This window comes from Hyperoodon ampullatus (assembly GCF_949752795.1).
Source record: "Hyperoodon ampullatus genome assembly, chromosome: 8".
In the NCBI taxonomy this organism is placed as follows: Eukaryota; Metazoa; Chordata; class Mammalia; order Artiodactyla; family Ziphiidae; genus Hyperoodon; species Hyperoodon ampullatus.
This window is the reverse complement of record NC_136921.1, coordinates 21,825,502-21,896,590: the sequence shown is the minus strand read 5'-3', so window position 1 is coordinate 21,896,590 and position 71,089 is coordinate 21,825,502. Positions and strand designations below refer to the sequence as shown.

The following is a 71,089-nucleotide window of genomic DNA, read 5'->3' as shown; positions in this document are numbered from 1 at the left end:
AATAGTTTATTGAGAGCTTCCTGTGTGCTGGGCACTGTTCCAGACCCTGAGGATTCAAGGAACAAACCCACAAAAATCCTTGCCCTCATGGAGCTAAAGAAAAAGAAGATGGATAAATAAAATAGACAATATGTTAAAGAGTGATAAGGGATATGGAGAAAATAAAGCAGAAGAGGGAGATGGAATTGTCAGTTGAGGTGAAGTCTTAATTTTAAGCACAGTGATCAGGGAAGGTTTCACTGAAAAGGTAAGTTTTGAACCAAGACTGGAAGGAGGTCAGAGAGCAAGTCATTTGAGTGTCTGGGAGAAGAGAGATTTAGGCAGAGAAGCCCACAGATGCAGAGTGACTGAGGCATGAGTGTGCCTGGAATGCTCCAGGAAAATCAGGGTGGCAGTGTATCTGAAGCAGAATGATAGAAAGGGAGAGGACTGGGAGATGAGGTCAAAGGTGAAACTGGGGAGAGGCAGGCAGACCATTTATGGTCTTGTGAGTCATTATGAGGAGTTTGATTATTTTGGATTATTTTTCAATTGAGGTGTGTAACAAATTATCTCAAGACATAGTGGCTTAAAAGAACAGCCCACGTTATTACCTCACAGTTTCAGTGGCTCAGGCTGGAGACTGCAACCAAGCTATCAGCCAGGGTTGTATTCACCTGAGGGCCTGAGTGGAGCTGGAGTGTCCACCTGCAAGGTTGCCAACTCACACGGCTGGGAAGTTGGACTGGCTGGTGGCAGGAGGCCTCAGCTGCTCACCACATGAGCGTCCTCATGACATGGAGACCAGCCCCACTTTGCAGTGAGCGGCCCAAGACAGAACAAGGTGAAAACCTCAGTCTTTTATGACCTGGCCTTAGGAGTCCTATTCCGTACACAATATTTTGCAATATTTTATTGGTTACATGAGTCAGCCCTACTCAATATGGGAGGGTACTAAACAAGCATGTGAACCTCAGGCAGCAAGCATCATTGTGGGTCCTTTTGGAAGCTGATTACCGCAGTTATTCTATTTGAATGATCATTTCAATATATGCAAGACAAGTGATTTGCCACTTTCAACTGCATCCTTCTTTGCAGGGTTTGTCTAAATATAACCACACTGAAGAATCAAATAATTCTCCAGTGCTGACTTCCAAGGGACCTAATCTAGGGTAGTCAAACTTTAATCTGTAAATCCTCTCCTGATATGCTATTTGTCTCCAGGATGAAAGAATCTTACTAAGATTCTTTAGCTGTAAATAGCAGGCATCGACTTTAGCTGGCTTGAGCACAAGGAGATGGAATTTGGGGGAAGGATTCCATGGTCTCCCATAGAAACCATGGGAGGACTGAATTGCCAAACCCAAAGCAGGGCAGGAAACAAGGTGGTTCCGGAGACCTGAGCACCTGAAGTCTATGGGTCTTCTCTGGGAGCACTGTAAACGTGAACAACTCTCACACCCCAGGCTCCCAGTTCAAGGTGCCAGGTTCCTGTGAAGGAGCATCTGATTGGGTCAGGTGTACCCCACCCCGACCTAGACCAGTCACCTGGATGGGGGGTAGGGGGTCGTGGGAGCAGTTTACGATACAAACGAGGGCTCACCTTGAATACTGTACGGAGGACATTCCCAGAGAAGCGTGAGTTTTGTGAGTTGAGCAGCCACGCCAGGAACTCTTTTCTATAAAGCTCATAGACATATTGTACTCAGGTGGTCACCACTGAAATTTCCATTTTTGCATTATTGTATGCACGTCTGTCTGTCTTTTTACATAAAATTATTTTTTATCATACCAAGCAAAATGAACAAAAATTGTTTCATCTCATTTAATATCCAGCTCAAAATTTCTCAGTTGTCTCAGGTGCCTTTTTTTTTTTTAATATTTGTTTATTTGCCTGCACAGGGTCTTAATTGTGGCACACGGGATCTTTGTTGTCGCGTGTGGGATCTTTGTTGAGGCATGCGGGATCGTTAGTTGCAGCATGTGGGACCCAGTTCCCTGACCAGGGATCCAAACCCGGGCCCCCTGCATTGGGAGTATGGAGTCTTAGCCACTGGACCGCCAGGAAAGTCCCTCAAGGTGTTTTTTTACATTTAAAAGTTCTTGATTGTCTTTTAAATTTTTTTACATTTAATTTAATTTGATTCACATTTTAATTTTTAGCCTAGCATAGGATCACCCCCCTAGGGGGTACTTTGGAAAAGTGTGGAGTGATTTGGTTTGCCCCAAAGATGGGTAGAGGTCCCGCTCCTGGCAAGCAGAGCCTGGGACCCCAGCAGCTTCATCTATTGCAACTTGTGCAACAATTCTACACATACCTCACGCCACGCTCCACACAACTTTCAAATGTCCCACTAGATTTTTTTTTTTATATTGGTAGCTTATTTTATTTTACTTTATTTTTAATTTTTGGCTGCGTTGGGTCCTCGTTGCTGTGTGTGAGCTTTTCTCCAGTTGAGGCGAGTGAGGGCCACTCTTTGTTGCGGTGCGTGGGCTTCTCACTGCGGTGGCTTCTCTTGTTGCGGAGCACGGGCTCCAGGCGCGCGGGCTTCAGTAGTTGTGGCACGTAAGCTCTAGACCGCAGGCTCAGTAGCTGTGGCGCACAGGCTTAGTTGCTCTGCGGCATGTGGGATCCTCCCGGGCCAGGACTCAAACCTGTGTCCCCTGCATCGCCAGGCGGATTCTCAACCACTGTGCCATCAGGGAAGCCCCCCACTAGATATTTACAGAGCTGGAAACTCATTTATAATCATCTGAGTTTTAGAATGTAACTTCATTTTATATGTAAACAGAAAGACTTTTTAAAAGGCTTTTAATATACACTAAGTAGGGCTTCCCGGGTTCATGCCCCAGTCTGGGAAGATCCCACGTGCCGCAGAGCGGCTGGGCCCGTGAGCCATGGCCGCTGAGCCTGCACGTCCAGAGCCTGTGCTCCGCAATGGGAGAGGCCACAGCAGTGAGAGGCCCCAGCAGTGAGAGGCCCGCGTACCGCAAAAAAAAAAAAAAAAAAAAAAAAATACACTAAGTATACCCTAAGAATGGAACTACTATGTAAACTGCAGGAAGATTATAGTTTGTTCAGTGCTTTACCAGGAGTTGTTCACCAACTTGGAAGTCACATCACTGACAGCGATCTGCTTGTGGTAATTGAGACTTCAATATTCCTGTATTAGTCTTCATTCGTAGCTGTCACATTTGTGGTGATTTTACTTTTAGGGACTAGCGTCTATTTCACTACATCATCTAGTGGAGTCCTCTCTGAGCTGTCACCTATTGAAATACACCCCTAAGTTCCATTTCTATCCCCTTTCAACTCTAAGCCTTTCCCAGCCCCTCTTCTTATCATGCCCAAACCAGACACGGAAGGCTCCTGCTACATTTCCCGTAGGATAATGCCTGACATCCAGGTTTGGAGGGGGTAGGAGTGAGAGGTGGGCATGGATTTCCTGAGCTCCCTGACTTTTGGGGGAGAGGACCGGGGAATGCCCTTGTGTGTCACAACAGAAAGAGAGCCAGCTGGGGCTTGCTTACCAGAGGAGGACTTTCGTTGCCTCACTCCTGCCACAGCTGAGACTGCCTTCAAAACAAAGCTCCTAATTTACAGGCTTCAGATCCAACTTACATTTCCTGAGCACCTCTACGATGTTGTGCCATTGTGCCAGGTGTCTCACAAGCACTAAGGTAGATGATATTGCCCCCACTTTACAGGTAAGGAAACTGAGGCTCAGTTTCTAAAGTATGGAAACGATCCCAAGAAATCCTCCTGAAACCCCCTCCCTGCTTCCAGGAAGGGTTGGACAGTTCTTCCCATGTTCCATCCCCTTTGTCCCTTTCTAGGCCTACGCAGCCTCCGAGGAGAAGGAGGCCAGGAGGAGTCTTGGCCAGATGGCAGGGTAATAAATGACTCTGATTTAATCATTTGTTGCTCTCCTCTTAATTAAAAAGCTTTTCTCTGAATGACTTGCTGATCACTCAGGCAGTACACACTGTTTGGGTGAGGACTGGAGGGCCAAGGGAAATCTAGGTTGAGAGGAGGAGTTGGCAAAAGAGGTGCCAGATGGGTAGAAGAAGCCCACCCTACACATGCTGTGGGGAGACAGTTTCAGGGGCTCTCTCTTTAGGTCTGAAACGTGTTCAGTCCAATGACAGAGCCTTAGGGAACTGGCTCTTCTCTGGGTCCTGTGTTTATCTGGAAGCTGACTCAGCCATAGGGCTCTTGAATTTCTGAGCTCAAGATGTAAGATTCATTTTATCTAATACGTGGCTTGGCACTCAGTTTCCCAGAAGCCCCATCTGGCCTTGGGGAATGGTTAGATGACCTATGGGCCATTTTGCATATGTAATGTTACTTATACACTTGATACCCAGGGGAGGAGGTGAAGCAGGGGAGGGGGGTGTGGTTGGGGGCTCCATTGTTCCAAGCGTTGTCAGGATCTGCAGTTGCAATCAAATGACTTGATTTCATAAGCTCTCTACGTCTCCTGTACACGTACAACGTATAAGTCCCTGTGACTAAAATCCGCTTCACAGCAATTAACATACAGAGCCATGTTTTCAAAGCCTCAAATGTAATTAGAACATGTTATTGACAAAGCGTTAGCTAAAGATTTAAACTTTGAAATTGTTCATGAGGGATTGGATTTGTGAACACTGAGACTCCCCCCGCCTCTCTCACTTCAATTGCCATTGAGAGTTAGATTGAGGTGCCAAATTCAATCAAAGCCCACGTGACACCCCCTACCGAGGGACTCCCGGCCCTCCCTTACTCATTCAGACTTGCCAAAGGGACCCCAAGGATCGTGTCCTTCAGGAAAACATCCTGTCAATCTATAACTCTCTCTCTTAAAAGTTATTTCAGTTAATTAACCAAATTTTCCTCAGCATTGTGATTCTGTCAGATCCGTTCATCCTTGGAGCTACCACTTTTCCTGGTTATTTCCGGATGTCAAATTCCTACTTGTCCTTCAAAGGCCAATGCAGGTACCACTCCATCTACTTTGCCTTCCTTGTCCTGTGGGCCCTCTGTACCCACCATCACATTTTTTTTTATAATTTATATATATATATATATATGGTTTTTTTTTTGGTTTAATTTTTGACTGTGTTGGGTCTTAGCTGCAGCACGCAGGATCTTCGTTGCGGCATGTGGGATCCTCTGCTGCAGTGTGCAGGCTTCTCTCTAGTTGTGGCCCATGGGCTCCAGAGCACGTGGGCTCTGTAGTTGTGGCCCACGGGCTCAGTAGCTGTGGTGTGAGGGCTTAGTTGCCCCTCGGCATGTGGTATCTTAGTTCCCCATCCAGGGATCGAACCTGTGTCCCCTGTATTGGAAGGCGGATTCTTAACCACTGGACCACCAGGCAAGTCCCTCATAGCACTTTTTTTTTTTTTCGGTACACGGGCCTCTCACTGTTGTGGCCTCTCCCGTTGCGGAGCGCAGGCTCAGTGGCCATGGCTCACGGGCCCAGCTGCTCCGCGGCATGTGGGATTCTCCCAGACCGGGGCACGAACCCGTGTCCCCTGCACTGGCAGGCGGACTCTCAACCACTGCGCCACCAGGGAAGCCCCCTCGTAGCACATTTTTGACATACATCTCCTCTCTTCCCCTAGACTATAAGCTCCGGGAGACAAACATTTTCTTTTTAGTGTTTGTATTCCAATCATGGACAATGGCATCTTGCAGACAAATAATAAAGAGTTGCAGAGCCTTCTTACTTTGTTTCATCTGTCTGCTGTTATGTTATCAGCCCCACCACTGTTTTCATTAGCATAGCTTTGTAGCACGTTTTAAATTTTAACCCTAGAATAATAGCTTAATATATCGATCACTTCCTATGTTCCAGGCAATGGGCTAAGAGCTTTACATGATCTCATTTAATCCGAACAGGAAGTCTCTGGGATAAGCCCAATTTTTCCATTTTATAATGGAGGAAGCCAAAACAGGAAGAAATTAACTTACTTCAGTACAAATGCAAAGATCAAAGTGCAGAACCATGTGACTAGCATGTTACCCTGTATAGAAAAAGGAATGAGGGATAAATATGGTTTTATTTACATGTACATAAAATATATCCAGGTAGGTGACCGTCTGAGACAGCACCGCCAAGCTGGGAACCAGGGAGATGGCAGAGACAGAGCCCAAGACCGTGCAGGATCTCACCTCGGTGGTGCAGACACTTCTGCCACAGATGCAAGATAAATTTCAGACCATGTCCGACCAGATCATTGGAAGAATTGATGACATGAGCAGTCGCATTGATGACCTGGAGAAAAACATGGCAGACCTCATGACACAGGCCGGGGTGGAAGAGCTGGACGGGAAAAAACAAGATCCCTGCCACACAGAAGAGTTGAAGGTAGCTCATCTGCCCTGGAATCTGGAACACCCTTTTTACAAGCCAAGAGAAGACAGATGGCTTTTTTGCAACTAACTACTATGTGCAGACAGGTTTTATATTATAAAGTGTGCCTTCTTCTTACCACATACTATAGAGTTAGTTTATAGAGTGATTTCCCTCCCCTGCCTCCCATGTTTCCTGAACATGGTAAATTCACATCTTGGACCTTGGTCAGTTGTGCTATTAAACACTAAAACTTTGGCAGTTCCTGCATACAATTGTCAAATTTTTTAGTGTATCTTTGTGAAGTCACTTTTTTTCTATCATTCCCTTTGTAGTAGTTGCTGCTTGATACAAGTTGCTGTGTAATTTTTTTATTAGACATAGGATAGATCCTTGGTTATAATAAAATTTTGTGAAATAAGGCATTTATAGTTAAGGTTCTTTGATTCTCAGAGTGACCGATGAGTGAACACCAAATAGTGTGTTGGCGATACTTTCCAAGTGGTTAAAAACATTTAAAAGTGTGTATTCAGAAATATCTGGCACTGCTCTGTTGCCAGAACTCGGAATGGAACCATTTTATGCCCGAGTCCTTGAGGTCAGATGCTACAGTAACGCAGAGTGACCACGGCCACTTTAGTGTTAGAATTTTAAAATATGGACAATGACAGAGTTGCCTGATGTGATGAGGCTTTCAGCAGTTAGAGTTTTGCATGAGGTTTGAACCTTCAGTAGGACCCTACCTTGTCCATCTACAGCAGTTACCATAGGAAATCTGGCAGGACTTTACAACTAAGCTACTCCATCTTTTGAGCTACTGGCTGGGAAAAGAAACAGAAAAGGAAAACAGACCATGTTAAGTCCGTGCCTACTAAATAACTAGTTGTAGGCTTGAGTTTTTAAGAAATAGTTCCTTTAAACTGTTTCTTACCTAAATTCGAGCAGAGTAGTGGTTTTATTACTGATAATGGGAGACAGGGAAAATAACTCCTGCGGCTCAGCCTGCAGTGTCAGGAGTGCTGAGCCCCAAGGCTGTGTTGATGGGAAGGAGACCCACGCGGCTGTCGCAGCAGGATGATTTTGTATAGAGAATATGGAAGAAGTTGGGGAATGGAACAGTGCTTTGGAGAGGGAAACCCAGAGTCAACACAGTATGATTTTTTTCAAGTTTCCTATGTCACTAGTCTTAATTGTTTGAATTGCAAATATATAATAATATTAAGGAATAATTTGTCCTATTTATAAATTATATGGGGAACACAGAGGAGTGGATTTCTTCTGGGATAAAATGAATTCCCCACTGTCATCACCAAGCCGGAGAAACTCCCTCACTGGGCCACTAGGTCACGAGGTGTGTCCCTGAAAGCCCAGAGCCAGCTGGACTCAGGGGCTGGATGGAACCGCATGCAAGATGCTTCCAAGCCTGGGAAATGGCAAGTGGACAGTTGGGATGTAAGCAGTTGGCTTCCTTAAGTAACAGGAATGTTTCCCCTGACCAAAAATACCTGCCATGAATAAAGGTGCCTGAAATTCTAAAATATATATATATATATATATATATATATATATCCAGAAAAATATGCAAGACAATGATGACATTTATTGCCTGTTGGGCAAGGGATGGGTGGCTAAAAAACAGGGATGCAGGCAGATGCAGATGCAAGTCTTGGAGTCACTGAAGCTTATACAATTTGGGAGGGGGCAGCTTTTTTTTTTTTTTTTTTTGGCTGCGTTAGGTCTGTTGCTGCGCGCGGTCTTTTTCTAGTTGCGACGAGTGGGGGCTACTCTTCAATGCGGTGCACGGGCTTCTCATTGCAGTGGCTTCTCTTGCTGCGGAGCACAGGCTCTAGTCCTACTGGCTTCAGTGGTTGCAGTGCACGGGATTCAGTAGTTGCAGCACACAGGCTCAGTAGTTGTGGCACACGGGCTTAGCTGCTCTGTGGCATGTGGGATCTTCCCGGACCAGGGATTGAACCCGTGTCCTCTGCATTGGCAGGCAATTCTTAACCACTGCGCCACCAGGGGAGTCCCAGGACAGGGCAGCTTTTAAAGAAAAAATAATACAAAATGAATATAGAATTAGGTACAGGACCTTAGAAGAGGCCTATTATAAATGAGGGTCCCTGAAGTCGAAGCTTACATAACTTCACGTTAAATCTGCTTCCAGCTGGAAGAAAACATTTCACTGTATGTGCTTTTACATGTGTACAGAGTTTGAATCATGTGAATGTATTGCTTATTCAAAAGATATATAGTTTTTTAATTAATATTTTTAAATGCTATCTCTTCAACTGATAGCATGACACAGGCCTTTTAAATTGTGAGAAAAGCAAGTAACTAAGTATTTTCATTTGTTTACAAGCAGAGAAGGAGGTGCGTGTAGCAAGCTAGAGAGGGTGCTGAGAAGAAATTCTGGAGTTGCCTGTTTACTGGAAACTGAGGGGTAGTGGAAGGTGGGGATTTACCTCCATCATTTCAAAGTACAGACTCGTGCTGGGAGTCTGAAAGGCTTGAGTATGTTATACTTACCAGACTACACATCACCTGCTGTACAAGTAGGGTTAAGGAGAGAGTCCCTGCTCTTTCAGAAGCTTACAAGAGGAAAATAAAAACTCAAATAATATTGAACTGATTGCTAAGAGGGAGGTTGATTTCCTGGAAACAAGGGCTGGAGGACCAAGGAGGTGAGTGGACTGGATGTTAATGCTCTTTCCCAAATGGATCTGATGGTCCGTGGTTTTCTATTATTGCAGCCAGGACAAAGAGGTCCTTTACTGTAAACTACCTAGAAAGCATTCATTCTCTTAACCGCTCAATTAGGATAATTTACCCTCGTGATAAATGGGACTGTTCCTTCTCTGTGATTTAGTCTGAGCGGGCCTCCTTCTAATGCAGGTGAAAATAGCTCTGTTCTCAGCAGATGGCCAACCTGTGTCCTCACCACCCTAATGCCTCAACCTTCAGCTTGCAGCGTGGCTCGGCAGAAGGGATTGATCACAAGCCCCCAGGTCAGTGGGAACATAAACTAGATAGCACCTTCCTCCATATATCTCTCTCCCATAGACAGAACAAATTTGAACATGCAGAGAATCTGGAGTGAACACTAAGGAGAATCTTCTGACAGTTAAGAAACATGAAATACTGGAGTAAGGGAAGAAAGGAACTGCATGTTTCTCAGATCCAGAGGAACCCCACACTTTGGATGGTTATTTAGGTGCTGTCTTAGTTACAGTGGAGACAGCATGCAGCCCTCAAGGACGCTTAAATTTCCCTCTACTTTTGAAATTCCTTAACGATTGAACGACCTTTTGTTTGTGTGATGTTTTATTTGAGTCAGGAGTGGATCCCCTTTCTTTCTCTATTGAAGGGGGGAAGGCAGTCGATGGCCACAGAAGTCAAAATCAAACAAATGCGAGCGGGGAATGTCTAGGGGAGGGTGATAGAAAGTGTTACCCTTACAGCCTTTGAGAACTGAAAACCAGGAGAAATTCAACACGTGCAACAGACTACTAAAAATAAGTTTTAGTTCCATGATGTGGGCAGGCTGGTTATGGGGTTAGAGGAGCAGAAGGGGGGAAAGGGAAGAATAAAAAGGTAATAAATGTAATATAAGATGAAAAAGAAAGAAAGAAGAAGAGATAAAGCATAAACGTAGAGAACGAAGGAGTCAAGAGGAGCCCAGACAGAGTGATGGGAAGCAGTAACGCGGGCTAGGATCGTGGACTATTATTCGCCCCCTGGTGGCCTTCATGGGTATTGCACCAAGCCAGCGACTTCTAATTGAATGTTAAATGTTCGCATCTGTGGGCACAAATGGGGGGCTGCCAAGGCGGCAATTTCCCATGGGATGGATTACCTATTCTATATCAAGAGTAGAATATTAAGCAAAGTCTGATGGCTCTTCCCTTGTTGTAGCACCTCGGGAGCTGCGTACTGGATGAAGAGCAGGAGGTAGGACATCTGAGAGTTTGGGTTCCAGTGTTATCTGTATCATTGAACAAGCTACTCGTCTCCTCTTTGCCTCCATTTTCCTTTAATAATCATGAAAGAACGCAATTTTTCCAATTCATATCTCTGTAAAGAAGCTGCCTAGTATACAGAAAAAAAACAGCAGTCTGTAGAAAGTTTCATCTACTACCCCAGCTTTCTAAGCAACTTCACGTCCACTGCCACAGTGGGAGGTGAGCAAGGGGGCGCTCTTTTTTTTTTTTTTTTTTTTGCGGTACGCGGGCCTCTCACTGTTGTGGCCTCTCCCGTTGCGGAGCACAGGCTCCGGACGTGCAGGCTCAGCGGCCATGGCTCACGGGCCCAGCCGCTCTGCGGCATGTGGGATCTTCCCGGACCAGGGCACGAACCCGTGTGCCCTACATCGGCAGGTGGACGCTCAACCACTGCGCCACCAGGGAAGCCCGGGGGCTCTCTTTGAGTGCTGTGTGCTGCACTCAGACATTCAGGCTCCCTGAGAAGGAGATATGGTGCCGGAGTCTCCCTCCAAGGAGCTTTCCAAAGCGACCGTCTCACCAGGCCACCGGGCTTCCTGGTCTGGACTCCTCCTTGGCTACCTGGAAGGCCTTCCTGTTGGCACTCTCGCCTTCCTCCAGGGAAACCTCCAGTCAGCGGCAAGAACAATCTTCCTAAGACACACGCCATATCACACTATTCCAGGGCGAATCCTTCCGGTGGTTCCCCACTGCTCCCAGAACAAAATCCAAACACCGTTCTGGGGCCTGCAGGACCCTGACAGTATCTGTCCTACTTGCCTCTCCAGCCTCACCGTGCGCCCCTCGCCTTCCCTCTCACTGTCCTGTGGCCACACTTGCCTTCTTTCAGCTCCCCTAAAATGCCCAGATCTTGCTTGCCTGGGTGCCTCTGGCTCAGGACCCTCCTCCCTATGACTTTTACATGGCTGCCTCCCCCACTCCTTCTGGTCTCAGCTTCAAGGCCTTCCCTCAGAGAACCCTTTCCTGGGCTTCCCTGGTGGCGCAGTGGTTGAGAGTCCGCCTGCCAGCGCAGGGGACGCGGGTTCGTGCCCCGGTCCGGGAAGATCCCACATGCTGCGGAGCGGCTGGGCCCGTGAGCCATGGCCGCTGAGCTTGCGCGTCCGGAGCCTGTGCTCCGCAACGGGAGAGGCCACAACAGTGAGAGGCCCGCGTACCACAAAAAAAAAAAAAAAAAAAAAAAAGAGAGAGAGTTCTCTCCTAACCATCATGAAGTAGTTCCTTCCGTAATCTCTTCTTGGGCCCTCTGCTTATGTCCCTCAAGCACTTATCATCCCTCAAGCACTTATCATTTAGTTTATTTCCTTGTGTGTGTCTGTGTGTCTGCGTGTGTGCCTCCGCAACCAGACTGTAAGCTTTAAGAAGAAAGGGTGACATCTTTGGGTTTTTATTGACTGTTGCAACCCCAGGGCCTTTGCCCAGTGTATGACCCATAGCAGGTCCTTGAATTGTTGCTAAACGAATATATGAATGGATGGGTGAATAAAGTGGAATTTGTGATTTTGGAGAAACAGGAAAAGTGAAACTTCACAGGTTTAAGAAAACTGGAGCAGGGTGTCAAGGGGGGGGTGCTTTTGGCAAAGCCATCCTGGCAGAAAAGGTGCCAGATTTGAGGGAGAGGCTTGTGAATGAATCACAGCCACCAAGATCAGAAAGTTTGAGAAGTTAAGATGCTTGGAGAACCCTCACACCAAACTGTGGGATGCATGGTGTAGAAATAATACTGAGTTTCTGTCTTTATACTACATTTAGAGGTTTTGGGGGGAGGAGCGATGGGGGTGCAGATGAGAGAAGGGAGAAAAACTGAACTGTCAGACTCAAAGCAATTAAGTCCATCAGAATGGAACAATCGCTAAGGAAGGTGAATTTCTTGGCTTATAAACCTTCACAGGGCTCCTCTGTGCTTTGGATATGCAAATGTCTTTACCAACTGGCATCACCCGAGGAAAGAACAGCCTCCTTATCCACCCAAAGTCTCGCACCTGCTCCAGGATCTTATCACAGTGCTCTAGGTGTAATTAACTTGAGTGACGACATGCCCTTGAGGTGCTTGTCAAAAACTCCCTTCCCAAAGGGCTGTCAAGCCCTCTCTAGGGGATCAGAAATGGAGGGAAGAGGGAAGCCTAGGGCCTGCATCACTAGCATGTAAGCTCCAGGAAGAGGACTGCAGTAGGTACTCAGACATACTGTCAGGCAACTGCAAGCATGCAACAAGTATCTGTATGTTTAATTAGTGTCAGAAAGAGTCCTACAGTGGAAATGATGTTCCCCGTTCCAGCCCAGCCTCTACCTGGTCCTTGATGTCAGGCACAGCTAATTCCTCTGGGTGTGGTTTTACAACACACAAAGGTGCTGTCTGAACTAGCAGCTGATCTGGCCTCTGTTTCCTCACATATAAAACCACATAGTCCATTCTAGCTTTAAAATTCAACATATCAATATATCTGTGAATCTTCTATCTATCAATGCATATTTGTTCGTTGCCCACTGATACAATAGGAGTGGACTGGTTTTATGGTTGTCAGATAAAATATAGGACCCTCAGTTAAATTTAAATTTCAGGTAAGTAATACTTTTTAAATATAAGTACATGCATGCAATGTTGGGGACAATTATTTGGGACATTTGCTAAATCTGACAGTTTTAGCTATTTGTCTTCTTTCCTCCAAATACTATAATCTTTTGGAGGAACAGGAACAGGATCTTATTCATCTTTGGAATCCCTTGCAATTGTGTCTGCCAGATTTTTGGATTTCACAGACTAAATATAATTGGATATTTTTGAAAGAAAACTACTTTTTTTTTTTTGTTTTGTTTGTTTTGGTACGTGGGCCTCTCACTGTTGTGGCCTCTCCCGTTGCGGAGCACAGGCTCCGGACGCGCAGGCCCAGCAGCCATGGCTCACGGGCCCAGCCGCTCTGCGGCATGTGGGATCTTCCCGGACCGGGGCACGAACCCGTGTCCCCTGCATCGGCAGGCGGAGAAAACTACTTTTAATTTTGGTAAATAGAGGCATTTATGACATTCATCACTTTACTAAAGAAAAGTCAGTTAAACTTTAAAAAACTACTAGATGAACTCTCAAGCCATTTAATGTAATTTACATAATTATATAAATCTTTTTAAAAATTAACTTTACAAGATGCCTATCACATTGTCCTTTTGTTTGTGTGCGTCTAAGGCAACCAGGTGACACTTCAAACCAGTTGTCACTGCCCAACTGACCTGCATTTGGGAGCTTCAGCTGTGCAGAGTTTATTTGAAGGCCTTGCACGATGTTTTCACTTTTTTGTTTTAGCTGCCAGGAAGCCCTGAGTTAGTTTGGAGCTCAGCTGCTATAACTAGGCTCTTCTCTCCCTGCATTCCTTGGCTCCGGCGCTTTCCTCCAGGCCTTTAAACATTTTCAATGAAAGAATTTTTACTATAAGTTGCCTGAAGAACTTTGGAAGAATAGAAATTTAAACAAAAAAGCCGTGCATATAACAGTACTCAATAAACGGTGCTGTTGACAAAGCAGATATGAACAATGAGTGGTATTTGATTAGTTTACTCTCTGAAGACAAGGTTTTTTTTTTTTAACTGAATTCTTTTTTTTTTAACATCTTTATTGGAGTATAATTCTAATTCCCATTCTTAGAATTTTTGAATGTTTGAGCTAGAAAGGTAAGCACATCTTTTAGTTCAAATCCAGACTCCCCGAATTGGGATTTTGATCCCATGAATCCATAGGAATACTAGAATGCAAGCTCCACTGGTCCACATGCCTTTTTAGCACACATCAAAGGGCAATATGTCATTCTACAGGCGAGCCAACTGAGCACAGCGAAGGGCAGTGACTGTCGTATGAATTGGTGGCAGACGTGGGTGAAGTGCCCAGCACCCAGCTTTCTTAGCAAATTAACTGAGTCTGCTGGGGAACAGAAAGGGCAGGGAAAGATGTTCATTCATTTCTGTTCACACTATATAGTAGGAAGTGGCTGCTGGGTGTAGAGAAATGAAGGACCTGAGAAGATTGACCTCAAATAATAGCAACATCCCTCTCCCATCTGTTCTGGGATTTCACAATTCACTAAGTGCTTCTCCCATATTTTCTCAATTTGATCCTCACCACAACAAGGAGATTTAGCAAGGTAGTACTGTTTTCTCGTCCTAACTTTATAGTTGAGAACTTAGAGGCATGGTCATGTGTTGATGTGGCCAATAAAAGGGATGGAGCTGAGATCTGAACACTATCTAGTGCTTAACTTCACTCAAGGCCTGTAGCCAGGCCAATGTTTTTGTCATTTAAAAAACCAAACCGATTTACTTTTTCAAAAGTCACACAACTTCTATATGATTATTATAAGAAAATTCAAATAATTCAGAAAAATATAGATTAAAAAGGAGAGGAGTGTATCCCATCCTCCCCTGTTCCTGAACTATGAGTTTACATGCATTTATAGGTAGGGATTTTTTTTTTTAATGGATCAAACTATACACATTGATGTGCTTTGTTTTTCTTAACAATACATCTTGGCCATTTTTCCAAATCCTTAAGTAGAGATCTACCTCTTTGTTTTTAAATGAGCCATGTTTGAAAATAGAATAGCAACATTTATGTGAATACTGATGACAGGGAAATATTATATTTACCATCAATATTTAATAGTGGAGTTGATTATGGAATGGAAAGGGTGTTGGTGCTCAGAAATGGGGTAAACTGACTCTGATAGCGTCAGCTTACTAATCTTCTCTCAAAAGTGTGGGCTCCAGAGTCAGAACCACAAATAGGCTAATAAGGCTTTGAAAAAGTTATCCAATAGCTGCTCAGTTTTCCTATCTGTAAAAGGGAGATACAAATACTGTGTGTTCCTTAAGGTTGTAGTGAGGATTAAATGAGATAATTCACATTAAATGCTCAGCACAATGACTGATGAAGACAATGATGATGACAACAATGACAATGACGACAATGCTAATTCTCTTTTGATCCAAGAAGGTCAGGTCGGGGTTGGAACAGCAGGTGGTGCTTAAATTGCAAGGTTATCAAATCAGGAATGGATACCCCTGGGGATACTTTTGTTAAGAGCTACCAAATCCGTCTGCCCGTCTCTCTGTGTTACTATGAGATTAGCCACAGTTGCACTATCTTTGGCATGTCAAATCAAACTCGGTGTTACTACGATGTTGTACATTTTGCATAGCTCATATTGCTTCCTTCCTGGGTGCTAATAAAAATAAGGAAGAGCATGGAAAACAAAAAACAAAAACCTCCAACAACTCCTGACAGCGTGACTCCAGTTTTGGAAACAACAACGCAGGCTTTCACGATCCGGTGCTTGCTGAAACCTTTGAGGGACTCGAGGACTACAATTCCCAGGGTGCACCATTTCAGCCCCGCCCACGACGTTGCGTCTCCTAATTCTCACCAGGCTCCGCATTCAAACTACAAATCCCAGAAGGCCCTGCAGCACCGCTGGGGTCTCACATCTGAGGTCTTTCACTTTTTAAAGCGTAACTGGGGCCGCGTTGCCCTCTGGGAAGTGTAGTTCCTCGGGGAGCGACCCCCCACCACCAGTACTACCTCTGAGGCTCGGCTGCTGAAATAAGGGGAGCGAACTGGCAGCGCTCGAGTAACTGGGCCTAACCGGCCACCCGGAAGAGTAACCTGGCTCGGGGGGGCCCTGGAGACGCGCCTGGGTTCGGGGTCGGGCGCGAATGTGGCTCACGTTCTAGGCCTCACCGGGTGAGAAGGTAAATTGGGAGGAAGGCGGCGGTGGCGGACGAGACCAAATGCCACCCTGGAGCAGGGAGTGGGCCAACGGAAAGGGTGAATCCAAGTGGAGATGATAGGGGTGGGAGTGGCGCTCCCATACTGCCAGGTCGGGGAGAGGCGCGCCCCCAAAATGGGGTGGAACACAGGTCTCAGCACAAAGAAGAGGGGCCTCCATGTAGTGGGATGGCTTTACGGTTTGGGGCTGATCAATGGGACTTCATCCCATGGCGTCATCTCCCCTGGCTAGTGGAGGCAGCGCACCAGGCCTTGGACCTGGAGAGTTTGGGGACGCAGCAGAGCGCTGGTTGGAAAGTTAGGCAGGAGTGTTTTACCCGGGGAGCCTGAGAACTGCAGCCGAGCCTGGGAACGATGCCTTTCCCTAACACCTTCTTAACTGCTGGTGGTTGGAGGAAGTGGAAGGTCTCTAGAGATCGATGTTTGGAGTTCTGGTCAAAGAGGGTCCCCGCAGGAAGGAAACCTTTTTACCCTTGGGCGTTTCTCAGAGGCCCCCCACCTTGTCATCGTTATAAACATTACGTGGCGTTACATTGGGTAGCGGCTCTTCAGTTCGAATCAAGCCAGAGAAACTGGTGTCCAGCGCCTGGGTCTAGAGTATTGTAAAAGTGGCTCAGCTCATAGAAGAATAACCTAAGTAAATTAATTGGAAAAAAGAAATCGGGATAGGGATACAAAACAGAACATATATAATGATCCTATTTTGTAATAAATCATATGTCTTCCAAATATTATACATGACCTGTATCTATGGATATGATAGAAAAAAATCAGAATTATACTGTACTCTAAACTATGAACAGTGGTTATTGATGGATACTGAGATTACAGATTAATTTTACTCTTTTCTTTACATCTTTATGTAGCGTCTGAATTTGTACAATGAGCGTATTACTTTTTTTTTTTTTCCTTATTTTTCCAGAAGAGTCACTCGTTGGTCTACGGTGGTGGGTTTACCACCTGCAGATTGACTTGCCAGGAATGATGAAACGATGGTATTCGAGGGGTGAATTTAGTGTGCAGTGTATGTGATGCTAATGCTTTTTTCCTTCTTCCAGGTTGGAAGGAGGCTGTTTTAGCAAGTGTCACGCCATGGTATGTGTTTGTTTTGGTCTATGTCAGTCTAATCCATTATCCTTTCTAGTTTGAAATGTCACCCTTCTCATTATCTGATGGATTTAGGTTGCACTATATAACTTTTTGGGATCTGATAACTCATGTTGGCTGGTGGATGAGAGGGAGAAAAACATTGCAGTTGAAATACCTTTTTGGCTTTGGATTTGATCGACCTTGCTTATTTTTGTCAGAGTCATGGTTTTTGGCATATGCTGCCTACTATCTGTGTGGGTATGTGTTTAATTATAAAAGAAACTTTCATATATCCTTTGGCTCCTTGTGCATTTCCTGGGACAAAAGTGTTAAAATCAAGGTAAGCAAATACATACATTTAATGTTTATTTCAATATTGTTTTTCCTTTCTCAGCTTTTGCCAAGTTTCCAATTAAAGATTGACATTCCTGCATGAACATTTCCCTGTTAAAATGTCCTTGCCTCTTACAGAGGAACAGAGGAAAAAAATCGAAGAGAATCGGCAAAAGGCTCTGGCACGTAGAGCTGAGAAATTATTAGCAGAACAGCATCAGAACACACTCTCGAGCTCCTCCATTGCTGCCAAACCTTCCCAGTCCAAGCAGGGCCCTTCCAGACACCTCCACCAGGATCCTTCTAAGTCAGGGAGCCATGGTGTCGTTTTCAAGCAACAGAATCCCAGGAGTTCATCGGATGGTGATCAGAGACCTCAAAATTCCCACAGTTTTCAACTCAGCACCTCAGAGCAGGCAAAGGGGACATGGCAGAGGCAAGAAGAGATGCCCACAGCCTGCCCGAGCCACCGCCCGCCAAATCAAGTGACCCTCGCTGGGATCTCCCCTCCCTTGGCAAACAGTCCTCCAGCGGTCTCCAGCGAACAGCTCTGGGTTTATGGGTCAGAGGAAGGTCAGATTCAGGCTTCACACAAGACCAAATCGAAACCCTTTGTTAACACAACTCATGAGCCTTTGGCCAGAGCAAAGAATTTCCAGGAAACGGCAGCTTCTTCCTCTGGACAGCCTCCCAGGGATCCTGAATTAGAGGCCAGGATGGCAAGACCCTCCACCTCTGGGCAGAACGTTTCATGGAGTGTGATGCCCAGGACAGAAGAAAGACTACAACAGAAATCAGGGACCCCACTCCGCAAAGCAGCAGGCTCCCAGCAGGGAACATGCATAAAAATCGGTGATCGTTTCCAGGTGAAGATTGGATACAGCGAAGAGCTCATTGCAGTGTTTAAGAGTCTGCCCAGCAGACGTTACGGTAATGAGTCTTCCATCTAGTTCTTTCAGATGGTCTTTCCTACTTCTAGAGTCTCTCTCTTTTTTTTTTTTTTTTTTGCGGTACACGGGCCTCTCACTGTCGTGGCCTCTCCCATTGCGGAGCACAGGCTCCGGACGCGCAGGCTCAGCGGCCATGGCTCACGGGCCCAGCTGCTCCGCGGCATGTGGGATCTTCCCGGACCGGTGCATGAACCCATGTCCCCTGCATCGGCAGGTGGACTCTCAACCACTGCGCCACCAGGGGAGCCCTAGAGTCTCTTTAAATCTAACAGTTTCTCATAAATATGAAGAGAGTGCATTGGCACATTATGTCCATCCAGTTGTTAAAAATTTTCTGTTTTAGCTCATGTTTCCTTTTATAATAGACGTTCCTTCAAACAGCTGCCATGCTTGGGGGCTGCCACGTGGCCACATGGAGAATGGCTGAATAGTTCCCCTGCCAGGTGCTTTGTATGTCATGTAGCACTTAAGCCTAAAACAGTTTTTTGTGAGAAGTAGGTGTTATTTCCATTTTAAAGGCGATGGAACTGGCTCAGCCAGGTGACCTGGCATGCTCAGGTTGGTCCTCCCAGAAGGGCAGAGCCAAAGCGTTATCCTCATTTATATTTGGTGTTTGTCCTCTACGGGGATTTTGTACATCAGTAGGGGCTTTTCAGTCAACTGTTTTGAACTTAGCATTCATTCATTCATTTAACAAACCCTTATTGAATGTCCAAGTACAGCTCATACCAGCAGTCATCAGCCTTATTGTGGGCAAACCAGGTACTTCTGTTTCATTTCAGATCCTGCCACCAAGACGTGGAACTTCAGCATGACCGACTACGGTGCCCTGAGTAAGTAGGTGTGTGGTCCCCCGTCATGCAGGGGGACGCTGGTATTGAAAAGTTCCTCGAGTAGCAGATACAGTCTAGCTTGTGGTTCAGATGGCTTTTGGGACGCCATCCCAGTACTCTTCTTCCTTCTCCCCATGGCCAGCCTAATGAGGCAGGTCCTTGGGAGGAGGGCACCGGTCAAACTAACAAAAGCTAGCACTTACAGAACCTGCTCCATGCTACGCTGTTCTAAGCCCCTTATCTATGCTAACTCTTTCATTCCTTATAACAACCATTTTACAGATGGGAAAACTGAGGTCCAGAGAGGCTCTGTAACTAACATAGGGTCACACAGCCAATCGGTTGTACAACTGGGATTCAAACCCAAGCCACCTGACTTCAGAGTGTATGTGCCCACTGGACTTCAGGCTCCAGCCATGCCAGGCAGCTGTGCCGGCCCCGCTCCCAGGAATGGTAACAGTTCAGCAGACAACACAAACGCGAGAGTGCGGGGACCGGGTGTTACCCAAGCTGGCTCCAGCCTGTGTCATGTCTGGTGGTGGTCAGGGCCCCTGGGTGCTCACCACTTTGTCTTCTGAGATTTTGTTGACTCTCCTACACCAAGGTTTTTGTCACCTTGTCCTAGTGCCTGAAGCCTGCACCTCTGTTAGAGTCAGCCCTGAGTGTCCTCACCTCCCGTTCTACGCTTCCCTCCCAGCAGCCATTTCTGTGCCCTCTCTGTCCCCACCCAGTTCAAAAAGGGAAAAGCGGAGGATGCATGGTGAGGTTACTCCTCCACAGATTTGGGGCACGAGGTGGAATTCTCTGACATCATCAGTACAGCTGCTGGGGGTAATGGGACAGCTCCCTGCAGAACTTCCTGTTTCTCTCCTTGTCCTCTGCCTTTTGAAATGTTTGACACTAGGTTTGGGGGAGCTCGCTTTTCCCATTATTTTAATCCATTTATTAGGTGTTGAGGGGAGGAGACCCAGTGCTCTGGGTTAACATTGTAGGTCTTGATACCTGGTGCTGTGTTTTTGCTCATGTTAAACCAGTGATTTCCACTGTTATGAAGTTTTGTTTGTTTGTTTGTTTTTTTTTTGCGGTACACGGGCCTTTCACTGTTGTGGCCTCTCCCGTTGCGGAGCACAGGCTCCGGACGCGCAGACTCAGCGGCCATGGCCCACAGGCCCAGCTGCTCCGCGGCATGTGGGATCTTCCCGGACCGGGGCACGAACCCGTGTCCCCTGCATCGGCAGGCGGACTCTCAACCACTGCGCCACCAGGGAAGCCTTATGAAGTTTTTTTCATGTCATGTCAATTTTTTTTTCTTTTGATTTTCTTTTATATATGTATACAAAAGTAACCTACAGAGACTGTTTAAAAGTCTCTGTTTTGTCCTCTTTTTACTCCTGTCCTCTGACCACAATGCATGGTGACTCAGATGACTAATGCTTTTGCACATTCATGTAGGTTTTCTGTGCAGTATGGTTGTTTTTGGTAATGCTCCACGTATTTTTTTTTAACAGCTCATTGGGCACAAGATTCTGTCTGTAGCTTTCAGGTGAATTTTGCTGATGAGGAATTGTTGAGCTCGTCTGTATCCTTCTCAATGTTTTGCGTACTCAATCTGTTCTCTACCAAGATATACCTGGAACATTCTCCCAGCAACTATGGATTTGTGCCTTTACCCTTGTTTCTTAATTTTCGGATAGTTGATGATTGCTGTGTCATCTTAGTACATTATACTTTTTATTAATGCAACATATGAAGACTTTCAGTCTTCCTGTTATTTGTTTGGGTCCACCTCTGAATTTTGCCTTTTTAACCCTACCACACACTCACTGTAGGTCATGTGGAAAGTATGTCAATGTGCAAAGAGAAACCAGCCACCCTCCCCCACCCCCGTCTGTCCCCACTCACTTAACCACTGTCAGCATTTTAGTTTTGTTCCTTCCAGCCTTTTTTTCCTATGCATTAAGATATACAGTGTTTTCTATATGTAATGTAATCTGTACCTTGCCTTTTTCACTTAATGTTCCTGCATAAAGCACTTTTATTTTAATGGTGCATGTTAAACAGTTAATTCTGGGTGATGAAAATGTGCGTGTCCATTATTGAACCACTTCGACCTCCAAAAAACTGATTTCATACTTAATAGCGTCTTTTGTCTTTTCCAAAATTTCTTCCAAAAAACAAACAAACTAATAGCTATAAAACATTCTCCATTTTAAGAATGTGTGATAGGGACTTCCCTGGTGGTCCAGTGGTTAAGACTCCACCTTCCAATGCAGGGGGCACGGGTTCAATCCCTGGTCAGGGAGCTAAGATCCCACATGCTGCACTGCGCAACCAAAAAAAAGAATGTGTCGTATACTGGGTAAATCATTTTCTTTTTGTTTAATATTAATTTGCTCCTAGCTTCCCCAGTATCAAAGCTGTAAGGAACACCTTGGTCTATAAATTTTTGTTTTTTCAACTTGTGTTAGTTGAAATTGATTCCTAGAAGTTGAATCATTATGCTCACTTTTTAGGGCTCTTGCTGTATATTGCCAAATTGTTTTCCAAAAGGTTTTATTCCTATCTGATACCTATTTTTCTAATCCTGCAAGTTCGATAAGTTAAAAATGACTTTTTATTACTCTGATTGTTTGCGGAGTTGCACGTTTCTCCAAATGTCTATTAGTCATTTTCCCCCTTTTGAATTGGTTGCCTAACTTCTTATCTTATGTGGTCTTAGTATTTTTTTTTAAGTATGAGCTCTGTTCATATTTCTTGCAAATATCTTTATTCACTAGTTTTGCCTTTCATTTCAGTTTGTGTTTTTTGACAGTTTAGTTCTATGTCGTCAAATCTATTAATCTATAAAATGCCTCAGTAATAGAGAAAATAAGGGTCAACATTGTACGTCTGTGGCCTGATGATCCTGTGTCTCCTTCCTTGTCCTCTCAGCGGTGGACAGAATAGTGACCTGGGAACAGGGTTAAGGGGGTGATTTCTGGTATGTTGACTTCCTTCGGTGGCTTCTCTGACATGGCCACAGAAATTATCTGATAAGTTTACTCATCCTGGTGAGATCCCTGTCCCCCCTGTTCATTTCTGAATTCTAAGTTTTTAAAATTGGGAAACCTAAGGAATAGAAGAGTTACATTCAGGAAATCCTGAACTGCCTGAAGCCCCAATTAAAGCACACTTGCACACCTTCTGCATCTGACTACGCTTTTTCTCTCCTGCCCGCCCAGCGAACTTCCTCCTCACCCTGCTCCTGCCCTCCTCCTGTGCCTGCCTTAGCATTCCAGGGCCACGTAAAAGTCGCTCAGGTTGTCACCTCTGTCCTTTTCTTCTTCGGCAGTGAAAGCAGCCCAGCACCTCCAGGCTGTCACTCTGCAGCCTTTGGAAGTGGCTGAGGGCCACGTGGAGTCACCCTCTACCAGCAGCAGCAACCCTGCAGCCCAGACCTGCCTTCCTGTAGCTCCCTCCCTTGCCTTCGTCAAAGGGCAGTGCATACTCATCTCCCGGGCCCGCTTTGAGGCTGACATCAGCTATTCAGAAGACCTGATTGCGCTGTTTAAACAGATGGATTCCAGAAAATACGGCAAGTAGTTGGCCTCCGCCTGATTTCCGGGATGCAGAGTGGCCTGTGATCTCAGACTAGGGTGTTTTCCTCTCTTTAAATGTTCAGAAATAACTTTCTTGGTAGAGGCTTTCTAACCTTCTCCTTTTCCTGTAGAAAGACGCTCCCTAAATTGTTCCAGATTGTTGAACACATAGTGGGGCCTGCTTGGTCTTTAAAGGCCTCACAAAGAGAAGACTCCATCCCCAGTCACCTGGGCACCGTCTTCTTGGTAGAAGCAGGTCAGTTCCTGCTTCAGCCACTTAAACCCATTTAGTTTTATTTTGTCCTTAGTAGAGCTTGAAAAATAGGCATTTGCCATAAAACTAAATGCCTTTGGGTAGACTAAGCCAGTGGTTCTCAAACTTGAGCATGCCTCCGAACCACCTGGAGGGGTGGGTAAATCATAGGTTGCCGACCCCCATGCCCAGAATAAAAGCCGGTGCCTGGTTCCCACCCAGAGCTACTGATTTAATTGGCTTGAGGTGGGGCCTGCGCATTGGCGTTTAAAAAAAATCTTCAGGTGAGTCTAATAATCAGCCAGGATTGAAAACCACCAGCTAAAGCAAAGCAGTTTTGCTTTATTTTTTGTGAGGTTCTTCAAAAGCTGCCGCATCAGGATAAAGAGCAGAAGAATTCTGAACACCTGGGTTTCATTCTTAGCTTAGGCCGTGTTGTTTTACAAAACAGTGTGGCTTTTATGGATTTGTATTCCCATTCTTGAAATGGTTTTAGCTTTCCCTAGGCAAGCAGAAAGCAAACCTTTAAAACCTCCTGCCTTTGACACATTCCGTGCAGGCAGCATCATGGAGCAGGCCTCTGTGGAATGACTTGCTCAGTGAGCTTTCATCAAGGTCGGGGTTCCTTCAGGAGCGGGTGATGCTGGCTGTTGCATTTTTATCCCTTAGATGGAGAGAGTTTTGACTGGTGAGAGCAGGCTGGTGAGTAGGGTTTAGGCACAATGTGCAGGGCCCAGCCTCAGTCCAGAGAACATTGCCTCCCCTGGCCTCTCAGGTGTTCAGCTTCCGCTTGGGGTGGCCCTCAAAAGGCAAGTACCAATGACCTGTGTCTTCTGACCTGTGGCCTTTGAAATCACACTCCTGACATGCTCTGCTGTTTGGGGAGGAACGAGAACAGTGAAAATATTCACACCCAACCCTGCCCAGGCCCCTAGACATTAAAACACCATCACTGGATTTTTTTTTTTTTTTTTGGCCATAGCAGTTATTCACAGACTTTCCCATTTGCTGCCCTGCCACTGTCAGGATCAAGCTATTGTCAGAAAGGGTCTCCTGCACTATTCCCACATCAAGAGTAGTCGGTCTGCTTTTGGTCTTTCTGTCAGATTACACCTGGGCCACCTTGCTTCTTTCCTGAAGTGGACTCAAAGTATCCATGATGCCTTTTCCCTAACTGCCTTGCTTCTTCAATGACCAGACAGAGAAAAATTCATTTTTGCTGCCCAGAAAGCACTTAACTGAGTTGAAGCTTGCTTGATTTTCTCAGAAGGTCGATTGGTAGGAAAACCTAAGTAATTAGTCAGTGTTGGGTAGCCAGATGCTCACCCCTCTTAGTTAATATTATGTGTAGTTTATGCTACACCGTACTAATCAGAAGATGGAATAATAATAATAATTTATCATTGTTTACCTTTTCTTTGAGTGCATTGTTTGCCAGAAACTCTTTCATAAGCATTTTACATTTAAATTGTATGTAATGCTCACAAGAGCCCTGTGAGGCAGGGGCTATAGGATGCTCCTTTTTCAGATGTGGAACTGAGGCACAGGGAGTTTGCATAACTTGCCCAAAGTCACACATCCAGGAAGCGGCAGACCTGGGATTTGAACATAGACTGTTTAACCACACTGACCACATGTAGCTTGTTTTCCATGTACAAAATGGAGCTAATAACGGTGCCCAGCTTATAGCGTATTGAGGAACTGATGAGATGGTGCATATGAGTCTCTTGGCACTGTGCCTGGCTTAAGGTAAGCAGTGAATAAGTGCAAGCTACAATATTATCCCCACCTTGGAGATTCAGGGTGTTTCTGACTTGCTGGGCTGTCCCCAGTCCCGTGTCCCCGTAGCTCCCTTTATCACCACGCTTACAGCCCAGTGCTGTCTTCATGTCTGCTTGTCTTTCCTCCCCGAATTCTGTGAAAGCCTCGATTACTGGTACTCTCGATCTCTGTGTCCTCAGTGTGGGGCACAAGATCAGCCACATCACCCGAGGTTCCTGGGGGTTTGTGAAAGCAGGGAATGAATGAGTAAGTGTGGTGACATTGCAGGAGGGCAGGGTGTCATGTTTGCCTGTTTGTTTCTTGTCATTGCAGATGTCAAGACCAGGAAGTGGAACTTTCTCCTGGAAGAGTACAGTAAACTAAGTGAGCTGACCACCTTGCTGGTTTTATATCATGCTGTTGTTAAGCCTTAATTACGTGCCTTAAATTTAATGTATTTTGAAAGAATCACCTCCTTCCTCCCCTCCACCGTGGTAACTTCGCATGCTTGTGTACATGACTAGCAAAGGTGAAGTTGGTCTCGGGCAGCCATGTCCCTGGGCTCTGGGATGGCGGCTTTACAGCAGCCCAGGCAAATGCCGGGTCTCATCTTCTGTCAGGGTGAGGTGCTACTAGTCAAATTCTTGAGGCCTGTGAAACCTCACACCCATCATAGAAGTATTAGAAGTGAGGGTCTGTGGATTTTGGGAATCAGAGGCAAGCTAGGATTGCTGAGCTTAGATGGAAGCTACTTTAGATTCCCTCTAAGAACAGGCTCTCTCAGCTTACTTCTAGAACCAGATGGTCTGTGAAAGTTGGAGGGCCTTAGTGGTTACAGGCTTCATCATGGGCTGAGCTCTGCCAGAGGCAGAAGCCAAGGCCGGGGCACATCAGTGTATAATAGGCGCTTTGGAGTCTCACCAAGGGAAGGGCCTTGTGTACAGATGTAACTACAAGAAGGAGAAGCCAGTTTGGCCTTATCATTTTTCTTCTCTGCTCTGCTTGGGTGGGGCAGTGAATGCATTCCAGTATGCTAGAGAAAGGGGGTGGGGTGTGGTCATAGCTCAGCCTGTCCTGGAATACCAGTCTGTTACCCATCTTCCAGACTGTCGATATTCTGCAGTGAGTGTGCAGCCGGCACAATGGAGGTTCCTCCTGCCTGACCCCTGAGAACTTTCTGGTACCAGGGTTTGGCCAGGAGAGACATGCTCCAGCTCAGTGGGGCTGGGAGTGGGGATCCACCACATTGGCTGTCTTGCCCACCAGGCTAGGGCTTTAAAGAAGAGGGTCTCTTCCCTCTGTCTCCTTATGTGACTTACTATGTATGCAGCATCAGGTAGGTAATTCAATATTCTGGGTCCCATGTGTCCCTTCAGTAAAAAATGGGCTGTTTAATCCATATTTGCCCTACTGACAGAAATTAAATATAAGGGAAGAGCTTTTGATTCCTTGAGGAAAGACTTGCTGCAAACTCAAGGTTAAGTTTGAATAGGATGAGTTACTTAGTATCAGCAACCACTAGCTGAAGCAGGAAGGATGGCTGACGTTGATCTGAGACCCCTTGGCTGCTGCTATTTGGAACTCGTGACTTAGAGCAGATTATTTGGCCAAAGCTGAATTTTTGATGAGCGGTAGGAGTGAGTTTTTCCCTCTCACCCCTTTGTCTTTCAACCACAGAAAGACATATAAATATGTGAGCTATAAAGGCTTTGACTTTTATGGAGCAACAAAAAGCAGGATATTTACAGCCCTAGCAGATGAATGTAATGTTGAAAAACCATGACTTGCAACTTACGTAGCGTTATATGATGGTTCCAAGTCTTGAGGGCCATAGATTCCTTGAAACATCTGCTGAAAACAATGGATTCTTCACCCAGAAAAATGCACATAACAGCCACACATAAGATTTTGCCTTTGATATTAATAATTCCATGGGTGTAGAGTTAAGAATTCTAGAGTCAAGAGTTCATAGAATATAAGACTGATTCTCCCCATTTCATAGATTGGGAAACATTTGGACCCAGAGAAGGAAAACAGTTGTTTTCCTTGTCGGGAGCCTTGTTAGGGTCACAATGAAGTCTGACTAAAATTGCAATTTTGAGTTTGTGATGTGACCCACTAGGAAACTTAGAAGCCCAGGTCTACGAACTAAGAAGCTGAGGTGAAGAGGGGCTGCAGAACACTGCAGTTCCCAGTTTAGTTCCAACTCCACTGTTAACAGATTGTAAACCTGGGGAATTTGCACCTCTCTCCTCACCCCTAGGTCTCGTATGTGAAATCAGATTATTGGCCTGAGCTAGTGACCACGTGTGTATGAAACTGATTAAGAAGTGACGGTGAGAACTGAGTATGTGAGCGCTGACTGCTAACGTGGTGACTAGTCTCCAGGTCAGGCCAGTCGCAGAGCGATCCTCCTCCCTTTTTTCTTTTTCTTTTTCCTTTTTTTAAACATTATTATTAATTTATTTATTTATTTTTGCTGTGTTGGGTCTTCGTTTCTGTGCGAGGGCTTTCTCTAGTTGTGGCAAGCGGGGGCCACTCTTCATCGCGGTGCGCGGGCCTCTCACTATCGCGGCCTCTCTTGTTGCGGAGCACAGGCTCCAGACGCGCAGGCTCAGTAGTTGTGGCGCACAGGCCTAGTTGCTCTGCGGCATGTGGGATCCTCCCAGACCAGGGCTCGAACCCGTGTCCCCTGCATTAGCAGGCAGATTCTCAACCACTGCGCCACCAGGGAAGCCCCTCCTCCCTCTTTTCTAAGTGACTTGCTTCCTCGTGCCCACAGTGACGTTGGCATAAAGCCGTCTGTTTTCCCCCGACCTGTCACAGTCCAGAAGGGTTCTTCGTCCCCCTCAATGATCTTGTCAGCTGCTATTTGAAAACGTTAACATCTCTCTGCTGTGTGGCCCGGTAGCGTTCTGCCAGAGAGCTGTTTTACAGAAACACTTCTCTATGACTCATGAAGCCAGACTGCACATTCCTGTCGTCTTCCAGCACAGGGAAGGGATAGCAGTGAGTCGTCGTTGACAGCAAATAGAGGCTGCCCCAGAAACACACTCAGTTGACTGAACCAGCAGCATAGGATTTGGGGAGATAGTAGTCGATAGGAAACAGAGTAGAAAGTGGTTTTTTTTCCTCTTGAGTGGCTGAAAGGACATAATGCTTACAAAGCACTGTGTTTCTCAGCAGCCAGATCCTCAGCCCTTTCTTAGCTTTCATTAGGTATTTGAGTGCTGAAGATCACTAGGATTAAAATGAAAATGGGTTCTGAAAGCACATGGGGTGCTCAGTCTCTTGAAGTGTGCAGAAATCAGCACGCTCAGATTTAATTTGGAAGCATGCAGTGTATTGCTGCATCAATATGGACACTCTCTTTTATATTAAGCCATCAACCGTACCTGATTTCTTATCATGGTGATTCTATTCATGCAAACTGTTTCCAGAAATAACTGATACCTATATTTAGGGAAAGAGAGAGATGGATTTAAATATACTGAAAAGGCAAGGCAATTTAAGGTGGCAGTAGATGGCTCAGCCCTCCATATTCACATCAGTATTTCCAATTGCCAGCTGATGGTTATGGCAGAAGACTTTTGGAATACCTTGTGACCATTTGGAATAGAGAACTGACAACCTTAGAATTTCAAGTAATATCGGGTAGCAGTGAAATAGACACAAGTTCTCTATGTGATTCCTTCTCCTGGATTCCTGGAGAACTCAGTTAGCCCCTTGGTGGGTTACTATGACTATCTCAGGGTGCCCCGAAAAGGTAAAAGATAAAGAGAAATCAAGGATCTGTAAACAATGGTCACTCTCGTAACTCTTCTAATTAGATTTTTCAAAGGAAATGTTGAAAGGGAAGAACATCTTGAAAGCTACAACTGTAGGACAGCAGGCTGTGATTAGAAGTTTAACGCTAATTCTACGACCAGGGATTTCTAGGTCTATCCTCTTTTCTCTAACTTTTTAATTTTTAACTTGTCTTCTCCTGCCGTCCCCCGCCCCCCAGAATTATGTTTTATTTATATCTCTGTTTTTTTTCTTCTTTTTCTGTTTCTCTATTGAATAAAGGGCTTTTTTATTCCCTCTTAATTTTAAAATCAGGTGAAGCTAAATTCCTTCAAAAAGAAAAATCAGTGAAATTGATTTTCTTTTATTTCCATGTAGATCCAATTTATTTCCATGTAGATTCTTTTATTTCCATGTAGATCCTGCTTCAGCTAGTGGTTGCTGATACTAAATAACTCATCATATTCAGACTTAACCTTGAGTTTGCAGCAAGTCTTTCCTCAAGGAATCAAAACATTTCCCACCTGGGTTAAAGACTCTGACTAGAAGAGATTTCTCCATCCATTATATTGGGGTCTGGAACCAGCACACATGGAAGGAAAGTAAAGACCCCTAAATATAAGCTTTAATTGAAAGAGAGTCATGGTCACCCTTAGTAGTAGTTTAGACTCTAAGCTTAGCAGGGGTTGGTAAACTTTTTTTGTAAAGGGCCAGATAGTAAACATTTTAGGTTCATGGGCCATGCCGTCTCTGTCCCAGTGACTCAGGTCCACCATTATGGCATGAAAGCAGTAAACGACAGTCCATAAACAAATAGGCACCACTGTGTTCCAGTGAAACTTTATTTACCAGAACAAGTAATAGACTGATTTGCCAAAAGGCCTTAGCTTGCCAGTACCTGTAAAACTCACCTCTCTCAAGAGAAGCTGCTTATTCTCTTATGGAAAAGGTCAAAAGTGTGCAGGGCCATGTGCATTGTTGTCAGTTGGTGGCCTTTGCGTGGACTCTGCCCTTTGTTGTTGTTTGTAAATAGCACTACTGTCCTACTGATCTTTCTTGGAAATACCTAACAGCTTCTCTGCATAGACCACAGTGCTTCCTTGCCTGTTGACAGCATATAGCTTAAAGTTCTCCATCTTCTCAAACATTGAAACCAAAATAAAACATAAGGAGAATGGAAACAGGACAAGATTTATTCATTTTAGGCCTTGCTTTTCCTGGACTGATTTTTGAAGAATATGGGTCCTTATTTATTGAATGGGAATACTAAGATACTTTTTTAAATGACTTGAGGTTAAAAATAGATCGGTCGCAAGAACACTTTAGTTCCTTCCGGTGTTTGTGTGGTGCCATGAAGATCAATTTTGCATTAATGAGTGCCCTCTTGTTTGCAGACACTAGGAATGGAGAGGGAAAACTGGTTCTCTGCCATGCATCTGTCTGCACCCAGTTTTTCTCTCCAGTTACTTTTCGGAGGAGATGGCATGCAGCAGAATTCCAGCCATTGAACTTTGTATCTCAAAGCCCCTTCTTTTTCCCCCAGAAATCCCCCAGAAATTAACACTCCAATTCACACACCTCTGTTCTGCTTTCTAGTGGAAAGGGTGCGCTGCCTTCCACAAGTTCAGCTGGACCCTCTGCCCAAGACCCTCACCCTGGCTTTCGCCGCTCAGCTCCAGAAGACGTCTCTGTGTCCCGTGGCAGACATCCCTGAGGCAGACCTGTCCAAAGTGGATTCCAAGCTGGTGTCGAGCCTGCTGCCCTTTCAGAGAGTTGGAGTCAAGTAGGTTCTTCATCCGTCTTCCTCTTGCTCTCTCCTGCTCAGACTGATCACTCACCACGGACTGGCTTCAGATGCTCCCTCTTTCATGAATGCCCCTCTTTCACAGCCGTCTAGAAGCATCTGGGTGTTAGCATTAAACAGCCCAGGTGTGCTGTCACCAAAGCCTGATTGTAACCACTGATTTCAAATTCCATAAGTTAATGAGGACTCTGTATTGCAAGTGTGCAGAAACCCAACTCAAAGTAGTGTAAGAAAAGAGATTTCTCATTGCATGTAATAGGAAGCCCGGGGTCTCTAAAGAGCTCATCAGGACTCTGTACCCCTCTCATCTCTGCTTTCTTCTTAGTTTGCTTTGTTCTCAGCCAGGTGCTCCTCAAGTGTGGCAGCAGGGGCAGCCAGGGGCTTCCGTGTTGCACCCATCGGTTCTGCAGCCCAGCGGAAGCGCCTCTTTTCTAGTGGGTCCCACACTGAAATATCTGAAATTTGGTGCTGATGCTTGAACTGGTCGGTCACTGTGTCCTGGGGGGCTCGAAGGTCTTACTGGTGAGACCAGGTGACAGGCCCATCCCTGGAGCGAAAGGGTAGGGGCTGCCTCACCCCAATTACTTGGACTGAGAGTGTAAGGTGGTCGTTTTCCAAAAGAAAGTGCTCTTATTATATTGATAGAAAGAAAAAAGATAAGCCCGTGTCCTGACCTGTCCCTTTTTCCGGAGTTTCTTAGGAGAAACAAAACGACAGGTTTGCCCCAGAATTTGCCTTCTAGTAGAAAGATGGGAGGTGGAGGAGAGGGCAGAGGCTCCGTGTAGAAATAATAAGAGCTCGATCTGATGTCAGGTGGTGTGGTTAGAGATAGAGCCCCATGCAAAGGCAGGACCTACATTGTCAATGGACATGGCCCACGAAGGCAGCCTGCCCGCGTGCAGCCCACTTGTGGTGTTTTGGTTAAAGCTTGGCTGCTGTCTCTGTAGGATTTTGTTCTCCGGGTGCAGTTTGGGCACAGTGGGACCTCACTGCATCCCCACGGTCCCAGCCCTGCCCACACCCTTTTCTTCCTTTGCCTTCCAGCTGCCATCTCTCTTAGATAACACTTTGCTGTTTCTTTCATCTGTTGAGATGTCCTTTGGGCCTTGTTTTACCCAGGCTCAAGGTGGGTTTTCCCTTTCATCTTTCTTCCTCCGTCTCCTTCATTAATGCTGAGAGAGGTTGCCCACCCCCAGCTCCTGGGCAGCCCCCGTCTTCAGAATCCAGGTTCTTCATGGCTCCCCTGGAGATCCTTGGGCACATGCGGTGCACGCTGGGAGGTGGTGGGTGCGAGGCACCCCAGGGTATGTACATCAGAGCCAGAGCACAGCCAGCTGTTTCTATCTTTTTCTCTATGGCTCTGAAACTGCTAATGGTACTTGCAGCCTTTCTTCAAAACTTTGCATTAATTCCAGATTTTAACTTTCATTCCCTGAAGTGGAGGAGTTTGGTATTAAGGGAAGGGCTGTCAATTCCATGTTTTTGTTTTGCTTTTTTATGTAAGTACTACAACTGGAAACTCATTTAAATATACGGAGCAAAATCTCTTAGATAGATGTCAGCCTGCTCTAATATCTAAACGGTTCCTTTTAATAGAGGAGTGAGTTGAGACCAAGGAAGACAGTCCTCTGTCTAAAGCTGCTCAGTGTCCAAAAGTGGAATTGGGGCTGAAATCCTATCTTCTGATGATGAGTGCAGCGTTTTTTGTGTAATACCAAACTACTGCATTCAGCTGTGTGATTGTCTCTCTATTATCCAGGTGACATCTTTGTTCTCAGTTGTGATCACTTTGTTCCTTAGTTGGACTACCTCGAGGCAGAGTAAAAGGAAAGGCTATGAAATTCAAGGGTCTGTTCTGCTTTGGGAATGACCAGGCGGAGGAAGCCGTGCAGACGTTGTAAATGGTTGCGACACCTCGGAGTCTGAAACAAAAGGCCCTCCCTGGTTTGTTGCATAGGTGCCCCTGGCCATCCTGACCACCAGTTTTGTAAATCAGAAAGTAATGTAAAAAAATAAGTCTTTTATACTTGTCTCTCTGCACGTGTCTGTCTGAGTTGATCCCGGAAATGGTCCGGAAGATTTCACCAAGGTCGGCCTGACAAGGGGAGGGTGGGCTCCCTTCCCCCTCATTGCAGGGGTCTGGTGGCCACGGCAAAGGGGAAGGGGAGGAGGCACCACCTCTCACCGGGTGGGCCGTGTGGCAGCTGGAAGGACAGAGAAGTGCCGGGACCACGACAGGACGCTCGTTGTCTGCTGAGCCTGGGTGTCCTGGGCTCACGCCCCCCCGCAGACCCGCTGCTCACTTTCCCATCTTCGTTGGGCACTGGCTTCTGAAGGGCGGAAACGCCGTTTCCAGGCAATTCAGAAAGGCCGTGTGCAGCCCGGAGTTCTTGTGGGCCATGGCGGCTGCTGGTCAGAAGAGGGGCCGTTCTCTGTCTTTTCTGGGTGAGAAGGAAAGGGGAAGAGCTAGTCGACTGGCTTATTATCAGGTTCCTGAGCCAGTGATCCGTTCTTCGGGAATTCCGACGAAAGAGGAGTTGTGTTTGCAGCAGGAGACCAGGCATCTGGCACTGGGGACCCTTTTAGCTTTTCTCTGATTCATATGCCAGTCAAGCAAGTCACCATCACTGTTTGTGTCTTGGTGATTTTTCTCCTTTGGGGGAATAGTTGTTATAAGGGAAGCACTTCCCCAGCACTTACGACGGCACCAAGCGCTGTTTTAAGTGCTTTAAACATCCCGAGCCCCCGTAACACTCTCTGGGGAAGACCTCGTCGTTACTCCACGTGACAGCGGAGGCGCGAGGAGGTCAGATAACTTGCGTAAAGGCACAAGGCTCCCAGGTGGTGGAATTGGGATTCCAGCCCAGGCCAGGCGGGCTCCGAAGGAGTAGAATAATAATTCCGTGCTTTATTCACAAACTGTAAGCAAGGGCTGCTGCCCTGGAGGGCTTGGGGGCCCTGGAGGCTGCTAGGTAATGAGACCCGTGGCTGAGGTCGGTGCTCCTCTTAGACAGACACTCTTGCTCCATCCTTCTCTCTGGCCATCCTCCTGTTCTCCAGCATTTTCTGTCTTTGCCAGCTTTATGCGTACAGAGTCCTCTCTGATCTTGAGAAAGCCATTTTTCCACCCCACCGTCTCTTCTTTCTTCCCTTCCCGGCAGATCCCTCATGTGACAAGCATGCCCCTCCCAGCCCCCCGTTAGGGACTGTTTCCCACGCTCTTCCTTTATATCCCCTGGGCCTCGCCTGCGCCGGGCAGAGGGTGACTCCTCTTACTGGAAACTCCCTCCCTCGGCTTCCACGACCTAATTGTCTTCTAGAGCTGCTCCCTCCCCTTTGACTACATTTGTCCCTGTTTGTAGTCTTTCCTTGGTTATTATTACGCTGCCCCCTGTTTGGCCCGTGGCTTCCCTCCCGGTGGAGCAGGTCTCTTGCGAGCCGGTGGCCCACACCGAGCAGCCGTGTGGCTTCACGCGGCGGCTCGATGGCGGGTTAACCGACGCCCTGGGAAGCGCGCCGTGTGCTCTGTCCTGACCGTGTCTGCTTTCAGTTTTGCCATAGCGAAAAGAGGCCGCCTGCTGCTCGCTGATGACATGGGCCTGGGGAAGACCATCCAAGCCATCTGCATAGCCGCCTATTACCGGAAGGAGTGGCCGCTCCTGGTGGTGGTACCGTCCTCCGTGCGCTTCACCTGGGAGCAGGTCAGCTCTCCTGGTGCCGTGATTTTAACGAGGAAGGCTTTCCTCAGAGTCAGAGTCATCAAACGACAGTTTGGGGACAGGACCTGGGGAGCTCGAAAGATCTGTCTCAGCTGGAGGAGGAAGGGAGCCTGCTGAGGCCAGGCTCCTGGTTTTCTGGGTTTGAATCAGGCTAGGCCTTTAGGGAGGAAGGGCAAGGCCTTACCAAGCTCAGACTTGCTTCCGTCTGTCAGTAGACGCTTCCTGAGCACCTCCGGTGCCCCTGCGAAGAACACCTTTCACCTCTACCCCACAAGTTTCAGAATAGTTTTACTTCCTTTATTTCCCTTAATCCTTAAACAGCCGTGTGCAGCAGACACAAGATATTAACCCCATTGACAGATGAGAAAACTGCCTCTCCAAGAGGTTAATCGCCATGCTTGCTGCTAGCTGCTAGCGAGGAACCGTTCCGGGGCCTTGAGGTCGCACCTCCTGACTTTGGGCTTGGGGCCCACACCAGTAGCAGGTGGTGTGGGCACAATGTTCATAGTCTACCGGGCACCTTTATGGCAGAAAAACCTGACATGACCATTGTATTATCACTCAGCTATGAGCTTTGTCTCCCGTAAATCCAGGGGTCAGAGTGGTCCCATGAAATGAATAAAACTCTACTTAAGCAAACTTGGTGAGGATGGAAGACATGGTTCATCATCCGTAGCTTTTCCCAGCTTCGTGCTGCTCGAGGTGGCTGTCAGCTTCCTCGTGCCGAGGCTGTTACTAAGCCCCCGTGAGCTGCTCCTGGGGAAGAGGCAGCTCTGCCTGCAGCCAGGGGGCCTGACGCCCAGACATGCCCTTCCAACCCAGGAGAAAGCAAGCCTTAAGAAAAGTGCATATCGAAAGAGTACCCCCTCTCTTCTTGTCCTTGTGATCTGAATTGTGCCAGAGCCTCTAGGAACTAACAGTTCAAAACACGTTAGATTCCCACAGCACCCTCGGAAATTCTAGGGAAGGATAGATGGTCAGAGGCTTATAAGCAGGACAGAGCCTGGCCTAGTGCTCCCGGAATCAGAATGGTGTCAGCCCAGGCTCACTGGGAGCACCCAGACCCCGGCCAATGACAGAGGCTCCTGGTGGCTGTCCACTGGCTCCAGGTACTGGCTTTGGCTAGAGATGGAGAGACTTCTGGGGAAAGCAGGTGCCTTTGTAGGAAGCACCGAACATTTTCATCATCATCAGCGCTTCTGGTGTACCAGGCTCTGCTAAATACTCCTTTATAAAATTCCTCTTAAAAAGAGTTGCTGGGCTTCCGTGGTGGCGCAGTGGTTGAAAGTCTGCCTGCGGATACAGGGGACACGGGTTCGTGCCCCGGTCCAGGAAGATCCCACATGCCGCGGAGTGGCTGGGCCCGTGAGCCATGGCCGCTGAGCCTGCGCGTCCGGAGCCTGTGCTCCGCAACGGGCGAGGCCACAACAGTGAGAGGCCTGCGTACCGCAAAAAAAAAAAGAGTTGCGTTCTTTCCTCGCAGAAACTTGTCATCTAGCTAGAGGTCACAGAAGTGGAATCCACAGACACCCCAAAGCGACTGCTAACAAGGGCTTGCTTACCGAGGAGGGAAGTGTCCCATTAGTGGAAAGCAAAGGGGTGTGGGTGGGTGGGAGGAACAGGGAGGCGACGGTCGTTCGTGGGGACAAGGTTATGCTGAATGCAGGAGGGCAGGGAGGGGAAGAGACCGAGTTTGTCCTCAGGGAGCGTTAATGTTGGTCCACGTGGAGAGAGGCGGTGGGTGGGTTAGCGGGGCCACGGCTGGCAGCTGCCAGGCTGGATCACCACTTGGGCTTTGTTCTCTCCTGTCACCCCCAGGCCTTCCGTCAATGGCTGCCGTCTCTGAGCCCAGACCACATCAACGTCGTGGTGACAGGGAAGGACCGCCTGACAGCTGGCTTGGTCAACATTGTCAGTTTTGATCTCCTGAGCAAGTTAGAAAAGCAGCTAAAACCCCCTTTTAGAGTTGTCATCATTGTAAGTGACTTGGCAGAGTCTTTAAGTACTTTATCTCTGGGGAAACTTTCTGCTTGGAAGCTCCAAGAATGTCCATATCTGTAATCTCTTGGAGCCTCGCTAGGTTTCTAGGAGAATAGAAATCACTGGCTTTATTTTGTAGGGAAGTGATCTTTCATTTCTCTCAAATAGCGGTTCTCGACCTTGGCTACGTATTAGGATCTTCTGGGGCAGGGGCGGCCGCTTTTTGAAAAATTGTGGTTTACTAGGTCTGTGCTGGGGGTTTCTAGCCCACCTCTCCCCATGGGGGGCCATGATGGAGGCGAGCATGTGAACCCCCGACAGCCCAGGGCTCCGGGAGCTACAGCCTGGACAGCATGGGCCTGTGCCTCCATCTGGTGCCCTCCTGTCGGCGTGACTCAGATGAGCAGTTCAAACAGTTAATAGATTTTCTTCCAGGTGATATAAAGAAGCTCCCTTCCTACCAAAAAAAAAAAAAAGCACTTTTTACCCTAGTTGTTTTTTTTTAAAGGAGGCTTTAGAGTTTAGAGTCCTGCTCCCAGATGTGATGGTACATCTTTTAGCTGCCGCTTTCCTTCTTCTAACTCCTTTCATACTCCAGAAGGAAAGTCTCGAGAGACTGGCTTCCAGCCTCCTCTGTCAGTACTCAGCGTATCTACATGGCTCACAAATACAGCCCTGAAAACGTGTGAGTCTCTCCCGTCCCCACTCCCATCCGGCCAGCTACCACCCCCAGTCCAGGTGACAGACATCCCGGGGCGAAGCCTGCGGTGGATGGTTTCCAGGGGAAGCTTATCCTCGCTTTTCCTCTTGGCAGAACAGGGAAACCCAGTGCCTCCGGGTAACACGAAAGGTTTTTTATTCAAACGTGTGACTTGGAAAAGCCAATGGTGTTTTCCTCCTCTAAAAATAGGACTCTCTACCTACAGTGGCCTCCCAGATCTTGCTGCTCATCTTGTCTAGTGCTCATCTCATCTAGAAGGAGCGAAAGAAAGGGCTTTTAGAAAACTCTTTGAGGACCTCTGAGTCACTCACGTCAACAAGACCGCAGTGGGGACTCCGCCTCGGGTTTCCCGGCAGCGGGCTCACTGCGAGGGAGGTGCCTTCGTCTACTGGGTCAGCTAGCCAGAGGCCGCAGGCAGCTCTGGGCCCTGCCCAGGGTTGTGTGCTGCGGGTGTGGAGGGAACGGTCAGCCCCTGGTCTCTGGGGAGCCGCAGTCCAGTAAGACAGACGGACACACACTCAGATCATTACAGTCTGTTCCAGGGCCTTTGGAGATGGGGGAGCCAGAGCCTGTGGGAGCTCAGGGAAGCGGGGGAGAAGGTACAGGCTGGGCTGCGGAGCCTTGAGCCAGCTCGGGGCACACACGGGTCCTCAGCACACGGCATTAGTGCTGTGCAGGGGGGGCGGTGCAATCTTACAAGCCAGCAGAGCACCTTTCAGGGGTTTTTCCCATGCCACGTGCGAGGTGGGCAGGACAGGGGAGTCGCCAGCCCCACTTTGCAAGTGGAAAACTGTCCCTGAGAGATGAAGTGACTCGCTCACAATGTCATAGAGAAGAGGCCCCAGAGCCTGATCCTTGCCCAGGCCCCCAGCCGTCTCCTTGAAGGAGAAAGCACTAAGAGAGGCAGCCTCAGTGCGACGCCGTGCCAGGGTCAAGCTTGACGTGGGCTCGCTCTCCGTCTGCTCAGGATTTGACCTCGTTCACTTACGTGACTGTTTCTTTTCAGGATGAATCTCACTTCCTCAAAAACATTAAGACTGCCCGCTGTCGTACAGCTGTGCCCGTCCTCAAGGTGAGTGCTGCTGAGGACAGACTTGGTGCCTGAGCCCACTCGGCACTGAGGTCTGCTGTATTTTGCTCGGGCTGGACTGGTGTCCAAGGGGATCAGGGGCCACAAGTCCAGGGCTGCAGGCCGTGGATGTGACTTAGCATTGACTCAGGGCACCTCTACTTAGGACTTGGGTACCAGATTCGTTTTTCTTCCTAACATCCTGCTGAGGAACTAGTGGTCACTCTCAAAGATGAAGACCTGTTGAAGAACACAGGTCAGGTTGGAACTCACTCTGGACTGTCCTCGGGCTCCTCCTGGACAAGGCAGAGGGACAGCCTCCAGCAGCGGGTCCTCTAAACAGCCCAGGAGGAACTGCCTGTCTTCTACGTGGCTTGCGGGGCAAACCTCTCATGGTGCAGACTCAGAACCAGGCCGTGGGCATCAGCAAGACGCGCCACAAAGCTGAGACCTGCTTTATAAGTAAGATGATACCCTTTTCTGGGGCTGCCCTAAGGCTGTTTTGTTAGCAGGAAGGTCAGCCGTCCACATCCTTTTCTGGGGTGGTCTAACATATGCTGAGCCTTTGGCTGCTTGAGTCCTGGTTTCAGAGCAGAAGGGGTGTGGGTGTGGGGGGGTGTGTGTGTGTGTGTGTGTGTGTGTGTGTACAGTGCAGCTTTGAATCTTTATCCAAAGGCATTGTATTCTGACCTGCAGTATAAGCCCCATGCTTTGTGTGGTACACACTTCGGTGTCTATATTTTGTGTCCCAGCCCCTCCATCCCCAACAGAGGGAAGGCCCCCAAATTTCCTTCCATCTATTTGGGATGAGCTTTTTCCTACTTCAGGGAAAAAAGTTGTACAATTAGAAAAGTAGTCTTTTCTCTCATAACAAGGTAGAAATACCTCACAGGTGACTTTGGGGGAATCTCCTTTGGTTTGTATGAACTGAGCAAACGAAAGCGCATGTTTATCTTGGGCTCTAGTAAAGTGGCCTTTGGGTTGCACCTGATTTTAAAACTGCAGCTTTTATTGCTTAAAAGGAGCTTTAAGTTGTACCTAAGCTAGGGAAAACAAATATGCTGAATGTTGGTGAAACTTAATAGCATTTGAAAATTAATTTTTTCCAACTCCCCACAAAACACACTTGAGTGTCTGCTCATTTCAAGTTTGTTTTGTGTTCAGAGTAACAGGTAATATGATAACATCTTCCAAAGCAGGACTATGTCATTCTCTCCAAACCTAAAGGTCCTTTACTTAAAAACCTTGATTCTCTGCCCAAATTACCTATAAATGTTTATAGGTTGAGAGCCATTTATGGACACACTTAAATGTTTTTCCCAAAGTGGTGACCCTTCTTTTGGGGAATTTTAATATGTTTTCTTTTGAAAAATGTTAATAGACCCTGGTACTGTGGTTCCCGTTTTACAGCCATAACTAAAATTAAATCTGTATACCCCTGATTGTTTAGACAAAAGAAACTGCACAGTAGATAGATGATATCATTAAAGATATAATAGGAAAGCTTCTTAGCACCTGTCTTGTTGATGCACTCATTGCCTGGTCAGGCAAGCTGGACTTAAATATTGGTTTCTGAAATATGTGCTTCTGGGCCAGACCTTTTAAAGCAGTGTCTACATTTTTCAGATCTTGGGTATATTTCAGAGTGACCCATTTAAAACAGAATTTTAACTGCTAACTAGTATGTATTACTCTGCATTGGCCATAGAACTCGGATGAATTAATGTTTCAAAACAGGACCCGTGAATATAGCCTGTTCATGGGTGTCTCGAAGCCACTGTCATCCATAACATTGACTTCACGTGTGCTGGACTGTTGGCACGGTTGAGGAGGATGAGGCACCCTGTGTTATTCTGTTCATCAAACCTCCCACCTCTCTGCTGTATTTCCATCAAGATCAGAGTTCCTCAACCTTGGCACTATTGACATTTTGGGCTGGAAAATTCGTTGTTATCCACAGGGCTGTCCTGGGCATCGTAGGACATTTAGCTGCATCCCTGGCCTCTACTCACTAAGTGCCACTGGCTCCTTCAGTTGTGACAACCAAAATTGTCTTGGCAGGTCTTGCCAGGCATCCCTGGGGAGGAGGGGGGAATTATCCCTCCCTATTTCTGTTGGGAACCACTGATCAGATACTCTAAGGAAATGAGTGAATCTAGGTATTTTGGGAATAAGAGGAGAGTTGGGTAGAAGGGAAATAATGCCTTTGAAGAGCCAAAGAAGGGCCAAATTTAATACCACTTGACTGTTCCTCTAACTTGTGCATCTCTTAGAACTATATTCTGATAATTAATATGTCAAAATGTTTTCAGCAGATCTTCACAATGAGGTAATTAGGTTATATCCTACTGTCTGTGAGATAGGCCACATCATGTGGGTTTCCTGAATGGAAACAGCAGCTGCATGCAGAGGATGTTTTGCTTAGGGTGTAAGAAATTACTGGTGTTGTCCCCTGGGAAATGTGACATCTTTCTTCCTCTACAGCACCATTTTCCTGGGCTGCGAAGCGAGGTAGTTCTGTTTTCATGTGCAGTTGACCCTTGAGCAGCGGGGGTTTAACGTGCCTTTAACTTATAGTTAGCTGGCCCTCCATATCTGACGTTCCTCCACATACTGAGATGCATCCAACCTCGGGCAGTATGGGACTGTAGTATTTACTATTGAAAACGTCTGCCTAGGTGGACCTGTACAGTTCAAACCCGTGTTGTTCAAGGGTCACCTGTGTGAAAGTAGGCAAGACAGAAAGCTACAAAGAACAAAACTGAAATCACCTTTAATCCCTCCAACACAGAAAACCACTGTTAACAGTTTGGTTATTCTTCTAACATGTCAGCTGTAGGGCAAGATCATTTTTAATGGCTTGGGAGCATTCTGTGGTATGGACACGTCCCATGATTTAACCCTTAGTGTTGGACACTGTTTAGCTATTATAAATAATTCTGCAAGTGAACATCATCCGTATGTTCATAGCTTGTATACTTTGTCCTCTTAGGACGAATTCTTCCACTCAGAATTTCTGGGTCGTAGTTTTACCTTTTGATAGTTGCCTCTGAAATCCAGTCTGGCCATGCATCACCACCTTCACTCCTGCTCAGGGCAAATCACATGGTCTTTTTCTCCACATGACTCCAGCCCTGAAGGGTATCTGACTTTTCCATTGTGAGCAGTGAGGTGTGTTTGAGTTTCCTTTAGTGTTGGTTTTTTTTTAATTTATAGTGCTTTTTATTGTTAAACCAGTTAGATTATTTCTTTAGAAGAAGAAAGGCCCTCAGAATCCCACCATCCTTCCCTAATAAACAGCTGTTTCTCTTTTTGTGGGAGTAAAGTCCTTTTATGTCTGTCGATTGGCTAGATCAGATGAGCATAGTGGTCTAAGGTGTCTGAGCTTTTTCTTTTCCTTGTTCATTGAAGTAGTTTAACTAGGTGATATATTCAAAGAGTACAGAAGGGTGTACAGTGAAAAATAACTCTTTCTCCCCCCTCTGGATCCCCCAGCCCCTTGATCTCTCTCCTCGAAGACAGCCACAGTTACTGGATTTTGGGGTTTAGTTGTAAAAATGAGTCTGTGCCCATGTCAGTACATTCAACATGTGTTTCCTTTCTCCCTCCCTGGAGTCTTCTACAACCAGTTTTGCACCTTCCTTTTTTCCCTTAATGGCGTATCTTGGTAATCATGCCACCTCATTCCTGATAACTGGACCTCATTCTTACAAATAGTATTCTGTTGTATAAATCTGTCAGAATGTGTATCATCTGATCCCTTTTGTTGGATTTGTCACCAGGTTTTGGATGTTTTGTACAGTACTACAATGGCAGTGCTTGTGATATGCAAGCAGGGAGTTGAACCCAGTTCTTCTGCACCTAGAACAGAAAACCCAGTCCCTCTGCGTTTGGAGAGATGGCTCTTTGCCTCTTCAGGCCAGAGCGGGGGTGGTGTCCGCTGGAGGGTCTGCTCTCACCCCCAGTGTGATCAGGCAGGCTGCAGGAAGAGTCCCCTGCTCATGTGAATCAACTAACTTCTCTCTGACACTAAATAGAAATCGTTTTTTTGCATTGTTCCATTGTGGGTTTCTTGGGTGCTAGAAGAGTTACCTGTAAGGCGCTCAATTTAGGGTTGATTTATGTAGTTTTATGCATTTATATTTTCCTAAACTGGAAGTTCTCAAGGGTAGAGGGTGGCATATAAACCATGTGAAACTGGGCACAATTAAAGGCCTTACGGAAGACAGTAATGACAATAAACGTGTTGGGGCTGAGCAGGCTAAGTCATTCCATAATAGATGAGACGCCGTATTGGTTTCTTTTCAAAGCTGGCCTTTTTTCTCTTTCCATAACGCTGCCTCTGCTTTTTTAACACCCACAAGCATCCATTTTCAACGGTCCCATCACCGCCCTAGTCTGGACAGTATATGGAAGGTCTGACTCCGTGTTAACTCTGTCCTATAAATATCGGGCGGAGAACCCTGGAGTTAATTTCCAGCACCTGATCTGTGAGCGTCTGCCCAGGCTCCATCCCCAGGCTACAGCAGTGATGATGTGGGGAATAGGTTTGGATGATGAGCTGATTTTCTCTTACTGATAAGAATTCATTTTCCCCGTTTCATTGAAATGGTCTTGAGCCAAGGCAAGTGGTGCTACAGGCGTCATTCAAGAAGCTCATTGTTATTTTAATGAGTCTGCATTAAACCATGTAGGAAATTAGAAGGCCCAGGTAACTGAACTGTGGAAAATTATAGCTGGAGAAATTCATAGCTCGCCTGTCATAATGGAATTAGGTATTGGCAGTTTCTGAGAGGGCAAAAGTGCATCTCAAGAATAGTATATATAGGGCTTCCCTGGTGGCGCAGTGGTTGTGAGTCCACCTGCTGATGCAGGGGACACGGGTTCGTGCCCCGGTCCGGGAAGATCCCACGTGCCGTGGAGCGGCTGGGCCCGTGAGCCATGGCCGCTGAGCCTGCGCGTCCGGGAGCCTATGCTCCTCAACAGGAGAGGCCACAACAGTGAGAGGCCTGCGTACCGCAAAAAAAAAAAAAAAAAAAAAAAGAATGGTATATATTGTATATTTATGAAGAATCATTTTTCTTCCCTCTGCTGTACCTTTATTTATTTTTATGAGGCAGTGTATCTATCTGAAAACCTAATTTCCTCCCCTAGGTGATTGACTGCATGCGATTACCTTATGCTGCCATCATTAACTCAAGGTTACAGTGGTTAACAAGCTGTTTCTAGACAACTGAGTCCCCCAGTAGGGTCCCTTCCCAGAGCTGAAATGGATTTTTACCTCCAGTGATCTTTGGCCACTCCATGTTCTAGTACAGTAGGGAAGTGTCTCCTTTTTTTTTTTTTTTTTTTTTTTTTGCGATACGCGGGCCTCTCACTGTTGTGGCCTCTCCCGCTGCGGAGCACAGGCTCTGGACGCTCAGGCTCAGCGGCCATGGCTCACGGGCCCGGCCACCCTGCGGCATGTGGGATCTTCCCCGACCGGGGCACGAACCCGCGTCCCCTGCACCGGCAGGCAGACTCCCAACCACTGCGCCACCAGGGAAGCCCCGTGTCTCCTTTTTTATCTCACCCTCTTTCTCATCTGAGTAAGAGGTAGGATGAACCCGAAGTCTGTCATGGGAATTGACCAGCTGTTTATGCCCATCTTGCCCTCAGCTGAGCAGGCTGCTGCAGGCCTGGGCTGAGTGTAGGGTCGATGGATCCGGGTCGCACCTTTTAAAGTCCTTATTAACTACCAAATGAGCTTGAATCAGGGATCTTTAGGCTCAAAGCATTGTGCAACTGAGTTAGTGACAGCCTTTTTTTTTTTTCCTCTATAGAAAACAAATAGAGGCGCATACACAGGCCATTGCTGATGCTTTCTCCTGGGATTGAGAAAGGGCTGGTCCTACGGGTCATTATCTAATCATAGGTTCAGCTTGGGTGTCAGAAATCCATCCTGGAAAAAGTTCGGACCTGCTGCTGTCTCCCCTACTTCCCCTTCCTCTAACCGTGCTGGATTCTTTGAGTTTACTCCACGTTCCGTAGGACACCAGTTAGCTTCCTTGTGAATATTTTTAGGCATACAGTGAATATTCATTGATTGCTTACTTTGTGCCAGCCACCGTTCTCCAAAAACAAAGGTGGACACAGCCCAGTCCTTGATCTCAAGAAGCTTGCAGTCTAGTGAGGGAGACAGACAGGATAGAATTCAGTGTAAGGGACTAAGTGCTGATGTAGATGCGGGCAGAGGGTGTGGCCAAGGCAGCTTAGGAGGTGACACCTAGCCTCTTACACGGGTCACACCGTGAGGTTCTTGGAGCACACATGCTCTTTTTCTCTGGTCATGGCACCTTCACTTAGAGTTCCCAGGTTGTGGCCACCCAGAGCTCTGGAGTGAGGCCAGCCATAGTGTCTTTGGAATCTAGATCTACCTTGGATCTAAGATGCATGAACTTGAGAAGTACCTGCGGTCAGAGTGCGAGGAAGTGAACGTGTTCATGCAAGATTCCAGGGGTGTACTGTTCGGGGGGCCTCGGCTCCGACTCCTGGGGGTGCTGGGGACGTCCCTTGCGTGTCCTCTGTGCATCTCAGCATCTTGGGCTTTTGTGTTCTAGGTTGCCAAGAGGGTGATCTTACTGTCGGGCACCCCAGCCATGTCCCGGCCGGCAGAGCTCTACACGCAGATCCTCGCCGTCAGGCCGACTTTCTTCCCTCAGTTCCACACCTTTGGACTTCGCTACTGTGGCGCCAAGCGGGTATTTGTTCTTTATTCCCCCTCTTCCCCACCCACCCCCACCCTGATTTTCACACTTCCCTTTCCATTCCTTCTTTTCGACTGTGGTGTGATCGGAAGAGCACTGGCCATAGAGCTGGATTCAGATTTTAGCTCTTGCTTTGCCCCTAACTCTGACCTTGGGGTGTCCTCTAGGGTAAGATAAGAGCAGCCCCTCTGAGTTCTAATGCTTGTGGTGATTCCACGTTAGTGTTTTCCAGTAGAGCGACCAGTGGCCAATGCGTAGGTGCCTGGAGCTCTGAAAGCCAACAGCTCTTGCCTCAGAGAAGGGCACTGAGGTGAGCTCCAGGTGAGGCTGAGGCCCTACATACTCTGCACAAAAAGGACAGAGGAAGCCTTTGAACAGGTGGAGTGGGAAGCATGGTCTCAGGCTCCCCTGGTGGGCTCTCATCAGTGGGTCTTTGCTCATAAATGTCGACTCATTATAGTGAATCATGCCCGGTCAGCAGGCCAGAAGCCTCTGACCTGCAAATTATCTCTATGAATACGGTGCCAATGGAGCAGCTGCCCCTGAAGCTACAGTCTGCACAGCTTCCGTTCTCCAAAAATGGCAGAGGAAGCCTTGTAAACAAATGCCATTGCATTCAAAATCGTGATTTCTGGACTTCCCTGGTGACGCAGTGGTTAAGAATCTGCCTGCCGGGCTTCCCTGGTGGCGCAGTGGTTGAGAGTCTGCCTGCTAATGCAGGGGACACGGGGTCGAGCCCTGGTCTGGGGAGATCCCACATGCCGCGGAGCAGCTAGGCCCGTGGGCCACAACTACTGAGCTTGCGCGTCTGGAGCCTGTGCGCCGCAACGGGAGAGGCTGCGACAGTGAGAGGCCCGCGCACCGTGATGAAGAGTGTCCCCCGCTTGCCACAACTAGAGAAAGTCCTTGCACAGAAAATGAAGACCCAACACAGCCAAAAATAAATAAATTAATTAATTAAAAAAAAAAAAGAATCTGCCTGCCAATGCAGGGGACACGGGTTCAATCCTTGGTCCGGGAAGATCCCACATGCCGTGGAGCAACTAAGCCCGTGCGCCACAACTACTGAGCCTGCTCTCTAGAGCCCGTGAGCCACAACTACTGAAGCCCACACGCCTAGGGCCCTTGCTCCACAACAAGAGAAGCCACCAAATGTGAAGTCCGTGCACCGCAATGAAGAGTAGCCCCCACTCGCCACAACTAGAGAAAGCCCATGCGCAGCAACAAGACCCAACGCAGCCAAAAAAAAAAAAAAAATTTCTTTAAATCATGATTTCTAAAACCTGTTTTTTTAATAGATTTATTTAATTAATCAATTAATTATTTTTTTGGCTGCGTTGGGTCTTCCGTGGCTTTGTGCGGGCTTTCTCTGGTTGCCGAGGGTTTCTCATTGTGGTGGCTTCTCTTGTGGAGCATGGGCTCCAGGCATGTGGGCTTCAGTAGTTGTGGCACACAGGCTCAGTAGTAGTGGCTCGCGGACTCTAGAGCGCAGGCTCAGTAGTTGTGGCTCACGGGCTTAGTTGCTCCACGGCATGTGGGATCTTCCCGGACCAGGGCTCGAACCCATGTCCCCTGCGTTGGCAGGCGGATTCTTAACCACTGCACCACCAGGAAAGCCCCCTCAGTTTTTTTTAGCTGAAGAAAAAAAGTTTTATTTAATGACATGGGGAAATAAAAGAGTGGAAAACAGTAGGATGTGAAACTTTCCCTATAGTTCATTATTCATTCTTTGTCTCCCTCTCTTCCCCACCTCCTCCTTCACCCCACTCTGTGTCTCTCTCATGTATGACTGGAAGATAAGGTATGCCAAAATGGATTACTTTCGTAAATGAGAAAGTCAACATTTTTTAAAATATTTAAATTACATTAGTCACAAATGCGAATTCCTCCTGACGGGCCGTTGACTCCCTTAGCGGTCACCAGTCTGGCCATCTGGCTGAGCATGGGACTCCATCTTCCTCAGCGGTGCCTTTCTGCCAAAGCCCCGCTTTCAGAAGGATGACCTTGCCAGACAAAGGGCCACTGCTGAAAGATAAATTCATCACTGGGCTTTCCTCTGGATGCCCCAGTACCTCACTTTTGAATACAGATCAAGAACATTCTAGCTGCTACCACCATCTCTCTTGTAAACGAGAGGAAAAGAGTCAGGAGGTGGAGAGCAGAGGAAGGGGTGGGGGGCATCATTTTTGTCTTTTCTTACCAATCCCCTTGTCAGCTGATGCATTACAGGGCACGTGCGTAGCGTGTGTGATCCCCACACTTGGCAGGTGAACTTGGCTGAGATTCCCTGTGCTGGGTCCCTCCAGACACGGCATAGGCCTCAGCTGGTAACATGCTCACCTCTGCGGTTTGGGGGCTGAGTCAGTGAACGAAGAAACACGGGTCGAATGAGCCTGCTGCCAGTGCTGGCGGGCCTGGGTGTGGTTCTTCTGTAGACTGATCACTTCTGACATCCTGTCACCCTCAGCGGTAATAATGCTGCCAAGTGCCTTTTCAAAGTGTGCCCGAGCTGTGTTCAACCTGCAGATGGCCAAGGAGGCCCTGCCCCAAGCAACACTTGGTCCTCCTCCGAGACTCGTAATCCACAGGCGCCTCCCTTATGTCGTTCTTTTGCTCCTTCGCGTTCCCTCTGCCTCTGCAGGTTGAAGCAGTCCTCTGTGTCTTGGTTCGGCCGGAGGCAGGCCACCCCCAGAGCGTGGTGGAGCCCGACCAGAGCTTCCAGGATTTCCTCGCCCTCCTTGTCTGCGGCTGTGTCTCCCTTGTAGCTCAGCAGCGTGTGCTTGGTGGACACAGCATGTTTCCTGGCCTGAGCTGGGGGGTCTCTCGGTGTCAGGTAGCCGTAGCCAGGTTGGCCAAAGCCTGTGCACACTTCCAGTGTTCTTCCCCAGAATAACCCGAGACAGGATGACACACAGATTAGCTCCTTGTTTGCTTAGGAGTTCGTTGTTTTTTTTTTCCTTAATCAGTTGAGCTGTCTTCTTCTGGCACTGGGCTGTTCTCTTTTCAGGAAGAGACACAGTCTGTGGCCTTCTCCTCCTCCTTGGCTTCTGTGCCCTCTTCACTCTCTCCAGACCCACCAGTGGGATACAGTCTCATCTGTTTGCTGGTGTGCTGGGGCCTTGGTGTGCTGTGATGCGTGGAGCAGAAGTCCCAGTCGGTGTCATTGCTGACAGGTGGGAGGTGATGGGGCTGGTTCGAACCTTCTTCCTGAGCCCCGAGTAGCTCTCTCTGATCCAGCCTCCAGAACATCCACGATCTGAAAACCAGAAAGGGAGAGTCACTCACTTCTCTTTCTAATCTCTACTTTCAAACTGTGGCCAGGGTGATGGATTTATCCTTCAGCAGTCGTCCTTTGTCCGGCAAGGTCGACTTCTCAGATGCCTAAACCCTGTTCCCGTGAGGTTCCTGTAGCACTGAATTAGAATGGCAGGCGCTGGCCCCTCTCTCAAGGGCAAATCACTTCTCATTTTCCCAACTTGTTCTGCTGTAATCTTGAAGCCGCAACTCCAGCTCACCCTGGCTTCTTTCCTGCGGGCAGTGTCCCTGTGCAGAGGCGCTAACTGGACTCTAAAGCCTCATTACTTCAGACCTTAAGGATTCCTGTCTTGTGATCAAGTCACAAATATGCCGAGCTGCTGTTTGCGTCGAAGACACTGACACTTGGAGAAACGGCTGCCCCTCACTCATCACCCATGCCACCGGGGGGAGAAAAGCCTTGCCATGCAAGTTAGTGGTGTTAATAAGATCATCTGCCTTATTTTAGAATACGTTTGGAAAAGAAAAAACAGCTTTTCAAGTACTTTAAAAATATCCACTTACCTTCAGAGTACTTATAATGTAACTTGTGGTGCTTGGCAAAGTTAATGGCAAACCGTTTTTTGGTTATTGAGGCAGGAGATTTCTATTATTAAATGTATTTAAAGCCATACACGCCTTTAACAGAGTTTCCCCATGGATCAGTCCAGGTTAGGTTGTGCGTAGCTGTGTTGATCCCTCAAGACAACTTGATTTCTGAAAAGGATCTTACCTTCCTCGACTGTCTGGGCGCATGGTGTCCTGTTTAGCCAGGGGTCGGGGGGCTGAGGGCACAGCCATTCCCTGCCTTTACTGCTGCACTGTCCCTCCCTGGGTTCCCAGTCTCCAGCCACCATCTCCGCAGTCATTCAAGCCATCCTCAGATTCGCCCTTGTCTTCCTCCTGCTGCCACTGCCCCAGCATCCAAGAAAACATAGTCAGACGCTGCCTTCCCCATCTTTTTATCCTTCCTTTCACCTAGCCCATGCCTGCTCCGTGGTAAATTTTTTTTCAATAAAAGCTTGTTGGATTGTAACTACGGTATTACGCATTTAAAATCTTTGGTATTATTGGGTTTTAACCTGCAAAGTTAAGAGTTGATAATATTAGAAGGTAGGAACATTACACCTAAATTAATTATGATATCCATTTGTTCCTAGCATGATTTTTATATAATGCAGCCAGTAGGCCAGGGCTACTTTTTTTTTAAATTAATTAATTTATCATTTTTGGCTGCGTTGGGTCTTCGTTGCTGCACACAGGCTTCCTCTAGTTGTGGTGAGCGGGGGCTACTCTTCATCGTGGTGCTCAGGCTTCTTATTGCGGTGCCCTCTCTTGTTGCGGAGCACGGTCTCTAGGTGCACGGGCTTTAGTAGTTGTGGCATGTGGGCTCCGTAGTTGTGGCTCATGGGCTCTAGAGTGCAGGCTCAGTAGTTGTGGTGCATGGGCTTAGCTGCTCCGCGGCATGTGGGATCTTCCCGGACCAGGGATCGAACCTGTGTCGCCTGCATTGGCAGGCGGATTCTCAACCACTGCGCCACCAGGGAGGTCCCTACTTTTTTTTCTTTTAACTGTGGCCAGATTCTTGCATTAAAACAAGCCACTGAAAAGAATGCCCCATGCCGAGCTCATTTTCGACCCTATACCGTGAAGGCATTTGCTGAGAACTCCCAGTTGATTTCAGAGTGTATTTTTTTTTAAAAGAAGAAGCAGTTTTTGATCATTTTATTTCTCCACCTTTGGCTGTCTCTTCCTGCTCTCAATTTAGCAGAGGTTTATAGGACACCTATCACATCTCCAGCATTATACGAGGTCCATTGGCCCTCGAAAATGATCAAGCCTAGCCCCTGCCCTTGGTGGTTCACAGTCCAGGGTGGGGTGAGGCATGAGGGAAAATGAGCAGCTGAAACCCTAAGGCAGCAGACACCCTGGCTCCCTGATTTTCTACAAGACCATAGAAGTCAGTCCTGTTTCCAGTAAGCTTGTTAGTGAAGGACAGGGTTTTTATTTTACTTGGTAGCATCCTGTCTACCTGTGTGGTAGGAAGTAGACATTCTTGCTCACTGCCTCCTTGAGCTGCTAAATGAAGGAACCATTTTTATGAAGGACTGCCTGGGCGCTCTAAAACCCACCTCTGGTTTCAGCAAGTCTGCAGCACCTGTGTTCTGGGTTCTTCCCTTCAGCCACCTCCACCACGGCCACCGCGATGGCATTCACCAAGTCACGCATGGTGAGGCCCACGCTGGGGAAGAGCAGCTTCGTAATCCCTGTAACCCTCATCAAATAAAGATATTACAGGGCTTCCCTGGTGGCGCAGTGGTTGAGAGTCCGCCTGCCGATGCAGGGGACACGGGTTCGTGCCCCGGTCCAGGAGGATCCCACATGCCGCGGAGCGGCTGGGCCCGTGAGCCATGGCCGCTGAGCCTGCGCATGCGGAGCCTGTGCTCCGCAACGGGAGAGGCCACAGCAGTGAGAGGCCCACGTACCGCAAAAAAAAAAAAAAAAGATATTACAGCATCATCTGTTACCTTGTGCAACAGGCTCTGTAGGGTAAGCCCTAGGGAAACTTTCTGCATTTAGTGTATGGGAAGAGTCTGACAAGCTGAGTGTCTCGTTTGTTCTTGAATGTGACAGGCACCAAACCCCTTGACATCTTGCCTTTGCTGCTAGAAAGGTTAGCGCCAAATTGTGGGACGCCATGGTACACGTTTTTGGTTCTCTCATTCCTGACTTTCTTTCTTCCTTTTCCGTCCTGTTTCTCATTTGTATTCTGTGAGATTTTATTCATCCCTTAAAGCCACTTGAAGTTCTCTGAACAAAGCCAAGGGAAGAGAGGGTTGCAAGAAGGCCATTCCTGGAGGTGACAGCTCTGGTCCTGGGCCCTAGGGACTCTCACGAGCTGTGTCTCGGTTCTGCCTCCACAGCTGCCCTGGGGATGGGATTATTCAGGCTCCTCCAACCTGGGGGAGCTGAAGCTCCTGCTGGAGGAGACGGTCATGCTGCGACGCCTCAAGGGCGACGTTCTCTGCCAGCTCCCAGCCAAACAGCGCAAGATGGTGGTGGTCGCCCCAGGCCAGATCAGCGCCAGGACCAAAGCTGCCCTGGATGCCGCGGCCAAGGAGATGACCACCAAGGACAACACTGTGAGTCCGGGGCTGGAGATGGGGATTGGGAAGTCCCCTTGTGCACAGCTGTTCCTTCCCTGGAGGGGCCCCTCAGAGCTGACCCAGAGTCCCCCGACCTTTTCTTCCCATAACCTTTCCCCCTCACCCCGGGCAGGATGGTGAGCCCGCTTCATTTCTCAGCCTACCTAGTCTGCTTCCAAAATCTCGTATTAATTTGCAGTTTTCTACTTATGTAGATCACTGTTGACCGACAGTCATAGAGATAAACCCCAGGGCAACCACAGGATGGTGATATGTATTCTGAATCCCTCAAAGAAAGTTGGAGTTTATGTTTAGTGTATTTTGAGAATACTTCCTTTAGTAACGGTCGTTAGAAAATAGTCCTAAGTGTATTTGTTATATATGTTAACGCTCTAACCATCTCATGTCATTTGCTTTAGTCAAAAAAGCAAATTGACATTTATATAACAGAGTTTTCAAACCCTCTTAACTTTTAATCCTTATTACGGTCATTTATGGTTGTCAACAAGTTGGCACCCCCATTTTACAGAGGGGGAAACTGAAGCTCACAGAGAGTGGGATTTGCCCAAGGTCTTATGGCTACTCCGTGGCAGAGCTGAGGCTATAACCAAGCCTGTTAGCCCTATATAATTGGGCTCTTTCCACTATGGTGACTTTGTCTTTTCAAGACACTTTCATTTCATATCTGTCTTTAGCGTCATACTGTGCTAAGTGCTATAAAGTAATCTATACCAGCCCCGTTTCTGTCCTCTTGGGATAAAAACGTTGCAATTTTCATTCCCAAGAAAATGACAGACATTGACATTTTCTGACATTATCATAAAGCATTATCTGGGCTTGATATTGCCCTGTATACGGAAACTTAGATCTACATGAGATACCAGCCTTCTGGGACAGTACAAAATAAATAAGATGACAGGAGACAGAATGTGTGATTTTTTTTTAATGTTATTTTACCATGTGATGAACAAGACTGGCTAGTAATTTTTAAGAAACAGTGTAGGGTAAAGGATGCACTGGTAACTTGTCCAGCAGTATTTAATTTATGCTGTATTATACATAATAATCGGGATGGCCTGGAGGAAGTGAGCAGGCGTAATCTCTTTGCCGTGGAGTTTTCAAGTGAAGTTCCTTAACATTGACGTGGACATACAGTGGTTCTCAAGTTATATTTCAGTGGAACCACGAACAGAACCAGGGTGTTCTGTTGCTAAAATCAGCATTGGTGTCTTTTTCTGATTTCTAGAGAAAAAAAGGCAGTGAATAAAAATTTTTTCTCAATTTTAGTTTTTTCTTAGAACTTTCTTAAACCTTTAATGTCTACTAACTTTTGCCCACCAGTGAACTCCACCAGACAAGGGAACCAATGAACATGTATAGCATATGTAATATTAATGGGAAAAATTCAGATGTATGATCTTTTTAGATGCAGAGGTCTGAATGTTTATAAAATGCTATGTTTTAGTTCCTTGTGTGTGTGATGGAAGAAAGTCTATTAGTATTTCGTGGGAGTCCCCAGAGGACACCCTCACCTGTACCCAGTCCATCTCCTGAACCAGGTGGTGGAGAGCAGCCAGTGTAGACTACTGACAAAGCGGTCTGTGGGCATTAGAATTGAGGAGGAAAGTCACATTAAGTGGTCAAGAGGCAACTGGCAATTGTGCAGTATGGCCAAAAAGAAGTATGGGAATTTTGAACTTAGTGCAGCAAGGTTTGAAAGCATTTTTTAAACTTTCCACCAATGTACACAGTTAGGTGAGTGGCTCTTTCCAAAGATGATTTCATATGTAACCTGCAAGTTTGATTTCTGAGTTTATCGACAGTGATGTGAAATTGACTAGGCTGAGCCATGGAAATCAGGAATATTGGGTGTTTATAACTCCCCGTAGCTATGCAAGGCCCTTAAATTCTTTGGGATTTGTAGATATTTTCTTCCCTAAAAGGGGGAGCCACAACCTGCCTCATAGGCTTGGTGCTGGAAAAGTATGAAGGACTTGTGACAGTTGCTCTGAGTCCTACCTGTCGTGTGTGATTGTTGTCTCTGCTTCTTCAGCCCAGAGTCTTAACACTATTTTGCAGATTGTGAAAACAAACCCTAAATTGCAGGTAATTCTTCAAGAATCCAGCGGAGAAGGGGCCTTGAGCTCTTCCCAGTCCAGTGCTTGAGAATTGCTATGTGCTTCCTTGGTATCTTGGGAAATTTAAGTTTGTCCCTAAGAGAGAGAAATTGAATAGATACAGGTTGCCTTCAGCATTATGCTCAAGCCAGATACTAAATTCTTTCAGATAATAAGACAAATTCTAGAAAATCTGGTTTTCTTTTGTGTTCTTTAATGTAAATTAATTTTTATAATGGAAAGTCCAAGTAGCAAATGAATTTATGAGCATGACCCTTTAGAACATCAGAACCTTTCTTACTGTAAAACCCCAGATTTGGTGCATCTACAAACCATGGATCTGACTGGGAGCACCCTCCTGCCAACTTAACCCAGGGAGGGGAGCCAGTGTCAGCCGGGGCTTGGGCCAGATGGCCATCAACATGCCTTCCGAGCCCTGACTGGCTGTGAAATCCTGAATTGAAAGTGTTAAAATGGAGATTCATGGTTTTGTGGGTTTAGTCTGTGAATCTACAGAAAGGACCCCACCACCACCATTTTTATAGTGACTCTGTAGCTCCAAGTTTCCCTGCAATTTTACACATTATGGTGGTTCCAGCAAAGCACTGCTAGCCTGTCAAAAAGTGATTTCTTTCTTTGTTCCCTCACACCTTCCCATCTGGAGGAAGACATTTTTTAAAAAGCTTTAAATCACAGAAGCCAAGGTGAAGCAGCCAATTTATAAAACATAATGTACAGTGAAATCTTATTCTCATTTTCAGCCAAAATAATAGATAGCTCTTCACAGGCTAAGAAAAGCTGACTCTAATCATCTTTTGTCTGAAGCTGTTTTTTGATCAGCAAGACCAGGAACAGAAAAATGGAACTGGTCCATGCAGACTTCCTGGTGACAGTATCAGCTCACCTTTCTGCCGTTTGACAATCCACTTAGATTCCAACATAGAAAAATAAATTCAGAACCCAGTGGATCTAATTTAATAAAAATCTAAGAGGCAGGAACAAAGAATGCAGGTTATTTAAAATTTCCCAGTCCATGGCTGACAAAAGAAGTAAGATAGTTAATGGGCTAGTATTATGTCTACTCAGTTTGGGGAGCTTTTTTTTTTTTTTTAAGATAAAACTATTGATTTCTCCCACATTAAAAATACAGTAGAGGGCTTCCCTGGTGGCACAGTGGTTGAGAGTCCGCCTGTCGATGCAGGGGACACGGGTTCGTGCCCCGGTCCGGGAGGATCCCACCTGCCGCGGAGCGGCTGGGTCCGTGAGCCATGGCTGCTGAGCCTGCACGTCCGGAGGCTGTACTCCGCAACAGGAGAGGCCACAACAAGTGAGAGGCCCACGTACCACAAAAAAACAAAACAAAACAAAACCAAAAAAAACCCAATAGATATCTATTGCATAAAATCTGCCAAATAAAGAAAAGTATAATATGTAACACTTATTGTTTTTTATCACTATACTATAAAAGAGATTAACCTGGGCTTCCCTGGTGGCGCAGTGGTTGAGAGTCCGCCTGCCGATGCAGGGGACACAGGTTCGTGCCCTGGTCCAGGAAGATCCCACATGCTGTGGAGCGGCTGGGCCTGTGAGCCATGGCCACTGAGCCTGCGCGTCCGGAGCCTGCGCTCTGCAACGGGAGAGGCCACAACAGTGAGAGGCCCGCGTACCGCAAAAAAAAAAAAAAAAAAAAAAGATTAACCCATCTATTTATATTACATAATTTTGGCATATATCATTTTGGTATTTTTTCTATAAAATTTATGTATATTTTGTTTTAAAATATATATTATTTATTTCTCTATATATATTATAACTTATGTACATGATAAGCAACATATGTATTTTTAAAGCAGAATTGGGATCTTATAAAGATACATCAAGTGGGGAAGAAAGCAAGTTACAAAACTATATCTGTACCCTTTTCCATGTTGTTGTATGTTCTTCTAAAACATAATATTTGAAGACTGCATAATGTTTTCTCACCTGGCTATATTGTAACTTTGCCAGTCATTTGTAGTTGAACATTTAAGTTATTTCAGTTGTTCACTATGCTAAGTAACACTACACTGAAAAAGCAGTTTACATCTGAATTTGTGTACCTCCAATTCTATCCGGGGGATAAATTTTAGGAGTGAGTTGCTGCATCACAGGGCATGGGCATATTTTGAAGACTTTTGGTACCTATTGATAAATCAGCCCCAAAAGGGTTATTAGCCCAGGGTACCGTCCCCCAAGCTGTGTGTAATAATGATGTTTGTTTTCTCACACCCACATTGGCTCTGCGTGTTAAATCTTGGGGCAGGGTTTCTGAAAGTGCTTTTTACCATCTCTCCATCTGTTTTGCCCTCTTCCTTTCTAAGAGCGAGTGTGGAGTGAGTGTGGGTGGGAGGGAAGGACCTGACAAGAGTCTCTGAAGGAACAGGAGTTTAATTGTGGATTGAGAATGGGTGGGGTGCAGTCTGCTTGAGGCATACATGCTGCGGGTGAGGTCGTCAGATGGGAGCCTGACACTGTCCCTTCAGCGTATCCTACTAGGGACACGTTCGGTTGGAGGGCCTAACCTGCTGCAGGGGACCCTTTGAGAGACACGAATGGACCCCATGTGAGTTCATGGGCCACACGCGAAAAGTGTGTGTGTCCAGAGCCTCATCAGAATCCTGACTGGGCCTGGGGCTGAGAAACAAGTTAAGACACACACACAGAATCACACCTTCAATGTGAGTTCCCAGGAGGTTAGAGTTGTTTAATTGAACTGCTGCCACAAAATAGGAGGGACGGTGCCCACCACTGCCACGACTCATGTAGAAAATGAAATGGATCCACTACCCCGTCAGTACCCCTACGGATTCCTATGGTTCCTGGGTCTCTTTCTTCTTTCTTGTCAAGGCCTAGAGGAGAGATGCTGTTTAAAGCCAAAAAAACGATTTTGACCAGGTAGCTTTTCTCACCATCTATGGTGTCTGTAATTTAAGGTACAGTCCAGCTGTGGCTGCTTTCCTGAGTTATTAATGAGTTCAGGGCCATAGGTGTTCTTACTGTTGGGTCACCTCTTTGTTCCATGAGGAAGCCGCCATGTCAATCACTGGCCCCACAGGGCCCAGGCCCAAAATGTAGGGGCATCTATAAACCCATGCTGGCTAGTGGAAGGGGATGGCTGCCCTGCCAAGGATGGTAAGAGTATCTGTCCTCTCTGGGAACCCAAGAGTAATGGTAAATGTTATCTCATATTGTTACGAAACTGGTTAAGCACCTCCTGGGTTAGCATTCTTTATTGGGATTTATTTAGATGCAAACTATAAAGAACATACTGTTTCCTCTTGAGGGAAGTCAATTACCTTCTGTGGACACAGTCCAGAAACATGTGAATAACATCTTGAGATGATACTAGAATAGACTAGTTGGGGTCAGTTGGAAATGATTCAGTAAGTCTTGGAGGTGAGCTTAGTCAGTTGGGTATGGACACAAGTTGGCAGAAGGAAAGGAGTGGGGGAACATCTTGGGCCACTGTCATGTGTAAGTTGTCACCAGGCTGTAATACCTATAGTAAATAGGTGTGCTTAGCAGGGCTGCCTTCCCGCTGAGCACGTGAGCTTGGTATGGATGGTGAAGCGCTACCTGCGATGCCCTTCCAAAGAGCTTGCATGTTCCTTGCCTCATTGGATTCTCACAACAGTTCTCGAAGGGTGACAGAATAGCTGTGATGCTACTTTATCTCCCAGTACAAAACCAGAGTCCAGACAGTTCCTGTGGCGTGGCTAAAGCGAGTGGATAAGTCGGGGCCTCTTGGCTCTGGCGATTGATGTTGGGATTTGTAAAGCTCTTGGTGGTGATGATTATGTCAACGGGTCACGGAGTTCTCACAGTGGGAGGCTTTAAACCCTCGATTTCTCCTTCCACAGAAACAGCAGCAGAAAGAAGCCCTCATTCTCTTCTTCAACAGAACAGCTGAAGCTAAAATCCCATCTGTCATGTAAGTGGACACCAAGTGTCGACTTCTCTCTCTTTTTTAAAAAAGAGAAGGGTGGTGGAAGGGGAAGGGTGCTTTCTGGGGTCTCTTTTATAAGAACACTAACTCCATCTCCTCCCATACGCCCCACATTGGGGGTTCGGATTTCAGCATATGAACTGGGGGACAGGGACACAAACATTCAAATCATAACATACCTTATACATACTTTTTCAAAATTTCAAGATAAATTATATAGTGATGTATAGTTTCCAACAGTTTGGACATCTGTTAACTCATGTCACATTTATAGACTCCTCGTGAGATCAGTAGAATAAGTTAAAATGCAGAAACTGGGCTTCCCTGGTGGCTCAGTGGTTGAGGGTCCGCCTGCCGATGCAGGGGACACGGGTTCGTGCCCTGGTCCGGGAAGATCCCGCATGCCACGGAGCAGCTGCGCCCGTGAGCCATGGCCGCTGAGCCTGAGCGTCTGGAGCCTGTGCTCCGCAATGGGAGAGGCCACAACAGTGAGAGGCCCACGTACCACAGAAAAAATAAATAAATAAAAAATAAAAATAAAATGCAGAAACTGAGTAAATCTAACGTAAATCTCTAAACTTCAGAATCATACAGCTAGTAAGTGGAAATTAGATTATAAATCTTAAAACCCCAGTTTCCTCTGATAGTTGCTTTTCTTCCCATTTTTGCTGTTGTTCGTTTTCATTTTAATGGACATCTTTCAATATAAAGCCAAGGTTATTGTGGTCGGCAGATATTTCCAGCTCGGGAGCTCAGGGACGTGAGGAAGGGCCGAGCAGCAGTGCCACGTCTGAGATGTAGAGGGCTGAGAGGCATTAGGAAAACTGGGGGCCATGGTGTTTATGGGCTGGCCAAGTTGATTTTATGGCCTTGTGACTTTCTGATGCTGTAGCAGTTAACTTTTTTGCTTATATCATGGCAAATTTTATGTCTCTCAAACTAATTAAAGTAGATTCTATTAGTACCAACAATTCACAAATTGAACTCAAATCCATACCGTATTTGGTCATAGTGTTGTTTGAAAAAATTCTTAGATGGTTTAGAAGAGAGTCCGCTTACCTTTTCCCCACCTGCCTGCACTGTAATAGGAAACCTTGGAGATTTGTCCTTCTCCAAGGCGAGCAATGTCTGTTCTTTGCCCAGACACACACCCACGTGTGGGGATGGCCTCAGGCAGAGCGAGGGCTCCTTGTGTCCTGTCCGAGGAAGCTGACCTTCCCGCCGCCTGTGCAGGAGCCACCGGTGACCTGTACTGGGACTGGGAACCCTCTGCAGGGCGCGAGTGCCAGGGCAAGCTTGGGATCTGCCAACTGGGTGACTCTGCTCCCTACAGCTCCTGGGGGTCGCTGCCTTCCTTTAAGGCCACAGCTAAAGATAAGGAGCAGAAAGTCAAGAAAAAACACAGTGGATGGAGGAGAGAAGTAAATTAAAAGCAGAATGGAGACCATGTAAACAAGACCTTTTCACCCCATATTCCTTGGCCTTGGAAAAAAGAATTCACTTATACCACTGCCTTAACTGCTGGCCCTGTGGTTTGCAGTCTGATGTGGGAGGGAGCTGGAGGGCGATCCCTGACGTCCCTTCAGTATTATTACTTACGTCTCAACACTACATTGCCAGAAATTTATTACTGTCAAGAATCCCTCAGTCCCTGCCCAGGCATTTTCAGATCTGTAAACAACACTTCAATTTTTATTGAAAACACATTATAATGATAGTAGCAGCCAAAGTGCAAACTGTTCATTATCTTGTATGATCCCAGGTAATAATAAGAATGTTTCAGTAACCCATCAGAGACACGTAAAACATAAGGATACTTTGATTTATTTGTGTTTGGGAGATGACTAAAAAAGTATGGAAGAACTCTTTCTGCATGTGGCGGAAGACGACTTCCCCACAGTTCCCGAGGGAAAGGGGGAGAGGTCAGCTCTCAGAGGAGGGAGAGAATGAGCTGGGGAGGCAGGTACCCAGAAGGTATCTGCTACAGATGCAGTCACTTTTCAGTAATTAACCTCAGCTGGATTGCGTATGTGTTTAATTTATTGTGTTGTCATTGTCAAATGCAGTGAATATATCCTGGACCTACTGGAAAGTGGAAGAGAGAAGTTTCTAGTGTTCGCACACCATAAGGTGGTTTTGGATGCAGTTACTAATGAGCTTGAGAGGAAGGTAAGCTCCCTTTGAAATTCAGCACAGGGTGCTTTTCTTGTTTGTGTGTCAACTGCTAAGCAGGCCAAGGTCAGATCTGAGCAAAGAAATGAGGTGAAGGTTTCCAGAAACATTTCTGACGACTTTCCGAATAATTTTCCTTGCTTGTAGAACCATGAACAGGTTTGTTTTAACCCATCTTTTAAAATGTTTTATTTTAATAGCTTCATTGAGGTATAATTACCATTCAGTGAACTGCACATATTTGAAGTATGCAGTTGAGCAAGAGTGGAGGTAGTTGTTGCACAGAAAGAACAAAAAGTGCCCACTGAACTGAGAAGGTATTTTGAGACCTAAAAACAAGGCAGGCAGCTCCATACAATCAGTGGATCCATTTATTAAAGGGTAACTTACATGGAGGGTAGGACTGGGTAGATGGTGATCCAGAGCATTTGCAGCTGCACTCTGCAATGCTGAGGAGCCACTGGAACAATTTTATAGTTAACCTAGAGTATAGGGGTGTGTGCTTGGAGACAGCAACTACATCCCTAGGTCAAGATTTATGATGGGTTACTAGTCTCCTGAGCATCAGGAATGCATCAGTGAAGGTTGTCATCGTTGGAGACTAACCGAGCATACAGGCCACCTGGACCTAATGATCATTAAACAGTATCTATTAACTACGAAGCCCTAGATGACAAAGAAGAGATTCACTACAGGACAGTACAGTGTTCTACAGTACAGCCCTAGGTAAGGTCAGTGGAAGGACAGGAGGAACTGCACGGGCCCAAGATGGCGCCAGTTTTGCTAACAGCCATACAGTAGTGAATATATCCGTCAGCCCCAGAAGTTGCCTCCTGTCCTTTGTAATCCCCGTTTCTCCCTATCCTCCCGTCTCCAGGCCACCACTGATCTGCTCTCTGTCACTGTAGATTAGTTTGCATTTTTGGAGCCTTATATAAATGTGGAATCATACAGGATTATACAGTGTGTACTCCTTTTTTTTTTAATCTGATTTCTCTTAGTCAACATATTTTGACATTCATACATGTTACTGCATATATCAACAGTTCATTCCTTTCTATTGCTGAGTAATATTCCATTGTATGCATGTACCACACTTTATCCACTCACCTGTTGGTGGACATTTGCCAACACATCCTTTTTTTTTTTAATTAATTAATTTATTTTGGCTGCATTGGGTCTTAGTTGCAGCATGCGAGATCTTTGTTGCGGCATGTGGGATCTTTAGTAGGAGCATGCGGGATCTTTTAGTTGTAGCATGAGGACTTCTTAGTTGAGACATGCAGACAGCTCATCCTTTTTTAGTGACAAGTAGAAACCCGCCCAAATGTGAGGAAATAGATAAATGGTTAAAGTATACTATTGTTGCATAATGAACTATTACACAGCCATTAAAAATCATGTTTTAGAAAACATTTTAATAATTTGGTTTATTTACAATATAATGTTTATCAGAGAAAAGCAAGATATAGAACTTCGTATTTAAAAGATGTAGCATACACATTGAGAAAAGAGTGATGGGAAAAAATAGATCGGTAATTTATTTGCCTCATAATGTCTGTCTTTATCATTAGAAAACAATAAATGCCACTTAAAGTAAGCTGATCTCAGGAACCTAATCCTGTGTTTCCCCTAGGGGAAATTATTCAGTATTTGCTAATTCAGATTTTATAATAATGACTATATAGTACATAACTACTGTGAATAACAAGAAATAACTACATAAGGTTATAAGACATTTAATATATATATTAAAATTAAATTTTTAATTGCAAAAAGAAATTTTTTTTTTAAAGAAAATAAGCTGAACTAAACATGCAACTATCAGATACAACTCAGCAGTTGATTCCTGGGCAGTTATCCCAGAGGAGTGAAAAGTTACATTCACATAGAAACTTATACACCAATGTTCACGGCAGCTTTATTTGTAGCAGTGCAAAGCTGAAACCGACCCAGATGTCCTGCCAAAGGTGAACAGGTAACCATGGTACATCCCTGCCATAAGACACAGCTCAGCAATGAGAAGGAATGAGCTACAGGTGTGTGTGAACCGACTGTACGTGCAACGACAGGGATGACTCTCCGGGCAATGATGCTGAGTGAAGAGAGCCCAGCCCCAAAGGTTGCACAGTGTTTGACTCCATTTATAAATGTTCCTGAAATGGAACATTTTAGAAATGCAGGACAGATTAGTAGGGACTGGGTGGTTGAGGGGGAAGCAGGAGGGAGGCGGGCAGGGCTATAAAAGGGCTGCAGAGCATCCCTGTGTGGTTAGAACTGTTCACTGTCTCTATCGTGAAGGCAGATACATGAAAACCCACATTCGAGATAAAGTTGTATAGAACACACACACACACACAGGACTTTAAGTAAAACTGGGGAAATCTGGATAAGGTCAGTGGATTGTATCAAAGTCAGTATCCTGGGTGTGATATTAGGCTATCATTTTACCAATATTACCAGTGGAGGAAACTGGGCAAATCATACGATGAATCCTTCTCTGTATTATTGCTTCAACTACATGTGAGCCTACAGTTATCTCAACACAAGTTTCAATTTGAAAGGAAAGGAAAGACCAGGAAAGAAGCTCAGAAAGCAGTACGGAGTGACGAGCCTGATGCTCCACCCGGCTTGGAGCCAGAGCAGCGCGGGGCTCTGTCCCTGGAGCCGTGCCGCCGAGGCCCCGCACCTGCGCCCACCTTGCTTCCCTCTCCTGTTCCCGCAGCGTGTGAAGCACATCCGCATCGATGGCTCCACCTCCTCGGCCGACCGCGAGGACCTGTGCCAGCAGTTCCAGCTGTCGGAGGGGCCCGCCGTGGCCGTGCTGTCCATCACCGCCGCCAACATGGGCCTCACCTTCTCCTCGGCTGACCTGGTGGTGTTCGCGGAGCTGTTTTGGAACCCAGGGGTGAGGGGCGTGCTCCTGGCTGCTGGCAGAGAGAGCCAGTGGCGGGAGCGATGTGGGGCTTCTGTGCACTGTCCCTGGTGCCTGCGTCATCTTCCCTCTGTTTCTGTTAGGCCTGGTAAACACGCTTATCCTTTGCACATCCATTGGCCAGGTATTAGGTCTTCACAACAACCTGCTAAGTAGTAGGCTTATTGACCATCTTATTACCAATGGGAAGATTGAAGTTTTAGAAGGAGTCTCAGGATCCATGTCTCCATGAAGAAATTGGAGCACAGAGAGCTCAAGAGCATAGCTGTCACTTAAGGGGAGCACGTGGCAGCCCTGGTCCCAGGCCTCTGGCTTCCCAGCCTGAGCCCCTTTTTATCAACCGCCCCCGGGAGCCACTTTACCAGTGGGGCCACAACAGGGCGACTGCGGTGGGTATTCCCTGAACATGCCCAGGGTGCCCACTGGCCTTATCTGATTAGCTGTGGCAGCAGATGGAAGACATTTGTTTCTACTCGAAGTTTTCTCCTCAACTCCAGAGAGAAGTTCTTTCCCTTCTGTTGTTCTGACCAGTGTGGTTCTCATCGACCACATGTCGGCCATGGCTATAACAATGGGTGGGCTTAGAGAGTGAAGGCATTTTATACTGGAAACCATGTTCTTGGTTTTCATTATTCGTCGTAGGGTTTACCACCGTATAAAAAAGCCACCCTACCCCTGATCATATATGGCCTCTCCCTGGGCATGGTATCTCTATCTGTTTAGAAGATAACTTTTCATTCCGTGGAGGAAGAGTGGCAGTGTGCCGGGTCTCCTTCGTCACAGCTGGTGGCAGAGCTGAAGCTGGCTCTCCCTCTGCAGCGCACAGCACCTGGCCCGGCCCTGACGGGTCATCCACAGCTACCCAGCTGCAGGTCGAGGTCCCCCCTGCTGACCAGTATTGTGTTTGCTTCTCCCTTTTGTCAGATGACAGACCGTTTGTGGACAGAGACTTGCAGGCCCCCTGCCACATGACACGCAGTGAGGAGGAAGGGTTGTGGTGAGGCTCTGGGCAAGAGGCCACCTGCTGTGGTGGGCTATGCAGCTTCCAGCCTTGACCAACATGCATCCCGATCCCCGCCCCGCAGGTGCTGATGCAGGCTGAGGACCGGGTGCACCGCATCGGACAGTCGAGCTCCGTGGGCATCCACTACCTGGTGGCGAGAGGCACGGCTGATGACTACCTTTGGTGAGGCTCCTGGCTGGCCAGGCAGTTGGGTTGACACCGATGACATATTTCCTTTGCTCCCTAAGAGCCTCTGCTTTGGGGCAGGTCTCCAGGGATCCACACAGAAGACCTAGTGGTGCGCTCCCCCTGTCCTCATGACCCTGTTTGACCTCCTGCACAGCGTTAACTGGTGGCTGCAGGGGCCATGAGGAAATCCTGTAGGAATAAGGGGATGTGGCTCCTCCCACTGACCTGAGACAAGGGAGGAGAACTTATTGGGATGAAATGTAGGTGGAATTTTGTTTGTAAAACACTCTGTTCCCAGACGTGAAGGCATTTGCTGAGGCAGGGAGACTGCCCCCGTGACCCCCTTGTGAGGTGTGCTGGTACCGTAAGGCCACATCTTACAGTGCTGCTGCTGGGCCATCGGGGGAAGGTGGCTCACCCTGGGCCATGTAGTGCTTCCTTAGCAGAGATGGGGTCAGATTTTTAACTCTGGGGTTTCATGTCCATTACTTAGGCAAAAACTCCCCAAATGCTCCCTCCCCAGTTCCATTTCCCCCTTCCTCATATTGTTTCTTGATTATCTCATTAGTTCCCACTACCTGTCTCTGTTTCCAGCATTATGACTAAGGCATCTTACCTTTATTTTGCGTGTGGGTTGCCCCTACTTCCCTCTCTGTTAATGCATTTGTTAATTGGGCAGCTCATAACAGCACCAGGTTCAAATTTTTGTTGCAGTAGCATTTATTTCCTACACATCTTCCAGTAGAAAGAATTTTGAGCCTGACGATGTGAGCCCTGACTTGGTCCGTTTACAATAGAGAGGAGGTCAGTATTTCAGGATGGGCGTTTGTGCCTGAAGATATGGAGAGATGTGAAACAGTGAGCGTGTCTCACAAGAACAGGGGCTGGTCTCGCTGTAATCAGTCTGCTGGTTCTGTGCAGGTTGTTTCCACTGCAGCTCATTTCTCCCCAACAGGCCCCTGATTCAAGAGAAGATTAAAGTTCTGGGTGAAGCCGGGCTTTCTGAGACCAATTTTTCAGAAATGACAGAAGCTGCAGATTGTTTCTACAAGGTAACGCCAGCATGTGGCTCCCTGCCACCGGGGTGTCCAGAGGTCCTGAGCGGGAAGGTGTGAATCACTCCTGGGGACCTCCCTGAGCTGGGGAGCTAAAATGATGGCTGCATTCGTTCTCCGGTCAATCTGTGTGTGTGCATCCGTTTATGGAGAAGTGCTGGCATTAACTCCTGCTGCTTCTGACATGCCCTCCTAGGTCCTCGAAAACCAGGGCCTCCAAATGCTGCCTCTTCCATCAGGCCATAAGAAACTGACAGAAAACGCCCCATGGCAACAGCTGAATTGTTGCAAAAAGTACATAGCAACACCACGCGAACACGTCCCCAGCGCAGAATGGGGAGTGTTTCACATAGGGTGCTGCTTCTATGTAGCATATTTTCCCCTCTGTTGCTGCAGCTTATCCTCAGTGTCTCCCCATTTTATAAAGGGGTGAACAGAGACTTGCGGAGCAGTAAGCCTCTCCCGCAGTCATGGGTCCCTTGAAGCCAGCCCAGGCGGAAGGCTTCCAGACTCAGCCAGCATTCCCTGTGTGACAGCCCCTCTCACTGTCAAGGAGAGTAAGAGACTGGTGAGCATCCTTCCATGACCAGGTGGGGCCTTGTCAGAGGTGCTAAGAGGAGGCCTGTTTGCCTCTGGAGAGGGCAGCCCCGGGCCCAGCAGGCCTGCCCTGGCTTAGCTCTCCAGCCCCATGGCTGCCACAGCCCTTCCCCCTCCGTTTCAATGAAACAAGGTAGAGGAGCCAGAGATGCAAAGACTCCCAAAGGCTGGTCTTCTTTCACCTGCTCGGATGGTTGACAAGGAAGGTGAGAACTCGGGAGGTCCTGCCTGATGGAGGGCGACCCCTGGGGGGTTATTTCTAATGAGAGCACGGACAGAGGTCTGAGCCTCGTATAGAAAGGCGGCCGTGCGCTTCAGGAAGCTGACTGCCACCTCCTTCCCGTGGAATTGCCGGGCATCGGAAGCTGAGTCAGGTCGACACGATCTTGTAGGTGATGCTAAGACTTGTATGAGGATATAATCTTGAATTTACATTTGCTTGCAACTAAATTCTTTCTTCGTAATGTAATTATTGGGATAAATAAGACTCGGGAGATCGTATTTTTAAACACAGGGTATAAGTTATCCCTATAATTAATAAGCCAATTTTAAAACAACCTTCCTTTTAAACTTTTTGAAGAACTGTCTAATTCAGTTGAATGGTGACTGTTTTGACAGAGCCTTGGTTGTTATGCACCCTTTGAAATGAAAGAGCCTTATTTTTAAAGGATTCTCAACTAATGAGAATAGGTTTATTTATAACTCATTTATTTATACTGGCCTGACCCTCGGTTGCTTTGAATTAGTGAAGAATTTCTGCCTAGGGACTTCCCTGGTGGCGCAGAATCTGCCTGCCAGTGCAGGGGACACGGGTTCGAGCCCTGGTCCGGGAGGATCCCACATGCCGCGGAGCAACTAAGCCTGTGCGCCACAACTACTGAGCCTGTGCTCTACAGCCCGCGAGCCCCAACTACTGAGCCCGTGCGCCACAACTAACTGAGCCTGTGCTCTAGAGCCCGCGAGCCACAACTAACTGAGCCTGTGCTCTAGAGCCCGCAAGCCACAACTCCTGAAGCCTGTGCGCCTAGAGACCGTGCTCCACCACAAGGGAAGCCACCGCGACGAGAAGCCCACGCACCACAACAAAGAGTAGTCCCCGCTCTCCGTGACTAGAGAAAGCCCGCGCACAGCAACAAAGACCCGATGCAGTCAAAAATAAATTAATTTAAAAAAAAAAGAATTTCTGCCTAAAGTACAAATGGAGTTTATCAATATTTATTTTGATTAATAATTATATCACTTAAAAAAATGAAAATAGGGCTGAAAACTATCAACTATTAGGAAAAGAAAGTGTTGCCTCCTGTATAGGAGCCAAAAGCAGAAGAGGTCATGTCTGCCCGCGTGCTGGGAAGGGAAGTGAAATATTGTCTGGTCTTGGAACTTGCTTCCCTTTAGTTATGCGTGCTCCAAGTTAGCACATAGCATTGCCATCACGTCCTCAAATGCACGTAGACAGCTATTTCTACCTGGAGTAGCCTGCCTTGTGGGCGGCATTTCCTCGACCTTGCAGTTGCTCAGACAAAAGCTGATATCACAGAGGAGGACATGCGGCTGACCTTAATGACCTTTAATGTCACTTCCCATCTGAATAGCTAGGATCCTGAAAGGCGAGAGAATGTAGGGTATAAATTATTGAATAATCTAGAGTCCTTGCAGGATCAGTTTTCAAGAACTTCACTTCACCAGTGTGGAGGGCTTCTGTGAAAGCAAAGAAATAGTGGCCAGTTAGGTTGAGACCTGACTACAAAGGGCCTGGAAAGCCAGGGAAGCAGCATTAGACTTGATGAGGTAGGCACAGGGGTGCCCAATGATGTGATAGGAAAATCTTGTTAGAGGATAGTCTGTAGGGAAAAATTAGCCTGGAAAAGACCGGTGAGCAGTTGACGTGGGAAGAGGCCTGAGGTGGGAAGTGCAGTGAAGCCATTGCAGATCCAGGCTGGTACAAAGCGATGTGGCCCAAGTAAAGAGCCTGCCTATGAAGTATCTGGGAGGGAACAGAGAAACTAACCTGATGCAGTTTGATGTGTGAGATACGGAGTCAGGATGCCCTGGTGATTGCAAGTGAGGGAAACTGTGAGAATAGTGTGAGACCATCAAAACTAGGGAACAGGACCTGCTTTGGGGATGTAGGAGATGAGATGACAGATGGTTGTGGTTTTTAGACAGGTTTAGTTTTATGGACCTGTGGGAGGTCAGTGGAGATACTGAATATGTGCCTCTGGGTTGAATGATGGCCAGGGTTAGGAATTTAGACAGAGGAGAGATCAGCAAAGGGGTGAGAGCAAGCCCGTCGTCTGCTGTGGTCATAACAGCTGGGCATGATTTTAGCACTACACCGTCGTTGTCAATGCATAGATGCAGTTGGAGGGCATTTTGATCATTTGTAACTTTAGGGTAGTCAGAAACAGGTACATGTATCTTATCAATATGTTAAGTGTGTGTTTTATAACCACTCTGAAAATTAGATATAAACCGTGGCTGAACACACCAATTCGGGAGTTGAATTACAGCCTAACTAACCTCTTAGTGGAGAAAGGCTTGGGAGCTGTTTCAATATTGAAATACTGATTTGTAAAGTTAGAAGGGAGAAAACATTCCCAACATAAATTAGTGTGAGAGCAGGTCCTGTGTTGCTTTCACAACCTTTCGTTTTTTGTTTTTCCTTCTTTACCCAGCAAGCAGCAGAGAAGCTAAGAAGCCAGACACAAAGGCATTGAGGCTGCTTGAGTGATAAATAGTTTACTGAGCTGGTCCCACAGTGGTGGAGAGAGGGTCAGTGTTGGTGCCTGGGTGCTGATGTCTTTGTCTTTTCTTCCTCTGGTGAAGGACCCAAAGCAGCGGAAGATCTATGACCTTTTCCAGAAGTCCTTTGAGGAAGACGGAAGCGATATGGAGCTCCTGGAGGCAGCGGAGTCATTTGACCCAGGAAGTGGTTCCCAGAACATGGGAGACACACTGGATGAAAGCACATTGACAGGCAGTCCGCTGAAGAAGAGCAGATTTGAATTTTTTGATAACTGGGACAGCTTCACCTCTCCTTTGTAAGAGGGGCCAAAAATTCATTAAAATTCATGGAATTTATTAAAATAAGGCATTTTTTTTTGAAAGCCTATGCTCCTCTGGTCATTACCACAGTGTTGGTCTCTGTCTCCAGGCCCAGCAGGTTACCAGGTATGTGTCAGCATTTCCTTTCATTATGTGTGGGTTTGCTTGGGTCTTAATTAACCTTAGCGTAACCTACTGAGAAACAGTAGGCTATAGTAGTAGTGATTCATGTTCTTTAATTAATGAGGTGCTTCCTGCACAGGACCCGAAATCTAGATTTGTAAAATTTATTGATTCAACAAATATTTATAGAGCACCTAATATGTGCCAGGAACTGTTCTAGGTGCTGGCAGCAATTCACTAAAGAAAAGAAGAAAGTACACGCCTTTGCCGAAGTTATCATGTAAGAGGAGAGGCAATGGTTATATGTTCTATGAAAAAAAATACAGTAAGCTAAGGGTTTAGAGCAGGGGTTGACAAGCTTTTTCTGTAAATAGCCAGATAGTAATTACTTTTGGCTTTATGAGCCAGGATGTCTGTGTTGGAACTACTCAGCTCTGCTTCTGTGGTGCAAAATCAACCATTAGATAATCCGGAACAAGTGACTGTGGCTCTTTTCCAATAAAACTCTGTTATGGACACTGAATTTTGAGCTTCTCATAATTTTCACGTGTCACAAATGACTATTCTTTTATTTTCAACCATTTAAAAACATAAAAACTGTACTTGGCTCACAGGCCATACAAAAACAGGCGGTGAGCAGGATTTGGCCCACAGATCATAGTTTGCTAACCCCTGGCTTAGAGCAGCACCGTCCAATAGAAATATAACACAGGGCACATGTGTGTTGTATTAGTATTACTAATTTGATCCTTCTTTATTTCCAAAGAGTATTTTTAAAAATGAAGGATCAAATTAGTAATACTTTTTTTAACCCAATATATTCAAAATACTGTCATTTCAACATAATCACTATTTTAAAAATTCTTGAGAAACTTTTAATTCTCTTTTTCATCCCAAGTCTTAAAAATCCTGTGTGTATTTGACACTAACCGCACATCTCAGTCTGAACTAGCCATGTGTCAAGTGCCCGGGGGCCCCTATGTTGGCAGCGCAGGTTTGGAGAGGGGTGAGGGGAGTGGTGTATCACGTGGGAAGAGTAAGGTGATGACACTGAAGAGAGAGATGGGCCAGATGATGTAGCGCTCCTGGGTCATGGTAAGGATTCGGATTTCATTCTGAACATAAATGGAAGCCATTGACTGGTTTTGAGCAGGGGTATGAGGCAATCTGATTATATTTCTAAAAGATCACCCAGTTTGTGTATAGGAAAGAGATCAGGAAGGATGAGCAGAGGGACTGGTTGGGTAGGAGGGGCTACTGAGCTCTTGCAGCTGACCATAGGGGCGATGCTGGGGTGGGCTGGGCCAGGGAGCAGTGTGAAGGAGGTGGGAAGTGGTTGGAATCTGGATATATCTTGGATGTGAAGCTGAAAGAATTTGCAGATGGATTGCCCATGGGCATTTGAGGAAGAGTCAATACTGAGACATGGGGTTTTGCCTCAGCAAATTGATAGTGCTCTTGGCCACTTTGAGATTTAAAAAAAAAAAAAAAAAAACGGGAGAAGAAGTTGCGGGGGGCGAAATCAAGGGTTGGTTGTAGATTTCCTGAGTTTGAGATAGCCACTGGACAATGTGTGGCAGCCCTGGAGATGCTCACCCAGCTCCCCCTTGGAGGAGGGACTTGCTGCCCAGCTGCGGAAGTGCAATCAGCAAATAGCCTCCACCTGGCCACAACTTCCGGTGAGTCTCAGGCCACAGAAAGCCACTTTGTCTGAGGTTACACCCTTCCCAGGGCAGCCTGCATCGGTGACTGAGCAAGGTGGGTCTGATGCGGGACACTGCTGATGGGCAGTCTTCACTGCATGGCTCCCACTCCTCGCTGGGCAGTCAGCGGCTCTTCCAGGCCTGCCTCACAGCTCACCTCCCTCTGCACCACCCTGCTTCCTCCACTTTCCTTTCACAGGTGATCCCTAATAAACATCTTGCACCCCAAACTCCATCTCAGTTTGTTTCTGGAAAACCCAGCCTGTAGCAAGGTCCAAGTGGAGATGTTCTGTAGGCAGTAGGGTATCTGTCTTCTGATTCTGCGTCCACTGGATGTACATGGTATTTATGATCATGCAGCCCAATGAGATCATCTAGGGGTCCGGTGGCTTCAGGAGAAAAGCAGATCTGTCCGAAAGCCAAGCACTCAACTTTTAGGGTTGGAAAGAGGAGAAGGAGATCCAAATGGGTGTCCAGGATGGGGATTTTTTATTTAAGTGTTTCAAAAACAAAGAAGTTGCTGCTCTAACTGGTGTTATAGGAAGCCGGGGGCCAGGTGTAAGTGGGGGCTTGGAGTGAGACCAGTGTTCTTGGCGGCAGTGAAAGCTGCCTAGTTGTGCTGGTGTGATGGTGTGTGGATTGTTTGTTAAGCCTGAATGGTTTTGCACTGTGTAGTAGATGCAGGGCACTGACCAGGATGAGCACTTTTTGCATACTGACATAATGAACCCCACCTCGGAGGAAAGTAGTTAAATTTTCATTGTGCAGATGCAGAAACTGAGCTGAGGGCATCTCAGCTGGGAAGAAGCAGAGTAGCCTCTGCAGCCTGGCTGTCCCCCGAGAGCCCACTCTAGGCGTCAGTGTGCTGTTCTTCCAGGGCCAGAGGCCCACAGTGCTTTGGGGGGGACTGTGAGCAGTTTGTTACATGGCCCTCTCCCGAGGGACTCGGCCCTGGCTGTGAACCTGTGCTGGCTCCCCTGCAGGCCCCTGGCCGCCTTGCCACTCTGATCAACAAACC

General features: G+C 46.8%; 2 protein-coding genes and 1 pseudogene across 3 annotated transcripts; 2 read left to right on the top strand and 1 right to left on the bottom strand.

Moving 5' to 3' along the window:
- Window positions 1-6,098: 6,098 nt before the first annotated feature.
- LOC307057609 (heat shock factor-binding protein 1-like) lies at window positions 6,099-6,330 on the top strand (the record flags this gene model as incomplete). The annotated part of the gene is given in 2 exon segments (XM_079710785.1): window positions 6,099-6,293; window positions 6,295-6,330. Coding segments are annotated over 2 exon segments (231 nt in total).
- Window positions 6,331-17,626: 11,296 nt separating this feature from the next.
- On the top strand, window positions 17,627-68,276 carry SMARCAL1 (SNF2 related chromatin remodeling annealing helicase 1; the record flags this gene model as incomplete). The annotated part of the gene is made up of 16 exons (XM_079709888.1): window positions 17,627-18,437; window positions 19,240-19,290; window positions 22,622-22,864; window positions 25,216-25,266; window positions 30,265-30,451; window positions 34,023-34,173; window positions 36,010-36,168; window positions 37,899-37,964; window positions 44,561-44,701; window positions 50,926-51,144; window positions 57,164-57,234; window positions 59,316-59,418; window positions 62,147-62,329; window positions 63,442-63,542; window positions 64,504-64,600; window positions 68,027-68,276. The coding sequence occupies 16 exons, from the start codon at window positions 17,627-17,629 to the stop codon at window positions 68,243-68,245; spliced, it is 2,853 nt and encodes a 950-aa protein (XP_079566014.1). The 3' UTR covers window positions 68,246-68,276.
- LOC307056940 (tetratricopeptide repeat protein 23-like) lies at window positions 47,044-50,230 on the bottom strand (annotated as a pseudogene). Its single transcript has 2 exons — window positions 50,160-50,230; window positions 47,044-47,963 (listed from the first exon to the last, which is right to left on the bottom strand). The product of its transcript is annotated as a tetratricopeptide repeat protein 23-like (transcript).
- Window positions 68,277-71,089: the final 2,813 nt, after the last annotated feature.